This window comes from Gossypium hirsutum, chromosome A10 (genome assembly GCF_007990345.1).
Source record: "Gossypium hirsutum isolate 1008001.06 chromosome A10, Gossypium_hirsutum_v2.1, whole genome shotgun sequence".
In the NCBI taxonomy this organism is placed as follows: Eukaryota; Viridiplantae; Streptophyta; class Magnoliopsida; order Malvales; family Malvaceae; genus Gossypium; species Gossypium hirsutum.
Genome location: NC_053433.1, coordinates 98,692,879 through 98,764,967, shown reverse-complemented (window position 1 = coordinate 98,764,967; position 72,089 = coordinate 98,692,879). Strand labels below are relative to the sequence as shown.

General features: G+C 33.4%; 2 protein-coding genes and 1 non-coding gene across 4 annotated transcripts; 1 reads left to right on the top strand and 2 right to left on the bottom strand.

Moving 5' to 3' along the window:
- The first annotated feature begins 28,529 nt into the window (after positions 1-28,529).
- On the top strand, positions 28,530-28,635 carry LOC121209070 (small nucleolar RNA R71). Its single transcript, XR_005904187.1, has one exon. It is a non-coding gene; the product is annotated as a small nucleolar RNA R71 (small nucleolar RNA).
- Positions 28,636-33,880: 5,245 nt separating this feature from the next.
- Positions 33,881-36,824, bottom strand: LOC107896639 (transcription factor MYB111). The gene is made up of 3 exons (XM_016821850.2): positions 36,385-36,824; positions 36,137-36,266; positions 33,881-34,771 (listed from the first exon to the last, which is right to left on the bottom strand). Exons 1-3 carry the CDS (start codon positions 36,515-36,517, stop codon positions 33,970-33,972), a joined length of 1,065 nt encoding a protein of 354 aa, XP_016677339.1. The 5' UTR covers positions 36,518-36,824; the 3' UTR covers positions 33,881-33,969.
- Positions 36,825-45,861: 9,037 nt separating this feature from the next.
- LOC107896640 (AMSH-like ubiquitin thioesterase 3) lies at positions 45,862-50,900 on the bottom strand. 2 transcript variants are annotated; one of them, XM_016821852.2, is made up of 14 exons: positions 50,663-50,900; positions 50,274-50,338; positions 50,110-50,185; positions 49,812-50,015; positions 49,558-49,634; positions 49,084-49,189; positions 48,920-48,966; positions 48,395-48,725; positions 48,192-48,281; positions 48,018-48,080; positions 47,785-47,859; positions 47,056-47,118; positions 46,844-46,896; positions 45,862-46,285 (listed from the first exon to the last, which is right to left on the bottom strand). In XM_016821852.2, exons 1-14 carry the CDS (start codon positions 50,759-50,761, stop codon positions 46,111-46,113), a joined length of 1,524 nt encoding a protein of 507 aa, XP_016677341.2. In that variant the 5' UTR covers positions 50,762-50,900; the 3' UTR covers positions 45,862-46,110. The 2 variants fall into 2 exon arrangements, with proteins under 2 accessions (XP_016677341.2, XP_040934880.1); XM_041078946.1 differs by lacking the exon at positions 46,844-46,896.
- Between the last annotated feature and the right edge of the window lie 21,189 nt (positions 50,901-72,089).

Genomic DNA, 72,089 nt, shown 5'->3' with positions numbered 1-72,089 from the left:
TGGATGTGACTGAGAGAGAAGCAATGCTTGCTTTTCAAGAGGGATTGAAGCTGTGGGTCAGACAGGAGGTGGAACAAAGAGGTGTCCAAAAGCTGTCGGAAGCCATGAAGGTAGCGGTATCCGTGGTTAAGCTTGGTCTAGGGAAAGACAAGCTTGGATCTTCCAAGTCCGAGGAAAGGGGCGTATGTGAAGGGAATCACAAGGAAGATACGGATGAGTATGGCAATGGCAACAGCGACAGTTGTGGTAATGAGAAACCACGAGTTCGGAAGAAGAAACCCAAGAAGAAAAGGGACAAGCTGAAATGCTTTCTCTGCGACGGTCCACACATGTTAAAGAAATGTCCGATGAAATCCACGCTTAAGAAGAAGCCGGTGGGTAAGGCCTTGGGACTTGGTTCGAGCGCAAGGGGTGTCGAAGCCAAGGAGGTCGAAAGCAAAAGAAAGGTAGTCGAGCGCTTCTTATGTCATGGTCCGCATAGGTTGCGGAAGTGTCCAAGGAAGTCTGTTATCGATGGGAATGATCGAGCAGATACGGAGCCCAAGAAGCTTGGTTCGAGCAAGGGAAAAGCCGAAGCCAAGAGGGCAAAGAGGAGCAAGTCTGTCATCGGAGGGAACGATGGAGCAGACAAGGAGCCCAAGAAGCTTGGTTCGAGCAAGGGTAAAGCCGAAGCCAAGAGGGCTAAGAGGAGAAAAAAGAAGCGAGTAAAATGCTTCTTGTGCCGTGGTCCGCATGAGTTGCGGAACTGTCCAAAGCAAGCCATAGTCAAAAGAAAGGCAATGTCTGAGCATGGTGAGTCGTCGGAGGGGCTTTCACCCAAGGAAGAGGTGAGTTTGTCATCGGACTTAGAGGAAAAAGTTGCGATGAAAACAGTGAAGCTGGGACCAATGAGGCTCGAATCGAGTGAAGCGTCGGAGTTGGCCGAGTCATTGACAAGGCTTCCACCTATGGGAGAGGTGGGTGGTGCATCGGAGTTCAAGGAAAAAGAAGAGATGCACGTGGGACAGTTGACCCGAGTAAATGCAAAGGTACATTCGAAACACTCTGATAGTGTTTTGCATTCTAACTTGTGTACTTGGCGAGAACGTAGGGGCCCTTTTAAAGTTCTTGAGCAAGGAGGCCGAGAAACTGTGGGCAAAGCGAAGCCAAGTGTTGTGAATCACGAGGATTCTGTTCGAGGGAAGTTAGAATGTGGGCAAGGGGGTGACATAACTCCTTGTCATCGAGATGTACAAACGAGTAGGACGGCTCGAGTTAAGAAGCGACGGAAGCCAACGCAAAAGTCCCGAAGGAAGGGAAGAGCTAAGGCAACGAGTGGGATCCAAGGCGAATCAAGTCAGTGCCATTCAGGAGTCGCAACGAGGACGTTGCGAGAATGGGTGGGGGAGAATGTCACGGGCCAGAGTTCAAAGCCCGTGACCATCGAACCAAATGCATCCGATGGAGGTCTATTACTTAGATGGGGATCATTTGGCCCACGAGAGCTGGCCCGATTCAAGGAATTATTGGAGAAGCCTGTCAGATTGAAGCCTGGTTGGCCCGATAGCGAAGATATGGCAACTTAGGCAACTATGGTAACTAATCTTTAAAGATAAAGGGAATCATATCTTGTAAAAATTAGATAGGATTTGATATGGCAATATCTTGTAAATCCCTTAAATCATGGGATTGGTTAATCTCGTCCGTCGATGTAATTGTATCTTGACCGTCGGCTTTGGGGGAGCTCAAGTATAAATAGAGAGCCTCTCCCTCATTTGTACTTACTCCATTCATTGTTTCATTATTCTTTGTGAATAAGAGAATAGAGAGCATTTACTCAAACACTTTGCGAGCGTCCCTTTCTGTTGTTCTCTTTATGCTTCTTTTGGCATAAGTTTGCTTCCGCTGTACCAGTTGATGCCTTGGAGGAGTTCTTAAGGAACCCTCATTCGAGTAAAGGCTGACTTGGGCGAGTTTGGACGAGCAAATCGCCTAAGGCCGCACGGATTGCGAGACGAAAGGTCTAGCCCCGTGGAAAGTATTCAAAATTAACTTATTTATTTGAAAACTCATTCAATTTAGTCCAAAACATACATTTAGGCCTATTTACACTTTATCCCCTAAACTTTTACACTTTTAACAATTTAGTCCCTATTTCACAAATACACAAAATTCACATATTTTCATTAAACCCAAGCTTAGCCGAATTACATGTAAGTCCCTAGCAGCCCAAAACTTTCATTTATTTGAAATTTCAACCACTCAATTTGTACATTTCACAATTTAATCCCTATTATGCATTTTCATCAAAAAGTTACTTTACAAAACATGAAAAATATATCATCAAACTTTCATATTTCAACATTAAACATCAAAGAACACATAGATTCAACAATGGCAACTCCAAAAATATTTAACAGTTTCAAAACTAAAGGTACGGGCTAGCTAGATTAAGCTACAACAATTACAAAAACATAAAAATCATCAAAAACGGATAAAAAATCTTACCTTAATTTCTTGAATTTGCCTAGTCGAATGAAAAAAACCCTATTTTAGCTTCTTCTTCTTTTAATTTTCGGTGCATGAAGATGAGAATGAAGTTTTAATTAGCTTTGTTTTATTTATTTTAACCTTTAATAACCAAATTACTAAACTAACCTTATTATAAATCATTTAATATCATCCATTTAATATCCATATAAGTCCAATAACATTTAAAATGGTTTAATTACCATTTAAGGCCATTATATTTAAAATTCAAATCTATTTGACATCTTTAACAAGTAAAATGCAACTCTTGCATTTTATGCGATTTAATCCTTTTTCTCAAATTGACTATTCAAACGATAAAATTAGCTCACGAAATTTTCACACATATCAAATAACATGCTGTAAATACTGAAAATAATATTAAAATAAATTTTCAACATCGGATTTTTGGTTCCAAAACTATTTTTCTGATTTAACTAAAACTGAGCTGTTACAACACATTAGTTGTTTAAACGTGTAGGTTGATTTCTAGTAGAATGAAATGCTTGTTCTATTACATTGATGGACCACATCACATCATAAGGAGGCAATTTATTTAAATTCTGTACTTTAGGAACTTTATATGATGTGTACATAAGTATATGAGTGAGTATATGTATATATTTGAAAGGTTTTAAAGTGTCTTAAACTTTTTAATGAAATTGGTATTTGAATATATAATGTTCTAAATGATATTTGAGAGCTTTTTTTATGCTTAAAAATGTTTGGTTATGTTTGGAATTGACTTAAGGATGTTTGAAGATGTTTTAAAATGTTTCCGAATTAGTTTTGAGATCCCCGAAATCTAGGTATCGATACCTAGTCTTCAGGGGTCGGTACATGCAAATCAGTGGCTAAAGTTCTACAATATCAGGACAACATATTGATATATTGAGGACATGTATCAATACATTTACCCAAACACCTGCAAACTTGAGTTTTTATGCCCCAAAATAACCCCCGAATGACATCTAAACGTTCACATTTCGTCATGAGACTTTCGAAAGGGTCTAAAATGACTCATAAGACTTTGAAAATGATTATATAGAGATTTGAAGGGTAAAAAGGATTTGTCATTGCACAAGGCGACTATTCTTTTCTTTAAAAAAGTTTGTATTTTAAGTCTTTTAAGCAATCAAAAACTTGTTTTTATGTTTTTATCTTGTCCCAACACCCGAAAAAGTAAATTGACATCATTTAGGGGTATCTTTAAAGTTTTAAAAAATGCTGAAAATGGTTAATGTGATTTTATTAAAATGAATAAAGAATGATTTTGAAAAAAAAAATTTTTTTCAATTGTGGAGTGTGTCAATGTGACATCACTTATCTTGTAGATTATTGGACAAAGTAATGGGTGTTATACTAACATCCTGATAGAGGTCCCTTTATGTAGGGTTCAAACCCCATTGATAAGGTAACTTTCTTCTCCCAATTATTTTCTTATATGAATGTTTGCGAAAGTTATTCGACGCATATGGAAAATTGGAAGACACCTCCAATAGATGTTGGGAAACCAAAAGCCCTCATGATAATATTTACTGTAGTCCATGAATAATAGCCATTCCTAAAGCAAGCCTCCATCCACTAAATATAAAACCCTTCGGCCTATACTTGCTGAAGATGGATTTGTTAATAGCAATTCCCTATTTTTTATTGAGGAAAATATCTATGAGGCTTACCTAGGTGTTTGAAACTTTGCTGGCAAGCTAAGGGAAAGGGATCAAAGATTCATTTACATCTTGTTCTAGAATCCTATAGCTATTTGATCTCCTTGGCACTAACAAATTGAGTCCAAAAAAGGAAAAGTGTTTGAAAGCTTTGAAAACCATGGGCGTTTGGCTCACTTCCTTATTGTCAAGAACAAATCCCACCAGGATGTTCTACGGGAATCTAACAACCATCACTCTAAGCTCATATTTTTTACTATTGATGTTCGTCTCATTCTAGTTACTGATGGGGAAATGTAATCCCATCACAAATGTTCAAATGTTAAATTTATTAGTCATTTCTAATGTCTTTATTGTGTCTCGATTATCTTAATGTCTTTCCAAGCTCATATCTTAGTGTTTTTCTTGTTGGATATTCCCAATACAGTTTGGTGTAATCTTTCAATTGGACTAGTCTATCTTTTTCTTTTAAATTTTTAGTTGCATTTTATCTTCATTTTCAATGTTGTATAATAATAAGCTTATTATATGTTGTTATTTGGTTTACCATTTTTATTTACTTTCCATAGAAATTTAGATTTGTAAAACCCTTCACTCGACTCGATTGTTGGGTCTGAGCTACGGAATGCTACATTTGTTGTCAGAGTAACTATAGTCAATTAGGAAGCATATAATCATTTACACAGGTAATCAAGAGTTAATCACATTCAAAATAGTGTTAAACATTAAATTTCGAGACTTAATCGAGCTTATGAAAGCTCTTTTATCAACCCGAGTACAAAATAGTATCAAATTGTAAAGTTTTAAAAATTCAAGGTCGACATCTAGACGTTGTCTAATCCACGTTGTGACATCGCCAAAATAGTATGTCACATCATGACGTCAGTTTCAATTATTTTAAAACATACATAAAACTATGCTAAATAGTTCAAGCATCCATGTTCAAGTCTATATCAAAATATTCACTACTTATACATCATTTATTTCTAAACAATTCAATGTCAACTACCACATAACTAAGACATTGCATACCAAACTTTACCTATGCCAACCACCTTTAAACATGTAATTTCAAAAAATTTCAAAAACTACAAATTTCTTCAATAAATCATCAATGGAAACTTTCAAAAACTTTAACAATTCTACAAACTGGTACATGGGCTAGCTAAATGACATTTTGGATCTGTCGTCTATTAGATTTTTCTGAAAGGTAACTATCTTAGTTTCATATCATATAGAAATTTATATGGAATCCTTGAATAAGACTTCTTCTTCATGAAATAAACTTATTGTCTTTGGGATCTAATGTTATACCGCTGCTCAATAACTTAGGGGATCAACTCTATTACATAAGTCGATTCCTAATTTTTATCTCATGTCATGACATAAATAAGCAGTTCTTATTTATTCTATCAGCTCAAAACCTCGCTAATTGATCTTTATGGCACTTCCTCTATTAATTAGATCTTTATCCATAGGCAAAAGTATCTAGGCATATATTTCAACTTCTATAAAGTTTATTTTTTGTTACAATTGATAAAAATCATTTTTTGGACGATGCAACATGTAGAAAGCCTTTTTTTTTCTCCTATGACCTCAAAAACATAAAAGTTACAAAAAAAAATGACTTCATTGAACTTACAAAGTAAGGATCGAACAGTTGAAAGCTTTCAAGGGTTTTCCTTGTTTTAACTCACAGCAAGTTGAATAAGATAAAAGAAAAAGATATCATCTTTTACATTATTTGTCTTATATACTTTAATTAAACTTTTAATTACTTAATTAATTTAATTTAACCTTAAATAATTAAACTTAATCACCATCAATCAATCGGAATATTTCATCATTCCCACTAACACACATTTAAAAATGGTTTATTAGTTATTTTGGTCTTTTAGCTAATTAAAAACCTATAGTGATAAGATTTTTACAATTTGGTCCTTATACCCTAATTAAGTAATTAATAGATAAAATTGAAGGACTAAACTTTAATAAACTTTCATACCAACTTTGTAAATATTTATATTTCATATTTATGGGCCCGGTTTACCGAATTGTCTTTTCTGATATGACTAAAAATCGTACTGTTACATGATAACTAAACTAAAAAAAACAAATACTATTTGTTTGTTAAGTGTTTCAACAGATTGAATAAAGCTTTTAAAATTACAAAACATGCCTCATACAAAAAAACTCTAAACCTTAACAAATCTTTTAATTGTTTCACTGCTTTTCTTTTAAGGCATAATTGCAAAAAAAAAAAAACCTAAAAGTTTAGTGGCTTATGGTTTTGTACCATTGACCTTTCCTATTTTTTAATTGACACTCTCAACATTACGATTTTTAAAGAAATCAACCCAGTTTTAACGGTCAACATAACTGTAGGTCAACATAATAGCCCATGTGCCATGCCACATAAGCACATGATGTCATGGATGATGTCATCTATTTAATAAATTTTTTTCTCTCATTTTCTCTCTTGCCAAACACTACTTTTTTTTCTTCAAAACACATGGTTACGGCCATTTTTTCTCTTATATTCTCTCTTTCCAAACACCATTTTTCTTCTTCAAAACATATGATTGGCTCATTTCATCTACAAGAATCTCCATTACCATGATTATAATCATGCTTTTGTGTAATTTTTGTAAACGCGCACCACACTTTCAATTTAAAATCATTATTTTTTTCTCCCATTGTCGGTTGCCATTTTTTTCTCTCATTTTCTCTCTTGTCAAAGATTGTTTTTTGTGGGTAGCCATGGGATAATTTTTTCTTAATTTCTTATCATTAGAACTGTTGTAAAAACAAAAAAGAAGTGATGCTTAAGTTTCACGCTAGCTAAGATGAAAAATAAATCTACCACCTAAACATGGTCAATAGAAACTTCAGGATTACAGACGAAGCCTCGAATAAAAATTTCTATTACGCTTCCAAAATGATAGCAACTATATGTATAAGCATATATACAATATTAAAAGGGATATTTCCCTTTTTCCTCTTGAAACAAAATTTAGTTTTGACAACCTAGACACCACAGCTGGCTGTGCTAACCAGACGAAAATTGTTAAGGGAATTATTAATGTTTATATTGGTTGGCTGTGAATCCAAGTAAAAAAGAGTATATAGGGGGAAGTGGAAGTCTTGTGGATGGTGTTCTTCGCTGGTTTCAACGTCGCCATTTGATTCCTTCTTCTTTGAATCAACAAAATAACAACATTATCATCAATCATCATGATATTTCTTTTCCATCCTTTACTACTCTAACCCTCACTCAAAAACAATTACAAGAATCAACGATAGATATTGTCGTTCAAGATTTTGATTTTTCTTTCTTGAGGCTTGTTAAAGTTCCTAAGTGTCATTACTTTCCTGTTTCTTCCATGGATTCTCACAAAAAGGTATTTTTACTTAATTTTGTTAGATCTCATCTGCTTTCTTTGCAATTGTTATTTTAAAATGATTCAAAATTTCGAACTACGATCGTTGTTTTTTAATGTAAAATTGAAAAATTAGGGAGACATTTTTTTCATTTAAGGAGTTAAATTGTGGATTTGCATGGTTTATACTTGTTGTTCAACAGCTTCGAAAGAGTAATCTGGATCCAGATCCACAAACTCAGCATCGTCGGTGAAGTAAATGGATTCCAAGTTTGGGTTTTTTGTTGAAAACTGGTTGCATTCATCTCCAGTTACTCTAACAATATGTTTTGAAGAAGAAAAATGGTGTTTGGAAAGAGAGAGAATGAGAGAGAAAATGGCAACAACCATGTGTTTTGAAGAAAAAAAGTGTTATTTGGCAAGAGAGAAAATGAGAGAATATTTTGTTAAATAGATGACATCATCTATGACGTCATGATCTTATGTGGCATGCCACATGGGCTATTATGTTGACCTGCAGTTTGATTAATGGTCAATTCACGTTGACCATTTAAACTGGGCTGATTTCTTAAAAAATCGTAATGTTGAGAGTGTCAATCAAAAATTAAAAATGTCAAGGGTACAAAACCAAAAGCCCCCAAACGTTGAGGGTTTTTTTTGCAATTATGCCTTCTTATAGACTCTAAGACAATAGAAAAGTATATAACTTAATTTAAACTATCACGTTTTCTCATTTTGAAATACTTGAATATTAGCTGACAACATCATTGATGGCCACTAAACTAACTAAAATTACGACAAAGGCAAGAGCACCTATCGAATAATAGTATAACTATGGTGAGTCGGGAATATCGTATCCACGAGGAATAAAGTACTAGTACTTACTATTTTTCTATTATCTAGCCGATAAATTGAAGGAATTGTTTTTAATCTAAAATTAACTAAAGTAATTACTAAGAACACGATGGAGAATGAATTAGGAAAAATAATCGAATTGAACCAATGGGATAGACAATACCCAGGAAAGAATCCACTAGACTTTACTTATTATTTTGAATCTGAATAAAATGATTTATTCACTTGCACCTTGATACGTAGAAATCCCTAAATTATGTTAATGTCTCTTTCGAGAGTAAAAACAACTAACTCTAGGTTGATTAATTGAAATCTCTTTCTAATTAAAACCCCTGTTGTCGCATTAACTCGATCTATGGATTCCCCTATTAGATTTGACTCTAATCTGATAGATTTATGTCGTCCTATTTCTAAGATTACATGTAACTCCACTCAATTATGCTAGATCTACTCTTAAACAAGGACTTTTGCTCCACTGAAATAAGCACATTAAGCATGAATTAATATCCTAAAAATATTAAAAAATGAAATAAGCATACATAATTGAGAACAAGAATCAAGTATTTATCATGTAATTCAGAAATCAAATAATAATATTCATATAGGTTTCATCTTCCCTAGGTATCTAGAGAATTTAGTTCATAATCTGGAATAACATCATCTCAAAGTTAGGAAAACAACAAGACATAAACAAACCCAATAAAACTTCTAAAGAAATTGAATAGAGATTTTCAATCTTGAAGGAGATCCGCTTCTGAAATGAATTCGATGGTGTTCTGCGAGTCTTTTCTTCGTTCTTCTCTGCGTGCTCCTTTAGGTCCTCTTCTAGTGTGTATTTATAAACTTTAAAATGCTCAGAATCCTTAAAATTTGGCTTTTTCTACGTAAAAGAGAAACAGGGTGCAAAATAGACACAGGCTGGCACATTGGCATGTGGCCAGCCCGTGTGGAAATGAAAACAGCTCCTTTTGTCTGATTTTGGCACGTTTTTTATTCCTTTCGCTTTCTATGCTCACCTAAGTATAGAACATGAATTTAAAGGATTAGGAGCATCAAATTCACTAATTTACATAATAAATTATCCAAATATGCGTCAAGAATGGGATTAAAAACATGTTACTTTTGAGGTTTATCAAATATCCCCACACTTAAGTGTTTGCTTGTCATCAAGCAAAATCCTCAATTCACAATTAAAATTAATCTTTCTCAACTTATAATACTCATCAATAATATTTTGAAATTATTCACAAATAATTATACATTGATAAATAAACTAAAAGAGCATTAAAGCTTCAAACAATCCAAGTCGAGCATTTTTTTAACACATGAAAACATAGGTATTTCCCCTTATCTAAGTAATTACCTTTAATTCAAAACTGACAAGAATTGACATCCTCACTAATGATTCACTCAAATCAGCTGAAGTGTTTAAGGTTAAAAAAAGCACTCAATAGTCAAAACATGAAAAGTCATTACCATAGGCTTGCATGAAAATCAAACCTCCACCATTATAAAATGAGATGATATACAAATCAAAAGGTCTTTAAGAGGTTGTAATGGGGCTTAGGTTAAGGGTGTGGAGAAAGGCTTAAAAAGTTGGTTAAAATCGATATCGAATTGATAAATTACCAAACTAGAAAAATAAATTAATGCTAAATAATTACATCGATCGAAAACTATTCAAGAATAACATGAGCTTCTTCTCACAGTTTGAATTTAACTATTCAAGCTCAATTAACATAGAACTAAATAATAATATATTTTATTTTTTTATTTTTTTATGTATTTTTTTTCATGCAAATAATAAGAAATAATTCAGCAACTTAAACAAAATGCTTAATTAGGCAATTAACCAAATCAAATCTCAATAAAAATGGAGTCAATAAAACGGCAAAAATTCTCAACAGATCAAAAAAATGAGTTATGGGTTAACATTAATGGGTAAATCAATAAACAGTGTTTTAGGCTCAATGGATTTACTAAGGGTTAATTATCAGGGTAGGCTTTTTATGGTATAAGTGGGTTAAAAAACCTAGGTAACTTTATCATCTCAGTATATCAAATCAAAGGTGTAGGCTCGACATGCATAATCAAAGCAAGTTCTAGAATAACAAATCAATATTGACACACTCATAACCAATAATAAAATGAGCAAGAAAAATGTATACTCTAAAGGTTCAAGATCTCACAAAAAATTATGGTTTTTGATGTCAATCTTGCAAATCTCAAACTTCAAGGTAATACCTCAAATCAGGGAAACCTAAAAATTTTTAATTCTGAAAATAGACTTATCATGCTTGATTTTCTCATGCCTTAAAGTTTAAACAATCAATGCATAAATACCTATGAATGTAATCCAAAACACATCAATAAAAATCACCAATAGATAAAATTCATTCTAATAGAAGTAAGAGAAAATTACTTAAACACAAAACATAATTCAGGGATTTTCTAATAATTCTATAAGTAACCTCCCCACACTTAATATGTACATTGTCTTCAATGTACAAACATATATAATCACAGTGTAACTAGAATATCATAAAAGAGGGAGAAAACTGAAACTGCCTTGAATATTGGATGAAATCCCTAGAATAGTGAAAAGCGAAATTGTAGATAAAGCTAGATCTAGTGCATGATTCCGAGCAAACTACTAAGAAAATAAACACAAGTAGTGAAGAAAATTAAGGGATTATGCTCGATTAGAAACAACCATAAAATTAAATATAGTTCAAAATAAAAAAATGAAATAAAATAAAATAAAACAAATGGACTCAATGGTCCTTATCATCATACACTTCTGTGTCATGAGTCATCGATGCTAAAGAGGAGATATGAAGATGCTGACATATCTACTGTAGTGTCGCATCAATACTGTCGAACCTCTGAATACAGTAGTGCTTAAAGTGAGCGAACTACCCGAGAAGGTCCGCTAAAGTAGAAGCAGAAGGAATAGGGTGATGACTCGAATATGGAGGCTGTGGTAGGTCCTCGTGATGGAGAGGAACATCATTAGTGAAGTCCTCGGTTTCATTCTGAGCTTCAGAATGAAACAATTGATTTTGAGGAGGATCCACTCCATGACACCGCTCGATCGTCCTCATATGAATCATGCTTGAGATTCCCTGTGGGGACATCTGCCCAAGAGAGTAAGTGTAGAGGATTGCTCCGATGTGTCAAGAAGATCGAAGTGTCGAGCAAGGGGAGTCACATAAGGGCCTAAATAGATAGGGCCCTTCCTGTAGCGGTCAGTTTGATGGCGGAAGGCTAAGGCGATGAAGTACACCAAGTTAAAGACATGTTCAGTGGCCATGCTCCTTAGAAAATATGTGTCATAAGTACTAATGACTCCGGTGCTCCCCCTCCTACCGGTCAGAGTGTGAGATAAAAGTGAATGAAGATACCATAAATTTGGAAGAAAAGAGGTCGCTTTCGAGTGACTCGTATCATAAAGTGCTTGGCTCGTTGTAAGCTTTATTCAACAATGAGATGGAGTGTAATAGATGTGCCGGTGTAGACATAGGAAATTTTTGGCACCCATGAACTCCTCAGTGTAGAGTCTCATAGCAGCATCAAACTTAGGGACACTTATCTGGCGCACTAAACCACCAAGTCGAAAAGTGATGGTGTCTGGCTCGTCATGACCTGCTGTAGATTAAATGTCACACGGAACTCCAAATTAAGCTCCATGTAAGTGGTTCGATGGTGAAGAAAAGTCTGTACCATATAGCTGTGGTAATAAAGGCGTAAACATCGTCATCTAGGCGAACCTGCTCCAATGCAGCCCAATCAATACATCGGCCTAGGCTGAGTGGTCGCTATCTAAGTAACTGAAATAGATCCTCCTAGGGGCTTGTAAAAAATCAGAGATAAGGGTAGCGGGCCACGGCGGAGGCACTAGAGGAGGAGGTCGCGCCATGGGCCTTCCACTTTTTTGAAGCGGGAACAGTGACTTTAGTCTTATTGCGTGTGTTTGTCATAGTATGCCTGAAAATAACAGAAGTCAATAATGAATATTTAAGGCCTCACCAAACGCGCAGATAAAGGTCGATAGATCACAAATCCTAAGAGGAAAAATAGAAATCTAAGCTTAAAGGAATATGTACTAATACCTAAAATGAAAGAACCAATATAAAAGAACATTATACGCCTAAATAATGAAATAATAATAAGAAGAAAAATAAAAAAATTAACACCAACAAAATATATGACGATAATAACACGATAATAAAAAAATAAGTCAACAACGATTACCAAAACTAGAGAAATGATGCAAAATAATAAGAAAAATTAACAGATAAAGAAAATAAACTAAACTAACAAGGACAAACCAATACCCATAATGAAAAAACTAAATAAGATAAAAACACAAGAATAAGTATAATAAAAATAAGAAAACAGAATAAGAAAACAAAATAATAAATATAATAAAAATTAACAAATAATAATAATAAGTAACTAAAAGAGAAGGGCAAAAAGAGGGGACCGACGGCGGTAGGCCAGTGGTCGGAAGGTCGAGCGACAGGGGAGCGAGGAGACGAGTGGCTGGGAGTGTAGTTGGGTGTGAGTGTGTGAGAGGAATGGGGAAGAGTGTGATGGGGTGACTATTTTGGGGAAGGGAAAGAAAGGAAGAGGAGAGGGGTGACGGCTGTTTTGGGGAAGGGAAATAAGGGAAAAAGGTGAGGGAAAGGGAAATGAGAGGGGGGTTTCGGCGATGTGGTGGCTGGTCAGAATGGGGGAAGGAAAAAGAAGGCTGAGAGGGGTAAGGGTAGGTGCAGAGGTGGGGGAAGAAAAGAGGAAAGGAAGACGAATGTTGAAGGAGACACGAGCGTGGGTGTGCGACGAATGAGAAAGGTGAGAGGAGAAGCACAAACGATGGGGGTAACGACGGTGGTGGCCGGAGTCTGGAGGGTAAGGAGGCGGCGACGGCTACCGATGGTATGGAGAGGAAGAAGACAAAGTAAAAATAATGAAAAGGGGATTAGGGATTTAAATTTGGTAACATGGTCGTATGAGGCCCGTGTTGGGCCACACGGTCGTGTGGCTCTCCCTAGCCCTTGTTGATAAAAATTTTTAACCCAGTTTTCACACGGCCTTGGCACGCACATGTGTCCAAGCCAAGTGGAACACACCACCTTGTCGTATAGCCGTGTGCAACCTCCTTTGCTTCTCCCACGCCCGTGTGACCTCACACACACCCGTATGGCTCAGCTATGTCTCGCATACGACCGTGTGCCTTGCCCATGTAACTCTCTGACTTGTTCTAAAATTGAAAAATTTAGCTCCAGGTTTCACACGACTTAGGACACTCTCGTGTGACCAGGCCGTATGGTCACATGGCCGTGTTACACGCTCGTGTAGAATATTTTAGGCATGTCTCTGTCAATTTTTGAAAATTAAGTCCCAATATCCACACGGCCAAGGACATGTCTGTGTGCCCAGACCGTGTGGGTCACACAGCTGTGTCGCTAGGCCTTGTAACTCACTGTTAATTTCTTTAAAATTTTAAAACTAAGTCTTGTGAACCACATGGCCAAGGACATGCCCGTGTGTCTAGGCCGTGCGGGTTACATGGCTATGTCGCTTAGCCGTGTAACTCACTGTTGAACCCCTTGTAATGCACACAGCCTGGGACACGACTGTGTGTCTAGGCCGTGTGGGTTTTAAAAACTCAATTTCATTTTTTATTTATTAAAGAATACCATGAAATGAAAATAAGAAAATTAGCAGTGTTAATACTCAGGTTGCCTCCCTAGAAGCGCTTATTTAAAGTCTAAGCTAGACTTACCTTGTGCACACAATTACGAAGGTTCGCAGTAATGAAGCTTCTCTCTATCATTTCTAAAATCCTCACCATTATAAAGTTTAAGTTGATGATCGTTTACCTTGAATGTGCCATATTCTGGATGAGTTACCTCTATCATATCTTATGGGAAAATGGTTTGTACTACGAATGGACCTGACCATCTTGATTTCAGCTTTTCAGGAAACAACTTGAGCTTTGAATTTTATAAAAGGACAAGATCCCCAGCTATAAACTGTTTGGGCTGCTTCAACTGAGCATTATTGCGTCGTTTTTTCACTTCTTTATATAATCGCGAGTTCTCATAAGCATTGGTTAGCCACTCATCTAACTCATTCAGTTGCATCAATATCTTCTCACCTACAAGATTAAGATCATAGTTTAGGAATTTTATAGCCCAGAATGTTTTATGCTCTAGTTCAAATGGTAAATGACAACTTTTTCCATAAAAAAGTTTGTAAGAAAATGTTCCTATTGGTGTTTTAAAAACAGTTCTATAGGCCTATAAAGCGTCATCTACTTTTATCGCCCAATCCTTCCTATTCGACTTTACAGTTTTCTCTAGGATACATTTGAGCTCTCGATTTGCAACTTCAACTTGTCCACTAGTTTGAGGGTGATACAGGGTAGCTGTTCTATGATGCACTTCATACTTCTTAAAGACTTTATCAAGTTGAGCATTACAAAAATGAGTACCCCTATCACTAATAATTGCTCTAGGTGTTCCAAATCTAGAAAAGAGCTTCTTAAGAAATCTAACTATCACTCTAGCTCATTGGTAGGTAAAGATTGAGCTTCTACCCATTTTGACATATAATCGACCGCTACTAGGATGTATTTATTACCAAACGAACTAGGAACCCATAAAATCAATGCGTCAAACATCAAATATTTCACATGAGAGCATATAAGTTTCAAGCATTTCATCACATTTAGAAATATTACCTATTCTTTAGCATTTATCACAAGAAGTAACATACATGTTAGCGTCCTTGAATAGTATGGGCCAATAAAAACCTGATTCAAGTGTTTTATTTGTTGTCTTAGCCTCACTATAATGTCCTCTTATTGGTCTTGAGTGGCATTGTTCCAAGATCTTACTAGCTTCTGATTTTGTAACACATCTCCTAGTTGCTTGGTCTGCACATATACAAAAAAGAAAAGGATCCTCCCAAAAATAATTTTTCACATCGGCAAAGAATCGCTTCTTTTGATGATGTGTCAACCTTTTTGGTAGAATGTTAGCAGCTAAGGAATTCGCAATATCCACAAACCAAGGAACTTCAGAGTCAGTTATAACTAAGAGTTGTTCCTCAGAAAATGAGTCATTTATCTCATTCTCATCAAGCTCCTTTAGATGTGAATTCTCTACCCTGGAAAAGTGATCTACTGCAAGATTTTTAGCTCCCTTCTTATCCTGGATTTCCAAATCGAATTCCTACAACAATAAAATCCATATTATGAGTCGAGGCTTTGCATCTGATTTAGTTAGGAGATAACGAAGAACTGAATGGCTAGTGTAAACGACAACTTTAGATAATATCAAATATGGTCTAAATTTATCGAATACAAAAACCAGAGCGAGCAATTCTTTTTCTGTAGTAATGTAATTTTCTTGTGCAGCTGTCAGCGTCTTGCTAGCATAATAAATTCGTTGAAAATGCTTGTCTCTTTGCTATCCAAGAACTGTACCTACTGCAAAATCACTCGCATCACACATTAGTTCAAAGGGTAAATTTCAATCAGGTGCAACTACAATCGGAGCATTAATTAATTTTTCTTTAAGAGTATTAAATGCTTCTAAACATTCCTGACTAAAATCAAAGGGCATATCTTTTTCTAGCACATCTTTAATAAACCTTCTATAAAACCTAGCATGTCCTAAAAAGATTCGAATAGCCTTAACTAAACTAGAGGGAGGTAATTTTTCAATGGTTTCAATTTTCGCTCTATCAGCCTCAATCCCTTTACTAGAAATTTTATGGCCCAACACAATTCCTTCTCGAACCATAAAGTGACATTTTTCCCAATTAAGCACATGGTTCATTTCTTCACATCTTATTAGAACTCGTTTTAAGTTTTTAAGACAAAGATGGAAAGAATTATTGAATACCGAGAAGTCATCCATGAATACCTCCATAATGTCTTCTACAAGTTTGTCAAAAATGACCAACATGCAACGCTGAAAAGTAGTAAGAGCATTACATAATCCAAAAGGCATTCTTCGATAAGCAAACATACCATACGGACATGTAAATGTCATTTTTATAGTCGTTGAGAGCTATCGGGATTTGAAAGTAGCCAGAGAGTCCATCTAGGAAGCAATAATATATGCCCAAGTAATATTTCCAACATTTGATCAATGACGGGCAAAGGGAAGTGATCTTTGCTCGTGGCATCGTTCATAGTCAATGTAAACTCTCCATCCCGTGATTGGTCTCGTTGGAATAAACTCATTCTTCTCGTTGGCTACAATAGTCATTCTTCCTTTCTCAGGAACAACCTGCACAGGACTCACCCCAAGTATTATTAGAAATAGGTAAATAACTCCAGCATCTAAAAGTTTAATTACCTCAGCCTTAACAACCTCTTTCATGTTAGGATTTAGTCATCTCTGAGCTTGCACACATGGTTTGTATTCATCCTCCATTAAAATTTTATGGGTGCAGAAAGAAGGGTTGATCCCTCTAATGTCAGAAATCTTCCAAGCTATAGCTCTTTTATGCTCCTTTAATACCTTCAATAACTTATATTTCTCATTTGGTTGCAAATATGAAGTAATAATCACTAGTAATGTAGAATTATTTCCAAGAAATGCATACTCTACGTGATTTGGTAATTGCTTCAGTTCCAATTTAGAAGGTTCTTCAATAGAAGGTTTTAATTTTAATTCATTGTTTACCTCAATGCCCTTATAATTCTTCTGTCTAAGTGAAGACTCATTAGAATCTAAATCAATTTTTTTCTCACTTACAACAACAATATCTTCAACTACCTCCTCTCTTTGGATAAGACACAGTTCCAACGTATCCTTATGAACAATTTCCTGTAATGTTAATAGAATCAATAAATAACAGGAACCATCTTATTCTCTAGAAAATCACATGGCATCATAGATTTTTAAAATAATCTCTTTGTCACCTACCCTAAGCATACCATTACCCACATCAATGACAGCACTAGCAGTAGCTAGAAAATGACAACCTAAAATTAAAGGTACCTCAACATCTTCATCCATGTCAAGCACAACAAAATTATGAATTTATCTACTTTTACAAGGACATATTCAATAATATCTCTAGGATATTTAACAGATCTATCAGCTAATTGAATACTCATCTTAGTGGGTTTTGATTCCCTAAGACCAAGCTGCTTGAACATTTTATAAGGCATTAAATTAATGCTAACACCTAAATCAGCCAAAGTTTTTTCAATATTTAAACTACCAATAAGACAGGGAATAGTAAAACTTCCTGGATCCTTTAGCTTAGTTGGTAGTTTATTTTGAAGAATGGCTTAACACTCCTTGTTGAGTTCCACAGTGGATAGCTCTTCAAACTTCCTTTTATTTGTTAATAGCTCTTTAAAAAATTTTGCATATGTGGGCATCTGCAAAATAGCTTCAACAAAAGGTGAGTTAATATGTTACTATTTAAAAAGTTTAAGAAATTTACCAAATTGTGCATCCATCCAGTCTTTCTTCAAAATTGCTGGATATAGGATCGTTAGTTTATATTTCTTAAATACTGGTGTTTCACTCACTTCGGGTTTTACCCCATTGTCCTTTTTCTTATCAGATTCCTGTTGCACTTCTTTTTAGGTTCAGCCAACACTTTCCCATTCTACAATGTAACTGCTTTCACATGCTCTTTTGGGTTGGGTTCGATGTTACTATGTAAACTACCTTGCTGCCTTTCTAAGACTAATTTAGCAAGCTATCCAATTTGATTTTCGAGCCCTTGAATTGACACTTGTTGATTTTTCAAAGCCGTCTCGGTGTTTTAAAAATGGATCTCTGACACCGAAATAAATTTTGATAACTTTAAGGTTTAGTTTCTTCTCATGCTGATAAGTTTGTTGTTGAAAACCTGACAGGGGTTGGGGTCTTTGATTTCCTTGACCACCTCATGAGAAATTTGAGTGGTTCCTTCATCCTCCATTATAGTCATTACTATAAGGATTATTTTGAGGTCTAGAATTACTACACATATAATTTATCTGCTCATTCTCCATATTAAGCCCGTAGGGTAGATATTCTGAATTATTCATTCCATCTCCATTTCTGTCGCATTGCATCACCAGATGTACCTGCGTAGAAACACATAAACAATAAATTTTTTTATTCAAGAGTTCTACCTAATTCGATAACATGGTGACCGCATCTAAGTTAAAAAAATAGGCTACTTTTGTCGGCTTCGTCCTCATGACTTACCACTGATAATTATTTAGTGAAATCTCCTCTATAAACTTATAAGCCTCTTCAGGTGTTTTATTATTCAGAGTCCCACCGGCGGCTGCTGTAACATTTCAATTTCGGGTCTAGTTGGAACAGTGGTTTCGGGACCACAAATTCGAAGTCATAAAATTTATTTTAATATTATTTTGAGGTCTATAGCATGATAATATGATTGTGCAAAAATTTTGTTAAGAAATTTATCGTTTGAATGCTTAATTTGTAAAAAAGGACTAAATAGCATAAAGTGCTAAAGTTGTGTTCTATTAGCTAAATGTGATAAATAGCTATAGAACTTAAAAGTTGAGGTCCTTATTGAGTAATTAGACTACTATATGGGTGATTGGATGCACATGGAGTGTAATAAATGAAAAGTCAAAGTTGGTAGGATTTGGTATTTTGATAACTTAGGATGGATTAAATAAAATAAAAATAAAATGGTCATCTTCTTCCCTCTCTCATGCACAGAACATTACAGCAAGAATAGCCATTTGGGAGCTTGAAATTTTGACAAAGAGAAACCGTCTACATGTAAGTCATTTTGGTGTTAGTTTTTGATGTTTTTTATGTTTTAGAGATCCTTAAAGCATGATATAGATATTTTTACCATTATTTTGAGCTACAGTTTATGTTCAAAAATTGACCCATGTGTGTCATGCATGTATTTTTGATGATTAATGGAGGAATGTGGAAGTTTGGTGATAGATGAACATCTTTTTCTAAGTGATTTTTTTTTATGAAAACGCCTAAAAAGACTTGTTTCTAAAACATGTAAAAATAGGTGTTAAAAATGTGATTTGAAAAAAGTGTGGGTTGTTATAAGAGGGAATATGAATAGGCTAGGCTTGGGTAAGAAAAAAATTGGCCGCATTTCATTTTACGAGCCTAAGGGCTAAATTGTAATTATGTAAAAATTTAGGGGAAAAACTATAATTTTTCCAAAATATGATTTATTGGTTTTTTTGAATAACGTGGTAATTAAATAAGTGAAATTGCTATTATAGATTAAGAAAAACGGAGTCCGGGCCTAGACCATGGAAAGAGCAAGATCTTGGACTTAATCGAATAAATTGACCATATTTTTGTACCGAGGTAAGTTTGTGTGTAATTGATACAAGATTTTACTATGCATTTAGCATTTAGTGTTGCATGAATTGTATATTTGTCTTTGTGAATATTGTTGATGTTGTCCGACAAAGAATTAAGATGATGAAAGTCGGTTGAACCTTAAGAATACTTAATGTACCAATATCAGGACATTTGAGTTGATGAGATCCCGTATAAGACCATATTTGGGATATGGAATCGGCATCGTTATGTGTTATCATGTACGATCTTATCTGGGATATGGCGTTGGTATGAGGTTTCGTGTAAGACCATGATTGGGACATGGCATTGAAATTAGATTTCATATAAGACCATATTTGGGATATGACATCGATGTGCGATCCCATGTAAAACCACATCTTGGACATGACATTGGCATCTTAATATGTGTATGATAATCCCGAGTATCCTTAGCATTCCAAGTGGTTCAACCGGTAGTCTAAGGATTTGTCAAAGAAATGACATGGTATGATCATGTTGAAAGGGTATAGGTATGTACGCCAAGCTCGTAGTTATTGAGATTATGTAATGATAAGACTTCGGTAAGATGAAAATGAAGGAATTGTGATCTTACGTTCTATTGAACATTATATAAATTGAATGAGATAGGATACGGCTATAATTATAATTGAAAATGAGATAATTTAAGTTATGTTGTGTATGTATATAAAAGTGCATACTCTTATCAGTTATTAATTACATGCAAGCTTACTAAGTTTTATGCTTACTCCCTCTCTTTTCCATTTTCTTATAGTATCGCCAAGCTAGCTCAGGGATCAAAGTACGTCAGAGGCATGTTCACACTGTCGATTGGATTATTTGGGTATAGTTAGTCTTAACATTTTGAGTATGGCATGTATAGGGACTTGGTCTTTTTGTTATGTGCCGTATTGGTCTAGCAAAATGTGCTAGTTTATAATGATAGTTGATTCATTTTGTGTATAGCCATGAGATATGGCTCATAATGAATATTGGGTTGTAAACCTATTCATCTATGTATGATGTGCTAATTCCATTATGACATGACCTATGGTTATTGATGATTGAATGTTGATAAATGTCATGTGTGTGTATAATATGGTATAAAAATGCATGCATGCAAGTCTAAGAAATATTATTTATTTATATATGTGTTTGAACTATTAAGAATGGCAATTGGCTTGAAAAATAGCCTTAAAGTTGCCTACACGAGTAGACACATGGGCGTGTGTCTAAGCCGTTTGTGACACACGGTCTACCCCATAGGCATGTGGCTCGGTTATGTGTCCCCTGCACCCTAATTAATGCAAAATAGAATGCCCAGTAGTAAACACATGGGCAGAGACACGGCTGTGTGTCTCAGCCGTATGAAGGACACGGCCTTAGGACATAGGCGTGTGCCTAGGCCGTGTGAAGTCTACACCTGATTTTTAGAATTTAATTCGCCACACGGCCTTGCACATGGGCGTGTGACTTGGTCGCGTGACCCTATTTTTCTAATGACATCATAGTCAGAGAGTTACATGGGCTAAGGACAAGGGCATGTCCCAGGCCACACGGGCGTGTGTGCCCACACAGTCTACCTACACAGGTGTGTGACTCTCCAAAACAAGAAAATTATCTAAGTCTTCTAAATATCTTCAAAGTTCTCGGTTTAGTCCCGAACCGCTCCTAATGTATGTTTTGGGCATATTGAGTCCATATAAGGGACAATATGCATGTTAATGACTGGTTTTAATTTGGACGAAAATTCATGTCCTGGTCTTATATGATTACATGAGTTTAGGTCCGGTAATGCCTCGTACCCTGTCCCGGCGTTGGATATGGGTAAGAGGTGTTACATTTAGTGGTATCAGAGCTACGATTTAGTCGATTCTTAGACTAATGTAGCATGTCTATGAGTCTAGCTATACATGCCATAAATACATTATGATAGTGTGACAACTTCTAACCTTTTTTATATTGTGTTTTTTATATAGATAGATCCCAATCGAGCTAAATCCGAGGATGTAGAAAGTAATGCGCTTGCTCCCACAGAAGGGACAATGCCACAAGAGAGTAGACCTCCCACAGTTAGTCAAGAAGGAGGAGAAGAGGTTCGAAAAGTCTTTCTCCATATGATGGAAGCTTGGTACATTAAGTTCGTTCGGACGAACCCGAATGCTCAACCCCCTCCACCCCCACCTATTCCCCAACCTATCCCAGTGGCACCCTGTGGTATGGACTTTATAAGAGTGAATAGACCTCCGATGGATAAAATTCAAAATCAAGGATTTGAAGAGTTCCGAGCTAGCATTGATGATGATCCAGAACAAGCAAAGTTTTGGCTCGAAAACACCATCCAGGTTTTTAAGGAATTGTCATGCACACTGGAAGAATGCATGAAATGTGTTGTATCACTGCTTAAAGATTCAACTTACCATTGGTGGAAGACACTTTTCTCAGTTGTACCGAGGGAGAGGCTAGCATGGGAATTTTTCCAAGAGGAGTTTCAGAAAAAGTATATTAGTCAAAGATTTATGGATAAAAAAAAAGAGTTCCTTAAGTTGAAGCAAGGTAGATGACCGTAACTGAATACGAGCGTGAGTTTGTGAGACTAAGCAAATACGCTCGGGAATGTGTGTCAATCGAATCCATTATGTGCAAGAGGTTTCAAGACGATTTAAACAAAGACATTCAGATGTTTATTGGTGTGCTTGAGCTGAAGGAATTCATTATACTTATTCAAAGAGCTTGTAAGGGCGAGAAATTGGCCAAAGAGAAGAGAAAGGTCGAGTCCGAGGCTAGGGATTCAAAGAAAAGATCTGTGGACAAGTCATTTCAGTCCACATCGAAGAAGTCGAGGGACTTCTATCCTTGTTCTAATGCTTCTATTGAGTTTTCAAATAGAAATAGAGGTAAATAGTATTCGGGTACTAAGGCCCAAACCACCTCGATTGCTAGCGTTGGTAATACTCAACCAAGTAGACTGGAATGTCCCCAATACGGTAGATGTCACCTCGATGAGTGTCAAGGGAGTGACATGACCTATTTCAAGTGTAGTTCCCCAGACCACTTTATTAGAGAGTGCCTCGAGATGGTAGAAAAGGAGAGATATCAAAGTGCAAGATCGAGTAACACTGCTAGTTGAGGTAGACCGCAGAAAAATCTGAGTAATAGAGTGAGTAGTAAGAATGGCCTTAAAGAGTTTGTTGTGAGACCTAAGGGCAGAGCTCCTGCAAAGACGTACGCCATTCGCGATCGCGAAGAGGCTTCATCCCCGGATGTAATTACGGGTACATTTTTTTATCTATGATGCTACTGTTATTGCTTTGATTAATCCGGGATCTACCCATTCCTATATTTTTATGAAATTGGTGTCTAGTATGAGCATGCTTGTTTAATCAACCGAATTTGTTATAAAAGTGTCAAACTCGTTAGGCAAATATGTGTTAGTCGATAAAGTATGCAAGAATTCTCCTTTGATGATTAGAGGTCAATGTTTTTCGGCTAACCTTATACTTTTGTCGTTTGATGAGTTTGACGTATGGATTGGTTAACTGCTCATGATGTAGTAGTAAATTGTGGGAGAAAAGTTATTGAACTAAAATATGTAAATGGTGATGTTATTCGGGTTGAATAAGATAAATCAGGTAGCTTGCCTATAGTGATTTCTACTATGTCCGCTCAGAAGTGTATAAGGAAGGGTTACGAAGCTTATCTTGCTTTTTTGTTGAATATAAGAGAATCAGAGTTGAAGATTGAGTCAGTACCGGTAGTTTGTGAGTATCCGAACGAGTTTTCGAAGGAGTTTCCCAGATTGCCTCCAATTAGGAAAGTTGAATTTGGTATTGATCTAGTTCCGGGTAAGGCACCCATTTCTATTGCTCCGTATAGGATAGCTCCGACTGAGTTAAAAGAGTTGAAAACCCAATTGCAAGAATTGATGGATAAAGGTTTCGCAAGACCTACTTATTCACCGTGGGGTGCACCAGTTTTATTTGTGACAAAGAAAGATGGTTCGATGAGGCTATCTATTGATTATCGACAACTCAACAAGGTGACGATAAAGAATAAGTACCCTTTACCGAGGATAGATGATTTATTTGATCAACTGAAGGGAGCCACAGTATTTTCCAAGATAGATTCGAGGTCTAGTTATTATTAGTTGAGAGTTAAGGACTTGGACGTGTCGAAAACCGTATTTCGAATGAGGTATGGTCATTATGAATTTTTGGTAATGCCTTTTGGCCTAACGAATGCTCCTGCAGTTTTCATGGATTTAATGAAATGAATTTTCTGACCTTATTTGGATAAATTTGTTGTAGTGTTTATTGATGATATCTTGATTTATTCTCATGATGAGTTTGAACACGCCGATCACTTAAGAACTGTTGTGCAAACTTTGAGAGATAAGAAGTTGTATGCTAAGTTTAGCAAAAGTGAGTTTTGGCTTAGAAAAGTCAGATTTTTAGGGCATATTGTGTCAGGTGATGGGATCCAAGTTGATTCGAGTAAAATTTCGGCCATTGTTGATTGGAAATCGCCAAGGAACATATATGAGGTTAGAAGCTTTTTGGGCTTAGCCGGCTATTACAGACAGTTTGTTAAAGGATACTCAATGATTGCCACTCCGATGACAAAGTTGTTACAAAAAGGTGTCAAGTTTGAATGGTTAGAAAAGTGCCAACAGAGTTTTGAGAAATTAGAAGCATTGTTGACTTAGGCTCCGGTATTAATGCAACCCGAGCCAGGAACAAAATTTGTGATTTATAATGATGCATCCTTAAATGGATTGGGTTGTGTACTTATGCAAGAAGGCAAGGTAATAGCTTATGCCTCGAGGCAGTTGAAACCACATTAGAAGAATTATTCGACACACGATTTGGAATTGGCTGCCATTGTATTTGCGTTGAAGATTCAGAGACACAATTTGTATGGTGAGAAATGTCGAGTATTCTCCGACCATAAAAGTTTAAAGTACTTGATGACTCAAAAGGATTTGAACCTAAGGCAACAAAGATGGCTAGAGTTGATAAAAGATTATGAGCTAGTGATTGACTATCACCCGGGAAAGGCGAAGGTGGTCGCCGATACCTTGAATAGGAAATCCTTATTTGCCTTGAGAGCTATGAATATTCAGTTGGCTGTGTCCGACGATGGTTCGATACTATCAGAGATGAGAGCTAGACTGACATTTCTCCAAGAGATCTATGAAGCTTAGAAATATGACAGTGATTTGCAAACTAAGAGAGTTCAATGTGAGGCAGGTATTAAATCAAATTTTTGAATTTGTTCCAATGGTTGTTTGATGTTTCAAGATAGGGTCTGTGTACCTAGAGATGATGAGGTTATTGGGAAAATTCTTCACGAGGCACATAGTAGTTGTATGTCAATCCATCCGGGTAGTACCAAGATGTATAACTACTTGAAGAGATTGTATTGGTGGCCGGGTATAAAAAGAGACATTTCAGAGTTTGTGTTGAAATACTTAATTTTTCAGCAAGTGAAAGCCGAGCACCAAGTACCTTCAGGTTTACTTTAGCCTATATGGTTCCCGAGTGGAAATGGGACCGAATTACTATAGATTTTGTGACGGGATTACCGTTGTCATCGAGAAAGAAAGATACTGTATAGGTCGTAGTTGATCGATTAATGAAATTAGCTCACTTTATTCCGGTACGTACCGACTACTCACTCAATAAGCTAGCTGAGTTGCATGTTTCTAAAATTGTAAGACTTCATGGAGTACCTTTGTCGATTATTTCGGATATGAATCTGAGTTTCACATTTCGGTTTTGGAAAAAGCTACAAGAAACATTACGTACAAAGTTGAATTTTAGTATTGTTTTCTATCCGTAAACCGATGGTCAATCAGAGAGAGTAATATAGATACTTGAAGACATGCTCTGGTATTGTGTTCTTGAATTTCAAGGCAGTTGGGAAAAGTACTTGCCGTTGATGGAATTTGCCTATAATAACAGTTTCCAGTCGAGCTTGAAAATGGTGCCTTATGAGGAATTATATGGGCGCAAGTTTCGAACATCATTCTATTGGACTGAGCTTAAAGAGAATCAAATTCATGGGGTCGACTTAGTCAAAGAAACCGAAGAGAAAATTAAGGTGATTCGAGATTGCTTGAAAGTGGCTTCGGATAGACAGAAATCCTATGCGAATTTGAAACGGAAAAAGATTGAGTTTCAAGTTGGCGATAAGGTATTCTTAAAAGTATCTCCATGGAAGAAAGTTCTTAGATTTGGCCAGAAAGACAAGTTGAGTCCGCGTTGTATTGGACCATACGGGATTACCAAAAGGATAGGGCCGGTAGCATATCGGTTGGCTTTGTCCTCTAAATTGGAAAAAATTCACGAGTGTTCCATGTGTTTATGTTGTGCCATTACCATTCTGACCCTTCACACGTGATCTCACCTACAAAGGTGGAGATACGACCGGATATGACTTTTGGTGAGGAACTGGTTAGAATTTTAGCTCAAGAGGTTAAACAATTAAGAAATAAAAGTATTGCCCTTGTAAAAGTGTTATGGCAACAACATGGGGTTGAAGAGGCCACATGAGAACCTGAGGAAATAATGAGATCACAATACCCAAAAAATCCCTAAAGGGGGAGAGTTGTTACATCCCGATTTTGGGCCTAGTCGGAACAGGGGTTTCAGGACCATACATTCGAGGTCATAAAATTTATTTTAATATTATTTTGAGGTCTATAGCATGATAATATGATTGTGTAAAATTTCTATTAAGAAATTTATTGTTTGAATGTTTAATTTGTGAAAAAGGACTAAATAGCATAAAGTGCTAAAGTTGTGTTCTATTAGCTAAATGTGATAAATAGCTGTAGAACTTAAAAGTTGAGGTCCTTATTGAGTAATTAGACCACTATATGGGTGAGTGGATGCACATGGAGTGTAATAAATGAAAAGTCAAAGTTGGTAAGATTTGGTATTTTGATGACTTAAGATGGATTAAATAAAATAAAAATAAAATGGTCATCTTCTTCACTCTCTCATGCACCAAAAATTACAACAAGAATAGCCATTTGGGAGCTTGAAATTTTGACAAAGAGAGGACATTTGGGTTGATGAGATCCTGTATAAGACCATATCTGGCATATGGCATCGACATCATTATGTGTTATCATGTAAGACCTTATCTGGGATATGGCGTTGATATGAGATTTCGTATAAGACCACGTTTGGGACATCGTATCAAAATGAGATTTCGTATAAGACCATATCTGGGATATGGCATCTATGTGAGATCCCATGTAAGACCACGTCGAGGACATGGCATTATCATCTTAATATGTGTATGAGAATCTCGAGTATCCTTAGTATTCCAAGTGGTTCAACGGGTAGTCCAAGGACTTGTCAAAGAAATGACGTAGTATGATCATGTTGAAAGGGTACAGGTATGTACGCCAAGCTCGTAGTTATTGAGATTACGAAATGATAAGACTTGGGTAAGATGAAAATAAAGGAATTATGATCTTACGTTCTATTGAACATTATGTAAATTGAATGAGATAGGATACGGCTACAATGTTAATTGAGAATGAGATAATTTAAGTTATGTTGTGTATGTGTATGAAGGTGCATACTCTTATTGCTTATTAATTACATGCAAGCTTACTAAGTTTTATGCTTACTCCCTCTCTGTTCCATTTTCTTATAGTATAATCAAGCTAGCCCGAGGATCAAAGTACGTTGGAGGTATGTTCACACTATCGATTGAATTATTTGGGTATAGTTAGTCTTAACATTTTGAGTATGGCATGTATAGGGACTTGGTCTTTTTTTTATATGTCCTATTGGTCTAGCCAAATGTGTTGGTTTATAATGATAGTTGATTCATTTTGTGTATGACCATGAGATATGGCTCATAATGAATATTGGGTTGTAAACCTATTCATCTATGTATGTATGTGCCAATTCTATTATAATATGGCCTATGGTTATTGATGATTGAATGTTGATGAATGTCATGTGTGTGTATAAGATGGTATGAAAATGCATGCATGCAAGTTTAAGAAATATTGCTTATTTGTATATGTGTTTGAACTAATAAGGTTGGCAATTGGCTTGGAAAATAGCCTTAAAGTTGTCCACACGGATAGACACACGGGCGTGTGTCCAGGCTATGTGTGACACACGGTCTACCCCATGAGCGTATGGTTCGGCCATGTGTCCCCTGCACCCTAATTAATGCAAAACAGAATACCCAGTAGTAAACACATAGGCAGAGAGTGTAAAGGACACAGCCTTAGGACATGGGCGTGTGCCTAGGCCAGGTGAAGTCTGCACCTGATTTTTAGAATTTAATTCGCCACACAGCCTTGCACACAGGTGTGTGACTTAGCCGTTTGACCCTATTTTGTTGATGATGTCATAGTCAGAGAGTTACATGGGCTGAGGACACGGTGTGTCCCAGGCCACATAGGCGTGTGTGGCCACACGGCCTACCCACACGGGCGTGTGACTCTTAAAAATAAGAAAATTATCTAAGTCTTCCAAATATTCTCAAAGTTCTCAGTTTAGTCCCGAACCGCTCACAATGTATGTTTTGGGCCTCGTGAGTCCATATAAGGGACAATATGCATGTTAATGATTTGTTTTAATTTGGACAGAAATTCATGTCTTGGTCTTGTATGATTACGTGAGTTTAGGTCTAGTAATGCCTCGTATCCTGTCCCGGCGTTGGATACAGGTAAGGGCTGTTACAGCTACATCGATCAATTGCCTAGTTGAGGGATTCAAACCGTTGTAGAAAGTTTGAAAGGTAACCTATGGTGAAGGCACCTTCTTAATAAATCTTTATACCTCTCTCATGCATCATATAGGGTCTCTAAATCCATCTGTACGAAGGAAGAGATATCATTCCTCAACTAAGTTGTCTTAGTCGGTGGAAAATACTTCAATAAAAATTTCTCGGTCATTTGATCCCATGTAGTGATAGAACCTCGTGGTAAGGAGTTCAACCACTGTTTAGCTTTGTTCCTCAATGAGAATAGAAACAACTGCAAGCGAATGGCATCGTCAGAACCACCATTTATCTTGAAAGTGTCGCAAAATTCCAGAAAGTTAGCCAAATGAGTATTTGGTTTTTCGTCTTGCAAACCATCAAACTAAACAAATTGTTGGATCATCTGAATAGTGTTCGACTTCAATTAAAAATTATTTGCAGCTATAACAGGTCTCACAATACTCAATTCAGCCCCAGTTAGAGTGGGCTTGGCATAATCGTACATAGTACGAGGAGCAGGATTCGGATTTACAGGATTTGCGGCAACCATAGGAGGTAGTTGATTATTCTGATTACCAGCCATCTCCTCAGTAAAGATAATAACGTCCTCTTCCTCTTCCACTATATTTTGTCGACTCTGCCTTACTTCTCTATGATTTATGCGAGTTGTGCTTCCAATCTCACTATCGAATACTAAAGGTCCTAACGGGTTTCTTCTAGTTATAAACTAAAGGAACCAACCAGAAGCAAACAAAAGAAGAATTAGAAAAAAAATTAAACTAAAAACAAAAATAAAATACAATAAAAATAAAAATGGCTAAATTAATAAAAATCGAGTGTTCCTAATATTTTAGTCTCCGACAACAGCGCCAAAAACTTGATGGTCACTAAATTAACTAAAATAACGACAAAGGCAACCGCACGTATCGAATAATAGTATAGCTATGGTGAGTCGGGAATATCGTATCCACGAGGACTAAAAGTACTAGTACTTACTATTTTTCTATTATCTAGTCGATAAATTGAAAGAATTGTTTTTAATCTAAAATTAAATAAACTAACTACTAAGAATGCGACAGAGAATGGATTAGGAAAAATGATCGAATTGAACCAATGAGATAGGCAATACCCAGGAAAGAATCCACCTAGACTCATTTCTTATTTTGAATTTGAATCAAATGACTTATTCACTTGCGCATTGATCCATAGAAATCCCTAAATTATGTTAATATCTCTTTCGAGAGTAAAAACAACTGACTCTAGGTTGATTAATTGAAATCTCTTTCTAATTAAAACCCCTATTGTCGCATTAACTCGATCTATTGATTCTCCTATTAGATTTGACTCTAATCCGGTAGATTTATGTCGTCCTATTTCTAGGATTGCATGCAACTCCACTCAATTATGCTAGATATACTCTCAAATAGGGACTTTTGCTTCACTAAAATAAGCACATTAAGCATGAATTAATATCCTAAAAATATTAAAATGCGAAATAAGCATACATAATTGAGAACAATAATCAAGTATTTATTATGTAATTCAGAAATCAAATAATAAGATTCATATAGGTTTCATCTTCCCTAGGTATTTAAGGAATTTAGTTCATAATCTGGAATAACATCATCTCAAAGTTAGGAAAATAATAAGACATAAAGAAACTCAATAAAATTTCTAAAGAAATTGAATAAATATCTTCAATCTTGAAGGAGATCTGCTTCTGAAATGAATCTAATGGCGTTCTTTGAGTCTTTTCTTCGTTTTTCTCTGCGTGCTCCCTTAGGTCCTCTTCTAGTATGTATTTATAAACTTTAGAATGCTCAGAATCCTTAAAATTTGGCATTTTCCGCGTAAAAGAGAAATAGGGTGCGAAATTGACACGGGTTGGCGCATGGGCATGTGGTCAGCCCGTGTGGAAATGAAAACTGTTCTTTTGTCTGATTTTGACCCGTTTTTTGCTCCTTTCGCTCCCCTATGTTCACCTAAGTATAGAACATGAATTTAAAGGATTAGGAGGATCAAATTCACTAATTTACATAATAAATTATCCAAAAACGTGTCAAGAATGAGATTAAAAACATGTTACTTTTATGATTTATCAATCATACATACATAACAATCAAAACATAAGCATAACCAAAATGCTCTGATAAATAATAGTTATAAAATATTTTCATACAATAATAAATTAAAAATTGTTAAGTATGACTCTTATTTCAGTCAAATTTTAAAAATAATCTTCTTTGTTAAACTCTATTTATTTATTTCAATCAAACACTGATTAGTTTAGATTATTTTATTATTATTTGACATATGAATTTAGCCTATAAATAGGCTCTTTTACAACCTTAGAAAATATACCCATTAGATATTAGAACTCATAACACATTTAGATAATTTTGTGTTTATGTTTTGAGGGTTCTTTGTTTTCGAGTTTTCGGGGTTTAGTCTTTATCTCCATCTTTTGTACTTTTCGTTCTTTTTCCATTATAGTAAAATTATCTTTGCCCGTGGTTTTTTATCCTCTTTGGAGGGGTTTTTCCACGTTAAATTTGTGTGTTCAATTTCTCGATTTATTCTGCTATTTTTTCTTATTCGTTGCTTAATCGGGTTGATCCTAACAAGTGGTATCAGAGCTAGTTCAATTTTCATAGATCAGCCCATTCAGATATGGTAGCAACAAGGTTTGAAATTGAGAAGTTCAATGGTGAGACAAATTTCAATCTGTGGCAAGTTCGGATGATGGCAATTCTAGTTCAATCCGGCTAGAAAAAGGTTGTTACTAGGAAAAAGCCTGAGAATCTAAATAAAATAGAATGGGAAGAGCTTGATGAAAAGGCTTTATCTGCAATCCAGTTATGCCTCGCGAATACGGTATTACAGGAGTTATTGATGGAGAAGACCTCATCTGCCTTGTGGAAAAGGTTAGAAACTCTTTATGCGACTAAGTCTTTGGCTAACCGTTTAGTGTTGAAACAACATCTATTTACGTTTCGCATGAACGAATGTGAGTTTCTTAGAGATCACATCAGTCAATTCATTACTCTTTTAAATGATTTAAAGAACGTTGAGGTTCATATTGATGATGAAGATCAAGCTATGCTATTATTGTGCTCTTTACCCCCTTCATACAAGTCATTCAGGGAGACCCTGACTTAAGGTAAAGATAAACTCTCGTTCGAAGATGTGAAAGGTCATTTGTTGAGTAGAGACAAACTCGAAAATGAGCTTCATTTGGATAGCAAGGTAGATAGGCAAGCTTCTGTTTTGATAGCATCAAAGAAACGAGACAAAAGGTGTCACTATTATAAAAAGTTAGGTCACGTCAAAGCAGATTGTTATAAACTGTGAAATAAAAGAGCTACTGAGAGTAACGAGGAGGATGTAGCCAGTGCTAATTTGGCCAATGAAAGCAGTGATGATTTCTTGTTAGTGTCAACGAGCGATAACTCTAAGCTCACATCTGAGTGGATCCTAGATTCGGGATGTTCTTTCCACATGTGTCCTAATAGAGAATGGCTCTCCACATACAATTCGGTTGAAGGTGGAGTCATGCGCATGGAAAACGATTCATCTAGTAAGATAATTGGTATTGGTACTGTTAAAATTAGGATACACGATGAGATGATTAGGACACTCTCAGATGTCAGGTATGTACCTTATTTACGAAAGAATCTCATCTCCTTAAGTATTTTAGATTTGAAAGGATGCAAAATCAACATCGAGTCGAGTGGCATTAAAGTATCTCGTGGAGCTCTCGTTTTGTTTAAAGATAAAAGAACTGGCAGTCTTTATATTCTAGAAGGTTCTACAGTGACCGGTGAAATCGGATGTCCCTCGTCCGTTAGAGAGTTGAAGTCAACTCGTTTGGAGTGGAGGCAACTTGGTCATAGGAGGGAAAAATGTATGACCGTTTTGTTGAAGAGAGGTTCTCTTTTGGATGCAGGTTTTGAAAAGTTAGGGCACTGTGTTCGTGAAAATCAGACCCAGGTTAGCTTTCATTTGACAGTGTACAAGTCGAAGGCTAGAAGTCTTCCAGTTTCTAAGCACAGATTCGACTCAGTTAATTCCTTGCATAGTTCAAGATAGGCTCGTGGAGGGCTTTGGCAAAGATGGCATTATGGAAATATGAGTCAAGGTGGAGATTTGTTAAGTATGACTCCTATTTCAGTCAAATTTGAGAAATAATCTTCTAGTTAAACTCTGTTTATTTGTTTCAATCAAACACTGATTAGTTTAGATTATTTTATTATTATTATTTGACATATGAATTTAGCTTATAAATAGGCTCTTTTACAACCTTAGAAAATACATTAGATATTAGAACTCATAACATATTTAGAAATTTTGTGTTTACGTTTGAGGGTTCTTTGTTTTCGGGTTTTTGAGATTTAGTCTTTATCTTCATCTTTTGTACTTTTCGTTCTTTTGCCATTATAGTAAAATTATCTTTGCCCGTGGTTTTTTATCCTCTTTGGAGAGATTTTTTCACGTTAAATTTATGTGTTCAATTTTTCAATTTATTCCGCTATCTTTTTCTTGTTCGTTACTTAAACGGGTCGATCCTAACAAAAATCATCTAGAATGTGTAACATAGAAAACATCCTTCCGTAATTCTTTTTTTCCTTTAATTTTCCCAAACTCCTAACTTCAATATTCAGACTCTTTCAAATCAGAAGCAACAACATATATCTAAAAATATCACAAGTCTTTAGAAAAATTTAAACCAATAATAAAATCAGCAATAAAAGCATAAAACAAAGCAGTAGGTATCTCTATTTCGTCACAAGGTGATATCAACATTCTTCACTCTCAGATTCGAATGCAACTTCTTTTTCCTCTTACGCTTCCAACGCATCACTCTCACATGCTTTTCTTAATCCTTAATAACAAGAGGAGCACAATCCTGCCATGCTTCTCACGAAAAATGACATAAAAGTTCTCTATCTTCTTCTATTTATTTTTTTTATTATATATTCAGGGGATGATGGGTTTATATTGAAAAAAGAAAACAAGGAAGAAGGAAGAAAATGATGGAAGTTCTAGGGTTAATCATTGCAACACTGGAAAAAGCATTCAACTTAAGAGAGAAAAATAAGTTGGATGTGAGTTAAGTTTAGTTGGAATTGATTAACAATAAATATAGATTTACAAGAGACACAAAAAAAAAATCTTTAGATGAGGAAATAGTTTTCAATTTTTTTTTTCTTTTTAATCCTTCAAGGAGTAAAATCGATATTTGAAATCTCCAAACCTAATTCTAGAAATCGTGCACAAAATTTCTACACATATTTTTCCTTTTTGTTTATTATATTTTTATATAATAATTTCCACCAACTTTCCTAGGGAAATGAAACAAATGAAATCATTTTAAAAACATCATTTACCATTTATACCAATTGCTGAATGCTATATTAATGTTATATTAACTGAGTGCTTTTTTTCTTTCCACCAGAAAAAAAAATAAAAATAAAACACTCAAGTGTTCTTTCCAGCTTCATCATCACCATTGGCATCATCCCATGACCAACAGAACGCCTTCTCTAAATCATCCCATGATAATTCCCACTGATGATCATCACACCACTGGAAATCACCAATGAAATCAACAGATGAGTTACACATCTGCCATTCATCACCATGATGATCGGTAATCTCAGTAGTATTGGATGATGAGCTCCCAATGCCATAGCTTTCTCTTTCTCTCGCATCATTTTGAGTATCTTTTATAACCCCATTGACACTGTCGACTACCCCCCCATGGTTCCCACTTGGATCCGCGCCTTGACTTCGCTGTAGGATACAGCTGAGACGCTTTATTTCATTGTCGAGCCACTCGTATGGTCCCAGAAGCACTTCATTTTCAATCCCATCACCTGAGCTTTCTTCCCCGGAATTAGTACTTAATGCTCTTCCACCATTGCTTCCACTCTCATCATAATTGCCTTGGGGCTGCCCAGCTGCATTGCTGTGCATGCAAGAGCCATGCATTTCCAGGGTTTCCCCATGGCTGCTTTCTTGGGCATTTGGGGTAACTGTTTTAGAAATACCCAAAGACATCAAAGCTAGCTTTTGTCTTTTCATGGCGGATCGACTGGTACGGCCGCATCTTCTCTTCCGTTGATGGTCTTCCGCTGTTTTGATTGCATCCAGATCAGTTGGTTTTGTCTCTTTGATTGTCTTGCTGAAACTGTAAATTTTCCGGCTTAAATGAGAGTTCCAGTAATTCTTAATCTCGTTGTCAGTTCGTCCTGGCAATTGTGCAGCAATGAAAGACCACCTAGAACAGACCAAACACTGTTAAACATAAATAATTGTCCGAAGGATATAAAATGCTATGAATTAACCACCCAACAACCTTAGGAATTGACATTTTATTTTAACGAATCCTACTATATGCTATGAATTAACTATCCCCTTCTCTCAAGTAAAATGCTATTCTTCAAGTCTTCTTTTAGTATATAAATATGGGAGGTTAAAATTTTAGTTATTTATCATTTGACTTATGTTTGAAAAAATAATACTCTTAGGTTAAACTATACCAATGATTAACATGTTTCTGTTTTGGTTACTGAACTAAAAAAATCTTTCAATTTCATCACTAATGTTTATGATTGGTTTTGTTCTGGTCACTTTCCATTAAATCATTAATAAAAATGATGTTGTTGTCTTTTTTTTTAAATGATATATTAATACATTTAGTCCCAAATACTTACATATTCTATTCATTTGATCTTAATTCTAAATAATTCAATGAATTTAACCTTTCACATTTGTAAATTCTATCAATTTAATTCTCAATCACATCTTCATCATAAATTGAAATTATAAACAAATAAAAATTTAATTGGAAAATACTAATCAAGATAACATTTTTATTTTCTTAAAAGGGCGCAAGCCATGACTATAAAATCCCAAGAAATCGTCTTTGAGAGTTTCATCTACAAAAGAACTCTGTTGTTTCTGAGTTTAGACAAGGTTAAGTCTTTAGACATTTAGTTATTTATTAAAGCTTATCTATAATTTTTTACTCTACGGTTCTACTTAAAAAAGTGCATTTCTTTAGGGAAGTTGCGTTACTTGAGCATTTTGACTCCAAGATTTTGCTAGAAAACCACTACCTTTCTTTGGAAAAATTTTAAGAGTAAAACTCTAGTTTTTGTTTGTGCAATTTTTAAGGTTGAATTTATGGTTTTTGTTGGTTACTTATCTTCCTTTTCATGTTATTATATGGTGTGTTTTTTTTTATTGCTTATTGTAACTTTCAGAGGATTTTTGGAATACTTGTAGTGTCTACCACTTGGGAAAAATTTTCTATCATAAAGAAATTAATATTTTGTAAATCAATTCAAAATTTTTCAAGTTTCACTAATTAATAATCTAAAGAATAATAAGAGTGGATTACAATCTCATCGTCTCTTTCTGTCTTTACAAGTTTTTGAATCTGATTTATAATTTTGATTTATGATGAAAATGTGTTTAATGATTAAATTAATAGAATTTAAAAAATGTGAGGGGATAAATAAATTGAATTATTTATAATGATAGAATGTGTAAGATGAGAGAGTATATGTATTGTTATACCAAAATTAAGAAAAAGAAATGGATTAATCCATAGAATTTGAAACCAAGGTGATATTTGTACCTATTTCCCAAAGCACTATGAAACTTAACAATGGTTTCTTCCTCATCAGCAGTGATGTTCCCTCTCTTCAAATCAGCCCTCAAATAATTTATCCATCTCAACCTGCAACTCTTCCCACACCTCAACAACCCTTTCCAACAACAACAACCAAATAAAAAAGAAACTGAAACATTAAGCTGATAAAAAGAAAAGGTTAAAAGCTATATATATATCTAAAACACCATTATGCAATCATCATTTTATCAAACCTGCATTCTTGGGCAAAGATCTCCAGGATCCTTCACCATTTTCTTTAATGTAGTTTGCTAATATTTCATCTTCCTCGGCCGTCCATCTCCCTTTCTTCAACCCTACTTTCTCACAACATGGAGATCTTCCCATCTCTCTCTTTGCCCAGCAGCTTCCGCTTTCACTACCCCCTGAAAGGCTTTTAAACTCAAAAGATCAAAGAGAAAAAGAAGTGAAGGGGAGGGGAGGAGAGGAGAGGGGGTGCATTAATATGCGACGTAGATGCCCATACAACTAGAGTTTGAATGTAAAGAGAGAGTTTAAATGAAGGGATGGAAAGGGAAATATGACGACGATGATGATGTAGACCCAGGAACAGTTTTTGGCAAAATATAAAAGAAACCCCAAATCTTTGCTTAAACAGGTAGATTAGTACAAATTAATTCGTAAATTTATTGATTGATGAGTTATGAACGTTGCAGAATTTAGGGAACTTGATGGTACGTACAATACCAGAAAGTGACCAAAAAAAAAAAAGAAAAAGGAAATGAAGTTGACTGATGAAAAAGCTTGAATGGTACAGGGAGTTCCACGAATCTATTCTCTCTCTTTTGTTTTCTTCTTCATAATGTGAAAGCCCCGTTTACTGAAACTCACGGTCTCAGGCTAATGAAAGCACCGAAAAGAAGGACAATTAAAAACGTACTTAATTAAGCAGTTGGTAAAGGATGAGTAAAGTAGCAGCAAACGTAGTGTTTTTGGTAGAAGAATGACGTGCAACTATTGTTTCATTAAAACATGTTTCAAACCCGAGACTTGGTGGCTGCCTTGTCCTTAATTAACCGAGCAAAAATTTCAGTATTTGGAGACTTGGAGTTGTCTACCGGCACCCGGGGGGGGGTGGTGATTAAATATTGCTGTCAAATTCAGATGATAACTACGTATAAATATGGTCCTTTTCGTTTACCAAGAGGTTGAGTTTAAGTCTCTACTGAATTGGAGTGTAATCAAGTTTTGGACTGCTTGGCTCGCCCTCTTCATCTTGTTAATTGAGTATTTTTGAAGACATTAAAATGTGTTGTGCCATGAACAAGCATATCTCTTACCCAATGGCTAAATGTTCCCATTTGAGATGTTTAATTTCTTTTTGTTGGGAACCCTAGTTGTAATGTTTCTCTGTTGGATATTTTGTCAAACCACAAAATTGTTTGTTTAGTCATCCAAGTTTACCCGCACTGCTATTTATGTCACTCCTATTATATAATTCTTCAATTTTAGTCATTTACTTAGATAAGTTATTATTTTAGTTACTGTATTGTTAAATACCTTCGGTCACCTGACAGAATGCTAATGTGATAGTCTTTTGATTTGTATAATAACAAATTTAGCTTTTAACATTTTGTACATTCTATCAATTTGGTCTTAATTCTAATAAATTTAACAAATTTAACTCTTAATGTTTCCAAATTTTTTCAATTTAGTCCAAATCCTAAAAATTCAAAAAATATATAATTTTAAAAACTTCAAAATCTATATTATTTATTATAAAATGAAATAAAAATATAAAATATTAAAAACTAAATAAAATTACATTATAACTTTTAAATTATTTTGGCCATTAAACTTTTGCTTTCTTTCTATTTGTTAGAATGTGCCTCCAACAATACTTCTCAGATTCTTACGAGAACATCAATCGAAGTGGGTTGGCAGTGGCATTGCTGCTTACTCTACTACTATCATCAAAGTTGGTCATTGTAACTTGCCGAGTCCTGCGGTGGAAGTTATAAGGGTCAGGTCATTCTTCCCTCAGCTCACACAATGAGCATGAAGAGGTAAGAAATCAAAAATCGACACCTCTTGTCATAAGTGTTGTCAAATCCTCAGTATCAAATTTGACATCTCTCGCTCCATTTGGATAAGTGCAGGGCTTTGAGGGATTCAAATGCTTAAGGTTAAGCAGTGCTTTAGTGATTTTTTTTCCACGTTAAAAAAAACGTGAAACTATGTTTAAGTGTGCTTGTAAAAAAAAAAAAGAGAAATTGAGTTTGGATATGAGTTTAATGATAAGTGCTTGAGACAAAGTGGTGGAGTTTAGGTCTGGTAAAGTTGGATATGGATTTAGTATGGTATTTGAGATTGTGAGGTTTAGGTGAGAGTATGAGAACAATGGAAAGCTTAAAGATGAATGGGAAGGAAATAAAAGGGATGAATGTTGTTTTACAAAGTTTCTATATTTTATTTGGTTGACTAGAAAATTTGATAACAGGATTTAACCGCAATGTTATGCGGTTGCATGTATCAAATATAGGATTTTTTTATGGGGTTTTCATTATTTTGAATGATAAATAAGAAAATTTTACTTATTTTTATTTTAGGTTTTGATTGATTATTTTTTAAATATCTTATATTTTTTAATATTGTAATTAATTTTTTTTTTGAATTTTTAGAATTTAACATTAATATATAAAAATATTATTATAATTTAAATAATAATTATTTTAACATAAAATTGTCCTATGTAAAAAAATAAAAAGAAAGAAGAAAATCCAAGCAATTGTGAATTAATCCCCAAGATATTGGTCAAATCCATACAAGTCCTAAAGATGAATAGTATATTGGCAAACGTAAATAGTGGTATGGACCCATAATGGATCCATCTTTCTTTCAAGAAATAAAACGTTGAAATGTGCTATCAGCATCACCAAAAATAAGTAACATCACCTAATCTTTTACCAATATTCAAATTTAGGCAACCCATAAATTAATTAGGATTATAACAGTTATGTTTTTAATACAATCGATTTTTTATGTTTTATTTTAATCTTTTATAATACATTTTCACTTATAATAACAACAACAATCATAATTAAAAAGTATATTTTTTTATTAAATTAGTTCTTCAAAATATCATATTGTCTAAAATTTTTAAGTAAAATTATAGTTATTTCATATAAATAAGTCTATTAATTATAATTTATTAAATAAAAAAATTAATTAAAATTTTATTTTATTAAAATGTTTAAATTTCACATGAAAAAAAATCTATTATTAATATTTTATTAAATGAAAATGATTTTCAATGAGTGGAATTAAATATATTAATTCAATAAATTATTAAGTTTCCTAATTAAATATTCTTATATGAATTTATAATATCGTAAATTTATAAATTGATTACTTGAATTTAATAACTCATGATAATTAACTAATTTAATTTGATAACTCATACTAATTTTTCGAAAGGTAGATAACTCATAGTAATTAATTGAACTTGTTAGGTTTATGAACTTCATAGTCAACCATGAGAAAGAATGTAAAATAAAAGAAGCATAAAAGTAATAATGCTTTTGGAAAGACGATTCGATAGGATCTCAATCCAAACTGACAGTATTCAGGCCGTTAACATTATTCAAGATGGCTCTTCCGGAAACTCTAATTCTACCATAGGCAGGAGAATTCTTCAAGTCTTGAATATGTTTAAGTAGTGGAAGATTCAAGATTTGCCTAGAGAAGAAAACTCAATCGCAAATAGTTTGGCTAAGCCAGTTTGCACTAGAAGCCTCCGTTTAAGATTGTTTGAGGTTCCTCCTTTGATGATCTAGTTTAATTACTTTGTAATTTTAATTTTTCACCAAAAAAAAAAGTAATAATGCATGCACCTGGTATACATATTTTAAATTTGTTGATTTAATTATTTTATTGTTTCTTTTTTTTTAACATAATTTTCACTCTCTTTTTTTTTACAGAAATTCATGATATGAATTCTATTAGGGGTTTACAACAATTATCCCACTATAATAGCATATTGTTATAGATGTATAATAACTAACTCTCTATAAAAGATAAAATCTTGAGCATCGAAGAGTGTCTCAAAGCACAAGCTTTGGTGCCTCTTAACTCACTCATGCCTTACGGTTAACCAATTACTGTAACATTCTAAACTTAACTTGAAATTCTGGTCAAATTTAAAGTGTTATGTAAATCACCGAAACAACCCACTCAATCCTTTATTAATTTATTTCACACTAGAACATAAATTCTAAACACTTATATGGCATTATAAATATGTTGATAAAAAAATAAAAAAAAAATTCTTTAACAAAACTCAATCAAATAACGTGAAATTCAATACCAAAATTTTCGAAACGTAACCATCACATAATCAAACTCAATTCAATGATTACAAAACCTAATTGACTACAAAACTCAACTCCGATCCCAACAAAAGTGACTTCACCTTTTCTGTTAAATGTGGGAAGCCAGCAAAAATCTATGGCTCAACCCCACAAAGCTCTTTTATATCCTTCTTTGGGTTACATTTTCCTTATTTTTTCTTTTGCGTTTATTCCTGTCTTATTTTTAACTTCCATATATTTCATCTTACTTTTGGGTTTCTTCCCATTTTTTCTCGCTCTATCATTTTTCTTTTTTGGATTTTTTCTTGTAACTTTTTTTTGGGGTTCTTTTTCCTACAAATTGATGTCCCAGTTCAATTTGGGCATGGAATAATTATTTTTATAATTTATATATTTTAAATATTTTTTGAATTATATATGTTATATATTTTGATTTCAAAATAATAATATAAAAATATAAATTTGTTTTAATTTCAAATAGAACGAATCTAAATAAAATTTCCTTAAAGTTCATTTGATTTTAAATATTTATTTATCCAAATTCATTCAAAATTAAAATAATTTTTATAATTATTTTATAAATATATATTTAGTTTATTTTTTATTAATGTTTGTTAGGTGTCATGATACGAGACTATCTAATATTGCCATATTATTAGATATCAATACTACACTATTATATTTTAATAAGAATATAAAAAAAAGTATTAAAATGTGTGACGAAATATAAATTTAAGTATTAATTAAATCTTGAAAAATTATTAAATATAAATAGTCAGATTAGGAGGTATATATATATATATATATTTATATTATAAGGATATACCAATGAAACATATTGCTTTTATTTTGTGTGTGAAATAATGACTTGGTTATGATTGATTTGGACTTAGGAACACAATGATGGCTGCCAACTAATGGAAACAAAAAGACTAGGAAATAGTAATTCAGTTCCTCCTTTTGTTTTATAACAATCATATTATGATAATTAAGTTTGATTTTTTACATTTTATTTTTATTTAAGTTGTTCATCTATGAAATATACTTTTATTAAATGACTTCTTTATAAAAATTTTATGTCTCAAAAGTTTTACTAAAATTAGTTATATCCTAGTGAAATATAATAATAAATTTTAATTAAGATATTATTTTAATAATTTTTTAAATTTTTATATAAAACATATTAATCATATTTTATTAAATAAAATTATTTTTTAATAAATAGAATTATATTAGTAAATTTTATTAAATATGCCATAATATAAGTTTCACTAATTATTTTTGTTAATATATTATTATTTTTAATTTGAATTTTTTTTAAAACTAAATACGATTTGAATCGCAAAATGTTGATATAGATGTATCAAATGTTGTTATAAGTGTATAACAGTTATCTCTCAATAAGATCTAAAATTTTGATTGACAAACGAAGTCGTTATAAAAAAAGGTTGATTGTATATGTTTTTTAAATTGTTTGCAACTAATTGATTTTTTTGAGGTAAAGTTTTTTTAATTTCCCAATGGGGTTAAAAATTTGTGATAGTCATGTGTGTTAATTGAAACTAAATTATTTGAAAATCAAAAGAGATTTTGGTTAAAATGTTGTTTTTTAAATTTAAATCTTACCATGATAATGTATTAAGAAAATATTTTATATAAAAAGATAATAATATACTCATATTAATATTTATTACTTTATAAAAATAACGAGTTTTTAGTTTTTTCACAGTTGAGTTGTTGACCAAATAACTCAATGCACCGATACAATTAAAAGCTTAAATAATAATATAGATTTTTAAAAATAAATAAGATATATAATTTTTTTAATACAATTTTTAAACTACCTATAACCCTTCAATTTCTAAAGTAAAAGATTATTGCACGCTTAAACGCTTAAGCCAATGTGTTATAGTTTAGTTGAAAAATAATAAAAGTTTTGGAGAATCAAGTTAGGGTTTATAGCATTACTCTTTCATCTATTTAGATGTGTATGTGTAAGATGTATATAATCAACTTGTGATAAAACATAATGGAGATATATCCACACCACACATGCATACATTATATTCAAAAGAGAATTTTCTTAATATCTAGATAGGTTTTAAAATAAATTATCATAGCATTCGCAAAAATAAAATAAAGAAAGGGGAAACTTTTGGGACCAAATAAGTGATTGTTAGTAGTAAAATATTGAATTGGATCACATGGAGGGTTTCACAATGACCTAACCCATCAAATGCGGTTTTGGTTTGGGAACTGATGCACCCCAACCCCAACAATTAGGTCCTTTCTATTAATACCAGCTTACACTTCCAAACTTATCCGTAATAATCCTAAATTAAAATTATTAAAATTTACTATATATGTGTTGGGTGCAATATTAAGATATATTATATTTTTAATGAGAAGATATGAATTTGTATGTTAGAGATGATATTATTTGAAGGGATTACCGTGAAAATGAATCCTAAAACTTTATAAAAACTTAATATATTAAATGTTGTTTATAATTCAATTAAATTAAAATGGCATAATGACTAATTTGGTCTTCCAATTTTATAAAAAAAAAAATCGTTTTAGCCTTCCATTTAATTCATTGTTTCTTTTAGCCTTTAAACTTGCGTTGTTTGTTAAATTATCTCCAAATTGATAACAAATTTTAATATATGTCAATTTTCTTGACATGACATTCACATGAATGCCACGTCAAAAATTACTTAATTTTTTTAAATTTTTTTAAAAATTTTAAAAATTATATTAAAAAAGCATACAATTATAAAAAAAATATAAAATTTATTTAATAATAATCATAATATTATTCTATGATTTTTAGACACTTTTTAAAAAAATTATTTAATTACTATCGTGACACACATGTGAATTGTCATGTCCGCAAAAAGAACAAACGTTAAGTTTTTCATTATTTTGGGTTATTTTGACAAAAATATGCTAGTTTAAAAGTTAAAAGAGACAAAAAATAAAATGAATGGCTAAAATAATTTTTTTTTTTCTTTTTTAAGTTGTTGAGATAATGCAAATTAAAATTAAATGTGTGTTTTTCAACACTTTGTGGAGTGCCATAAATAAGAGGGACATTAAGGAATTGGCAAGAACCTGACCTAAATTTTGTAAATATTCATTTTAACTCCCTCGAGGTGTTTTAAACTTTTATTTTAACTTTACAATTAATGTTTAAAAATATGATAATTTATTTTTTTATAATAAATCTGGTAAATTTTTAGTGTAGTTGATAAATTTATATAATGTATTATTCAAATATTAATAAACTTAAATAATTCAGTATCTACATTAATTGAATTTTACATTTTTAAGTATTAATTTGGGTGAGTAAGAGTAGGTGGAATTAATAAAAAAAAAGTACAAATAATTAGAAAATGTATTGGGTTTCCATATTATATAGTCAGTCAGTGGCAGCAGAGGAATGAGGGTGAGAAAATGTTCCTTTTGTCTGCCGAAGAACCCTCCTGAGTGAAGGTGGTCCAAAGCATGGGCCAATTCAACTTCATCACGCTAAAGTTCATGTACCCTGCCTCTGCGCTCTTCCTTTTTTCTAATTACTTTTTGCCCTCTAATTTTACAAAAAAATTATTTTAGTCCTTAAATTTGTATATTTTTATCAAATCAGTCTAAAATGAATAAAAAAATTAATTTTTTTTTATTTTTTTATGAGGCATCCACGTGGATTGCCACGTAAATGACATGTTAGCGTTTAATTAAATTTTTAAATTTTTAAAAATATTTTTTATATTTCTTTAATAATTTTAATGATTTTTAATTTTTTAAATCTTTTAAATTAATTAAATGTTGATGTGCCATCCACATAGTAATCCACGTGTATTCTATGTCAGCAAAGGTTAAAAAATGTTAACTTTTCCATCCATTTTGGGTGATTTGATAAAAAAAAATTTAAGGGCTAAAAAAGTGAAAAATTAAATTAAATGCTAAAATGATTTGTTTTCTAAAGTTAGAGGACTAAAATCAATCATTATACCTTTCCTTAAAACCTATATTTATTAGCTCAACAACCACTGATCCAATTGCAGGTATAATAACTGTACACCCTCCATAACTGCTTCTTTTCTTAAAACCCCCCCATACCTTTTTTCGAGGATTGCAAATCAAGTGCCCTTCAATGCTCCACCATGAATGTCCCCAAGCTTTTCTGTGACGAGCTTTAAGGTCGCTTTTCTCCGCAACCTTAAATCCCCCATTTCAAACTTTGTGGTCACAACCACAAGGCTTAAGCTAAGGATGAAGCCTTGGAAACTTAGCACTAGGGGACTGCAAAAGTTTGGTCCAGTTTGACTAAAGTAATCGAATCGGTCCATTTTAGTTTCATCGAGTCACTTTGTTTTATTGCAATATAAAGGTTAGGTAAAATAGTTAAAGCAGTTGGGTTTCAGTTTTAAAAAACAAAAATCGAGTTATTTAAATTCCTATAATTAGCCTGGAAATTAATGATTGTTTATCCATAAAAGCCACTTGAGCAATGATAGACTTTTATTTAGACAGGGTCATTGGATGCAGTGTGTGCATGTATGGTAGTATACTTGATTTCTTTCGCCAAATTTGATGAATTTTTTCAGCTTGATTTGGTTTTCTTGAAAACTTTAAAATTAAGCTTTTATTGGAATTGAAGTTGGATAAGATGGAGGTTGTTTCAAATTACAAAATGTAATTTAGTTTAGTTTATTTTATACAAAAAGTAATTGTAATTTGGTTTTTAGTTGGTATAAATTTTTAAAATTTTGATAATGTTTGTTAAACCGATTGATTGATAAAAAATTATTGAGTTTTATCCATCAGAATTTCAATTTTTAAAAAATAAAGCCAGTTAAGTCGATTTTTAAATCTTTTGAATCCAACCGATGGATTACTTACCCCTACTTAAAATTGTTCAAATTCTACCGTTCAATGCTCCACCATCAAGTGCTCTTCAATTTTTTCTCCATTTCTTGATTGTCAGGATAACATCTTCTCATATTTATAATTACTATATCTAAGATTAATTATGATTTTATTCTATGTATTATGCTAAAAATTTATAATTTAATCTCACTCTCTGGTTTTAAAGTATTATTAAATCCAAATTGATAATACTATCAGTTCATCATTAAAATGATCAGATAAGATTTTTCAGAAACTATTACAATTAAAACCACATAAAAATTCAATTAACTAATACTAAATTTATATGTTTTTATTATTATTAAAAAAGAATTCACTTTAATGGTAAGAAGTAAATAGCATTACCAATTTGAACATGCTAACAATAGAGGAACTGAATTATATCAAATGAAAGTAAAGAGATTAAAGCAGTGGAAGTAAAACCAAGTTGGGTAGTAATGCAGCTAATATGCTACTATAATTCTCCATTCCAAAACCGGTCTTAATATACAATACAAAGTGGGAAAGGAACGAGGGAAGGTAATTCTTACAATATGATCCAAGAAAAAAGAAATATGAATATGCTCTATTTACATGATGATTCCCTTTAGATGAATTTTACAAGATCGATGTCAACAAAATAGTAGTTTAGAGAAAATTTTACCAGCAATGCTTCATCACGGTGCATTAATATATCGTATCTCACCGGAGATCAACAACATCAAACTTTATCTTGGGATTCATAAACACATGAGAGCAATGCTCATAGATTGGGGTTCCATCTGAAGGTTCCTCATGGGGATGGAATCCTCGCTGCTGGCAGTTACGGATAACAGACACACCACCAGGATCAGACAGATGAAAGATACCATGTGGGCTGCAATAGAATACAACAATCGTTAATGTGTAAAAAAGAAAGGCATATAACAAGGAATATCTTTTTTATCTAAGAGGTTCCTACAAACATTGTCTGTACTTTTAAGTGCTAAGCTTTAATCACATTGCTACTTGTAATCATTTTCAACAACCTTAGCTGAGCAGGTTAACCGGTTGTTTAAGATACAGGGAATCAGGATAATCCCATCCTTTTCCAATTCAGCCACTAAACAAAACGACGATTTAAAGACATAATATGCTTCTGCTCACAGCAAGGTAAAAAGAATCTCTGGTGCAGAAAAATATGTCTGCATTTCAATTCTATTTGGTACATGTCTTCTCTATCATCACTTTATATGGTTACTTAAAGATGACCATAAGGAAAATATGAAGAAAGGTTTGAAACACTAGTACCGGATTACTAACTAAAAAGTAGAGTGTAGTGCAAATAATAGCAAACAATTGTGTAACCATAATAGATTTGCATTCACCAATATAAAGTTGGGAAAATTTCATCAGATTCAAAGCCATGGTCATTGGGAGAAAAATGCAAATCTACCTGGACATGTCAGTTGGGGCCATAACAATTGCAATTGCTTCCGGTAGCATAATCTTAACATATCCACCAGAAAAGAAAAGAAATAAAATGTCAGAGGAATGGAAAATATGTTACTCATATGTTGGAGGAGGCGAGGGAAAAGAATGATACATGCAGTAAGACTGAATCACAATATAAGCTGGGATATGTTTAGCAAGTACTTGTTCTTTTACCTGGTACGAGTAATGTGTGTGAAGATCAACTGATGACATAAAACATGTCTGAGTTGGGTGCGTCTGAAAACCAAAGAATTGCATAGTATGTTAAATTATTTGAAAATCAAATTTGGCTATAGACGGCAACATGCAAGTTTCTAGTCAAAAACATAGTTTAACCAAACATAAATCCATGCTTCATGAAGGGACAACTGAAGCAAGGCATGTTACAGAACCATGAGAGGCTAACTGGATGAACAATGAAATATTGGATGAAATTGAATAGAAAAATTACAAGTGAAACAAATGAACCCAAAGAAGCATGAACTTCACGGAACTGCAAGTAAAAATCAAGATTTACCAAAAAGATACTACATAACATCAGTGTAAAGCCTAACAAAAAGATAAACAAATATCTAGCATACTTCCAGGCAATCAACCAATTATCCTCTAACCTTTCTCATATCTAGAAGTGTATGTTACCCATGAGCTCAAGCAACCAAGGGAAGCTTTGTAAACCACACAAATTCCTAGTTGACTTCAACATAACATGTTTATTGTGTGTTTGCATATGTGTAATACTAGAACAATAGAGCAATACTAATAGCATTATGAAATGGAATACATGATAAAGATCTGAGCTTTTTCACACCTCATACCCAAATGTATTCACAGACAACAAAGCACATAGAAGAAAAGAAAATGTTATCACACTATCAATTGGAAATTCAAGGCTTGTGAACTTACATGAATCCATCCCAGAGGAAAAAGAGATAATTTATCTTGAACTTCAAAAATTTCTTCTTCATTTAATGTCGAACACTGTATTTTAAAAAATAAAATAAAAGCTTCATTGTGATAGTACTAAAGCACATGGATACAGGCATATAGCCAGAATATAAATTGAAGTTGTTAACTCTTTCTGGAAAAAAAACAAACAACAACAACAAAAGGAAGGTTAAAGGAAAAATATACTGTACCGAATCTGAAGTTGACTCCTGCTTTGGAATTATAAGTGTAGTGATGTGGAAAACCCTGTTTTTCTACAGAAATGAAAATTAAAAGTATAAGCGATCTGCTGCAGTGACTTTGAATCCTCTATGTCCTAATTATCTTAAACAAAAAACTTAACTTCAAAAATAGAGTTTTCTCACCAATGATCCAGCTAAGACACCACATGTTTCCAAGTTCTTTTCTGTATTGGCCTGAGCCAGTCGTAAGAAATCCTCCAACATTTGTACTGGCTGCAGAATAAGTCAACAATTCGAATATAAATCAATGTAGAAGGTCCAAATCTAATAAACATTAAGTTAAGCCAAGTAACAGGGGAGAACAGTGATTGATACAGGAGCCATACAACATGTAAATGTTGGAATGAACTAGAGTTTGGCAATCCATCTTGAGAAGATTTTGCAGGACCAGGTCTTGGATCAGCAACTTTTGATGGATGAATTGGTGTAAATTCTGGCTTTACTTGAGCAATAACAGGAGGAGGAGAAGGTTGTTTCATACCAACAAACTGGAAAAGATCCTGGTTTGCTTCACTAGTCAAAGAAGTACATGACTCTTCAGCAGGATGTAACCATCGACCATCATCCAACGAGAGTACCGAGTCCATAGCAGAACCAACCCCTCCTGGTTCACCATCTATTACAGCCAAAGGACCATATTGTCCAGCCTGATTCAGGCTATAAAAAATTGTAACACCAAATATAAAAATGTTAAAGCAGCTACGTTGTGGCAACAGAAACTAGAAATCTCAGCAGATATTTTTATCTTTTAATATTTACAGAACATCTAAGGATAAAGGATATGATAAAGGGTAGACAGAAATATGCATGTCAGTTTAAAGAAGAGTGATTAGACATTTTGGAAGTCCTACCTTGAATTTTCAGCAGGTGCCAAGTCCTTATTGCTAGGATATTGAACCTGTACCATGAAGCAGAATCAATTATTTGATACAGACCTTGCAGTTCACATGCAAAAAGGATTATATAACGAGTAGGGAAAGAAGATTGGAGGGAGACAAAACTGACAGAGGTTAACCTTTATCTCTGCACTTGGTCCGAGCCACTGGCCATGAAAGCCGTTAGGGCCTAGAAATGAGTGTCTAGACAGAGTTTCTTTATTTGGAAGCGGTATATTAAGAGACCTGAAACAATCCAGTAAGATTGATATATGTCAGCCTCAAAGAGTAACTTTGGAACTAATTCTTTTTTCAATACAATTTTCTAACAAGGACCTAGATGGACAAATACAAACAAATATGACACTGAGCAAAGCAAAACCAAAAGAAATCAGGGCGATGCTGTAAAGCAGAAGTAACACAGAATGAAATTTTATGCATGGCCATGCTTTTGATATCAATTGATTCCATTTCTTAGGATCCAACTAAAAGTACAGAATCGAATTTTAGTGGATCCGAATACAGCAGTGGATTTTCACATTGGAAAGATGAGACTTGGAGGTTTCAAAATCCAAATCATAAATGTACCATTAACAAGAACAAAAGACACTCACAACTTCTGAAACTGCCTGTCAATCTGATTATGATTATCGTTATACTTCCATGAAGATTGAACTTCCATGTTGGCAGGCTGCAACCAAATAAAAAAGGAAAGAACTGAGCTAAAATGTAGGATATCTAATTCAAGAAAATGCAAGCAAAAAACAAGAAAAAATTGGACAACCAAAGATATAGAAACAGGGAAAGGAGATATCAATAATTACTTCATCAAATCACATTGATCCACCAATTATAAATGGTTCCGTACCTGTTTAATATCCAAGCTCATATTCAACCGTCTATTTTCAGGGTTCCAATCCGAAGGTGACATCTTACCTGAGCCATGGAAAGGGCCTTCATGGTCATCAAGGTCAACCAATTGAGCCCCTGTACGAGCTTTATTTAGTTCTTCAACTCTCTGTTGAACCTCTGGTTTTAGAGACTCAAGCTCATCGAGTACAGCTAAAAGTCTCTGCAAATGAGAAACAATACAACCAAAAAAATAATCAAATACCATATGAATGGACTCACATCACAGGGTGCCCAGGAAAACAATTAAACCTCACCTTCCTATACACCGCCTTTTCTTTCGGAAGCAAAGCCTGGTAATCTCGATGGAATGGTATTGTTTCTGATACCAAACTGATCAAAACGTAAGTTCATAAATAAGCTTATGCAGACTAATTCAGTATAAAATTAACAAATTCAATCAGTAGTAAGCTTCCCTCACCTTGAATACCTAAGCAGAATTATGTACAAATCTACTATATTTTTTTCCTCACGATAAATGTTCGCCTGAAAAATAAAGGAGATAGATTAAGCACCTGTAATCATACCTAAATTTCTAGCTAACAGAAATATACTAAGAATTCACAAGGCAGTGCTGTAAATGAAGCTAATGAGAACTTAAATTACTAACATATTCAAATATTACGATAACTAATTAGGATAAATGAGATAATTTAAGTATTTAAACTATGAAATCAATAACAATTACAACTTGGAAAAAATAAGAAGATTTATTAAAACAGAGATTAAGACAAAATCAAAGATTAAACGATCATAACATCGTAATTATTAAGATCGAGTACGATTAGGCAGAGAAACCGGATAGAGAACCTGTTTGAGGAGACTATCGGCGATTCGATAATAATACCGGAGTGGAATTCGATTATCGACTTCGACTCTACGAGCCATCGCATTGACGTCGAGCTTCATCTTGTTCCTCTATTTCTTCTTCAATTTTGCAATAATTCTTTTCCCTTTCGCCGATGGATTTTGCCGTTGTCTTCAAAGCCTGTTCGGAGATCAAATAAATTGAACGTGCAAGCTAACGAATTGACAAACGAAGAAAACTCTGTCGTTTTCAGAAGGTTAAAATATGTAATAACTCCTTCTATTTTTTATAAATTTAGAATTTAGTCTTTATATTTTTATTTTTTAATAATTTAATCTTTTTGTTTTTAAAATTTTGAAATTCAGGTGTATCTGTTAAAATTATTTTGTTAAATTTAAATTCATTATAATGTAATTTTTTTTAGTTACATTGTTACAAATTGATATTTTTTTTATTTCAAAATATCACAATAATTAATTTAATAATATTAAAAATTAAACTTAAATATTAAATTTTAAAAAGTAGAGCAATTAAATTTCTGAAAATAAAATGACGAAGATTAAATTTTAAATTTATAAATAATATAGGGATGTCTTTTGGAGATTTCTTTGATTTATGTGGATATGGAAAGTTATGATAAAGCTTTTTATCCACAACGGTTGTTAGTAGGACTAGAGGTTTTTTTATGTGAGGAAAGCCAATCATTTTAGTAGATTTTTAATATGTTAGAATTTGTATATCTATATACGTAGCTCTTATTTGGTTCATAAGAGTTAATAGGGTTAAATTTGTTAATTTCTCTTTTTATAAAAATATATATATTTAATTTCTATATATCATATCAATAATGTCATTTTTATTTAGGAGTGAGTAGAAGTTAATAATAAATTTAAAGTATATTATAAATTACAAATTTGTTTTTAATTATTCTGCTTCTGTTTTGAGTAAATATATAAAAACTTAATTTGAATAAAGATGACAGGCTAAGATTTTAGTATTTTTAGTAATATCGTGAAAACTTGATATATTTTTAAAATGCATCATACGGGAAGACGAAAAATTAAAAGTCTTCATAATAAATAATAATATTCCATCTATTTATGTTATTTATGACATTTTCAACATGTGATTGAATGCTATTGTCTATAAATTCTTTTATTATAAATAGCTTTTGAATTTGTTTTGATTTCATGCTAGCTAGGTTTTGTAAAATAGATGCAATCTGCACTCTACTACTTTTTAGTTTATTTCTTTTTCTTGCTATCCATCAACTTTTTTGTAGCTCTGCATGGAGAAAATATTTAGTAATGTTAATTGAATACGAGGATATCAATTTTATATAGTGGATTATGAATCCTCTCAATGTGCCAAGAATTTTGAGACAAGTGGTTAATGGTATTAGGAATCAGCTTGAAAGATAAAAAATGCTCACTGATCAATGTTGCTAAATAAATCATTGATGCTTTTATTTGTAAGATCACTTTGTGTATAAAAATAAAAATTTCATATTAAAAATGTCTTGACTTTGATTTGAGATGATAATATTGTGTTGAACAAAATATTTTTATTAAATTATTTACATATGATTTTGGACGTATTAATTATTATTGATTTAATTTTTCTTAAAATACCTATATTTTTCAGACATAAAAATAAAAGCATGCATTATTAGTGGAAGAAAATGATTTGGAAGGAATAGAAGTGAAGGTAGATTAAATTTTATTTCCTTTATTGTTGCACTCTTTTAACTTCTCTCAATCATTTTATTATTACTCAAGTTATCATTTTTTTAGTAGTTAAAAGCATTTTTTTTTATAAAAGGAGACGGTTTTAAAAAGATTTTATTTAAATATTTTTCTTTCCATCTACAACTCAGATTATTTTAGGTTTGATATTGGATGATAGCTTCTCTCTGTGAAAATGCTAGGTCTAGAGATTTCTCCGTGGAAGGTTCACTTTAGGGATAAAGATGAAAATTTGGGTAGTGATATGTTGGTAGATCTAACTGTAGAACAAACAATCTCTTGGAAAGATAAGCTAGTAGGCCATTCATCCAATGCTGCAGCGAATGGATTAGAGGAGAAAGAGGACTTTGATTTACTAGAAGGGGGCATTTAGAAGTCTATTGTGAATGGCATTCCTTCTATTGAATTTTCAAATAGGATCCATCAAATTCTCATTAGGGATATGGACAATATTGTGATCTTGAAACTTTTGGGTTGTAATATTGGGTATTTGGTTTTGCAAAATAAAATTTATAGCCTGTGGAAGCTCTCGTCGTCATTTCATCTGATAGATATAAAAAATGGATACTTCTTGGAAAAATTCTAAAACAAATTCGATTGTGAGAAGTTCCTTTTTGAAGGTCTTTAGATTATTTTTTTGTCAATATTTGATAGTGCAACCATTGACGGTGTCCTTTAATCCAACATAAGCATTTCCGAGTGTGGTGATGTCATGGATCAGGCTCTCGGGCTTGCCAAGTTACATGTATGAGCGTAAGATTTGGTGGAAATAGGGGGAATGATTGGAAATGTAGCGAAAATGGATATGAACACTGACAATAGGGTAAGAGGATGATTTGCCCAAATGGTTGTATATGTCAATTTGGATAGACCATTGGTGTCTCAAATTTTAATCAATGGCAAAACCCAAAGAGTTGAATATGAATTCTTACCGACAGGCTGTTTTCATTGTGGAAGATATGGTCATGTGAAAGAAGCCTACACCTTTAGAGTTTCTGAATCCTATACTAGAAAGGAATCACCACCGTTCGAAACGCTGCCAGAAAATTAGAGCATGGTCATGAACAACAAGGGGCAGAAGTGTGAAACATATGGGCCATGAGTGCTTGTAGAGAAGAAATCACGATGAAAGTTTAAGGATCCCTCGCAGATGAACGCTAGAAATCCGACGAAGGAAAAGGAGGGGTCTCGTTTTAGGGCTTTAACTAATCTGCAATAAAGGAAAAAGAATCTCTAATGAAGACCACCAAAGGGTGGAGTTTTATCGTCTGAATAATGGTCAATTGAAGAGTGGGGCTCAGGATAAAGGCTTGCTTAATGAGTTTGGCTTTAAGAATACTATAGGTCCGATAATATTTAATAATATTGCTAATGGGTCAGTTGTTGGGTTTGTTTTGTTTACCAAGTTGTCAGTTAATAGATAGTGAGCCCTCTAAGGGCCTAAGGGAAAACAACAAGAATCTGAGGCCTAGTGGGTTGCTAGGAGCCAAGGCCCTTTCTTTAATGGATCGCGCTATGGAGGGTTCGAAAAAGCATAACTATATTGTAATTACTAACGACGTTGGGTGCCTGGATGAGAATGGCGGTCTTGATAGTTCGGGTAACAGTTTAGTCACCGGGAGTGGTGGAGTTAACCTGAATTCTTTTTTTGCTCTGAAGTCAGTGATGGAAGGGACGGTGGACATTGTAGCACTGGTGATGGTTGGTGGTCTTGACCTTAGCAGACACACGGTGGTTACTTTCAAGGAAAACAATGACCCAAACACCAACGTTTATGTGGAGGGGGTATTGGGTTGGTCTCGGAGAAGGACGTGGGTCATTTAACTAGAAAGGGAATTGGAGATAGTTTAATCGTCGAATTAGGGTTACGAAGTATAACCGTATAATTTAGAACAATCAATAACAAATGGCATCAAGTTTACCAAATTAATTAACAAATTCATAAATAATTTAGACTGGAGTAACACATACATTTTTTGGCCTTAAATCGAGCCTACGATGTTTAAAAATAGTTTAGGAACAATTAAGGACCAATTCAAAATAAATCAAAAGATTTAGGGCAAAAATGAAATTTTTTTTACAGAACCCAGACCATGTGGCTCAAGACATGGCCATGTAGCTATCCCACTCGCCTGTGTGCTTAGGCCATGGAGCTCACTAACTTGGCTTACACGATCGTGTCACATCCTGTGTGTCTACCCATATAACTCACTGACTTGGGTCCAACAGCTGTGTCGCACGCCGTGTGCCAGCCCGTGTAAACCCTGCACCTAACATGCTAGGGGCGCACGCCGGTGTGGATTGCCCATGTGTGGCACACGGTCGTGTGGTAACCCGTGTCCCATGCCTTGTGCACCTAAAATTGGTCCAAAACTTGTCATTTTCTCCCTAAAATGCTTAGGTACCTAAACATACCAAAAGTACATGCATACAAGCCTTCAAAACACAATCAAGACTACTCAAGCCATGTCAAAACACTCAACCTAATAGCCTAACCAATGTGTCATCAATGACACCCCAACTCAATTATTCAATAATTCATTTGTCTTAGTTAACCTTTCAAATCATGATCACTTAGTCTCAATTGTCAAGTTACAAAAGTTATCGTTTGGGTCACACAACCATATCACTTGTGCCTAGGTTGATACCATACATGCACGAATCAAAAAGTTATAAAACACAACCAAAAACATAGGCAAATTAAGTTATACAACACAAGCTACTATGTATCACTACATAAAACTTTAAACCTCCTATTACATGCCATATAAGTCAGTTGTATTTCAAAATCTACAAAGAGGATCCTCGGATAGTGTGATTCTTCAAGTTGACTTAATCTCTTGATTTTCCACAAAACGTATCTATAAGAAATAAAATAAATAACACGAGTAAGCTTTTCATAAAGCTTAGTAAGTATGTCATGTAAATGATAAAGCTTATCAAATTAGACATAATAATTCAAATAATAAGATTAATGAACAAATTTCCTGTCAATCACAGTTCACAACAGGTGAGTAAAGCTTAAACAATAGTACAATCAATTTTTCCATATTTCAATAACATTCAATGATTAATAATCAATGCCCGATGAACGATATATGGATGAGAGTACACAGTTAACCATCCGAAACACACCAAATGCTCATACGAGCCTGACCAACCAATAACACACCTTGGCACTAAGTGCCTATCCCGTAGGCTAACATCCACCCCTGTAACACACCAGAAAATATTGCAATATAACACGATAGTCCATAAGAAATGCAAGACCTCGGTATATTCAGTGAACAATGGATATACAGAAATCATTGTCACATCTCATACCAATCTTGTACTGTGCGCAAAAAAACCTATTGGCATGCCAATCGTAGTCTACCCTACGTTTATCGGCTCAGGAGATATCAACAGTAACCAGTGTTTTATCAACTTGTTCTTTCAGTTCTCATTTACATGATATCAATACATTAATCAACAATCAACAGATAAGTTTCATTTAATATATATTTAAAATGTATTAGAATTAACTGAACGAACTTACTAGACTAAACTGCAACAACGACAAAGTACAATGACTATTCTGCAATTTTCTTTTTTCCTTAATTTTCCACACATTCTTGATCCAAAATAATAATTTCATCCAATTAACTAATTCCAACGGCAAAATCAACTCATTTTATGCAATTAAGTCATTTTTGAGATTTTTACAAATTTACCCTCGACATTTCACTTTTATGCAATTTAGTCCCTATGGCCCATACATGCAATTTAACCAATATTAATTAAAACCCAGCCTAATCGAATCATATAGGACCTTATTGCAACCTATTCTTGATGTTATTTTACAACAAATCTTTGTACCTTCACTACTTTCACATTTTAGTCTTTAAACATTAAAATTACCAAAAAATACTTTACAAAATTGTCCTATTTAACAACCAAGCTCAATAATCTATCATTAAGCTTCAAGAACACGCTAAACTTATCAATGGAATAATCTAAAACGTTTAACATTTTTACAAATTAGTCCCCAGGCTAGCTAGATCAAGCTAATACGAGCTTAAAAATATAAAAAATCACTAAAACCAGGTGAGATTTCACTTGCCTATCATGAAATCAAAGCTTGGATCCTAAAAATGGCTATTCGGGTGCGTAAAAGGAACTAGGAATATGATACTTTCTTTTTCTTTCCTTTTATATTTTATATTCACATTATAAATTAATTTTTATAATTTTACCCTTTGTAAAAGCAACCAAAATTTCATAATTTCATCACCCAAACCATCCATTAATACCATAATAGGTATCTTTACCATCTAGGTCGATTGACTTACCTTTTTAACTATGGAAACCATCTTTTTCAACTTTTACGATTTAGTCCATTTTTAATTAATTAGGACCTAATTGCAATTTGGCCTTCAATTATATATATTTGTAATTATTAATTAATTAAACTTTATTTCAATTAAACCTTAAAGTATTAGTACCTAATGAATAAACAACCCAAAGTTTAGTGGAATGATTGACATCCACCACCGCTTGGAGTTTTGGCAATGGTCTAATTTCCATGTTAATCCCTTTGGCATTTTAAAATCTACAATAGGTAACTTTTATCTTTTTTACAATTTAATCTTTTTACCTTAATTAAGCAATCATTTGTCAAAATTATCGGGCCAAACTTCAATTCGCCTATAATATGACTCTATAAATATTTAATAAAAATATTTAGGGTCTTAAATTACAGAAATGAGGTCCCAATTCCTCATTTTCAAAAGTCACTTGTCTTTTGGATTGGACCACTTTTACTTATCTAATCGTTCAATTTATAAAAATTATTAAACCAAAATTCAATATAAAATTTAATTGACTCATAAATATTAAATAACTCTACAGATTTACTTGTTGGATTTGGGGTCCCGCAGCTACTGTTTTCGACACCACTAAAAACGGGTTGTTACATATAAAACTAGAGGTGGTCGAATCCCCAAAAAATATAATAAAATCAACCATGGCCAAGGCAATCGTTTCAAAGCTGTTGGAAGTTCACGCATCCCATTGCGTGAGTCCATGAACTACTTGACAAAGATTATTTCGACATATAACAATGGGGAAATTGACTCAGGTGATCTAGTTAGAATAGAAGAGCACCAGGCTAAGATGGATTCTCCTAGATAGTACGGTTGTGTCTAATCTTTATTTATTTTTTATGAATTTAAATCTAAATGTTTTTTCGTGGAATTTTCAAAGCTGTGTTAACAGTAAATTTCTCCGAGCTTTTCGTGAATACAATATAGAGTTTGGCTCGGATATTGTGTGCTTGTTGGAACCAAGAGTAAATAGTAAAAAAGAAAATTTTATCATTGATAAATTTGGGTTTAATTATTCTTACCATGTTGAAGTTATTGGTTTTTCAGGAGGAATTTGGGTGGGTTGGAAGGATTTTGTTCAGATTCAAATTATCTAAAATCATTCTCAATTCATTATCTTTCGTGTTACTGGTAGTATTATTGCTAAGTTCATTTTTATTTCTTTTGTTTATGGTAGTCTAGACAGGAGGAAATAGAGGTTACTTTAGGATGGGTTGAAATCAGTTTTACCGCATATTTCCTCTCCATACTGATAATGGGTGATTTTAATGCTATCATATCACTTGATGATAAAAAAAGTTATTGCGCCATCGAGAAGAGATGTAATCTTTTTGGAAACTTTGTTGATTCTTTTGAGTTGCAGGATCTGGAGTTCATTGGTCCATCCTTTACTTGGAAAAGAGATGATACGTTTGAGAAACTTGACTGGGCGTTAGCTAATGATACATAGGTGACAGGTTTCTCATAGTGCTTAGTTTCTCATCTTCCAAGTATTAAGTCTGATCATAGACTTATTCTATTGAGAATGAGACCGAAATTTAGTTTGGCTAGAGAAATATCCTTTAGGTTCCTAGCGGGGTGGACAAAGCATAATAATTTCTCCACTTTTGTCAAGAATAAGTGGAAATATTCAGGTAATATGACTGACTCTCTTACTGAATTTACCTTGAATGTTATGGAGTGGTATAGGAATATATATGGATTCATAGGTACTCATACAAGGCATCTCATGAGGTCTCTTTACAATATCCAAAATACATTAGATCATTCTGATTCTAATCATTTAGTTCAAAAAGATATAGATATTCGTGATGAGTTGTAAAAAGGGCTTAATCACGAGGAACTACTTTGGAGGTAAAAGGTAAGATGAAATTGGCTTCAACTTGGTGATTGAAAAACAATTTTTTTCCATAGTCGTACAGTCCAAAGAAGGAAATTCAATCATATCATGGCCTTGTGCTTTGATAATGGAGAGTGATGTTCTAATCAGAGTATTCTTCAAATTGAGGCAATTGGTTTTTTTGAAAGATTATATAGTAAATTTCCAGAGCCTAAAAGGGACCTTTTGACTAATATTTTTCCACACTTTAATTCACTGGACATTGCTTTCTTGGAGGAATCGATAACAAACGAAGAGATTAAGAGGGCTTGATTTGACATGGCTTCGTTGAAAGCCCCAGGAAGTGATGGATCCCATGCATATTTTTCCGAGCTAGTGGGATATAGTTAGCAGTGTTGTTTGTGAATGGGTACAGAAGGTTTTTGCTAGTAATACCATTGAACTAGAACTAAATAATACCTTGATTGTATTAATCCAAAAGAAATATTGTCCTGAGAGATTTAGCCAATTTCGTCCCATTAGTCTTTGCTCTATCTTATATAAATTAATGATGAAAGTGATTGTAAAGATGGATTTATTGCTGGACGCAATATCTCTAATAATATTATTATAGCGCAGGAAGTCATCCATTCCATGTGAAGAAAACAAAATGGAAAGAATTGGATGGTGATTAAGCTGGATTTGGAGAAGGCCTATGACAGAGTGAGTTGGGAATTCATTAGTGTTTCTTTACAGGTTGCTAGGATACCGAATTTCTTTTTAAAAGAGATCATGTCGACCAACTCTTCTTTTTCTATGCAGATTCTTTAGGATGGAGTTCCTACTTAGAAGTTTAAGTCAGTTAAATGGATTTGACAAGGATGTCCATTATCGCCTTATATTTTTGTTTTATGCATCGAATGACTAGGGTATATTATTCATTCAGAAATTTATGCTGGTAAGTAGAAGCCAATTCATCTCTCAAGAATGGGTCCTACACTATCTCATCTATTATGTGCAGATGATTTGGTTATTTTTTCCAAAGAAAGTTAGAATAAGTCCATCTATTAGAGAATATTTTGAATCATTTCTGTGAGTTTTCTAGACATGGTACCAATGCTCAGAAAAGTAGTATTTGTTTTTATAAAGGAATTGAAGGTGATGTATGTAATTGAATTAATCAAATGTTTGTTTTTCAGGAAGTTCAAAATCTTGGTATTTATTTAAGGGTACATCTTCTTCATGATTGGGTTACTAATAGTACCTTGAGCTTTGTTGTTGAAAAGGTGAGGCATAAATTACAAAATTGGGAAACAAGGAAGTTATCCATCACTGGTAAATTCACCTTGGCCTAGTTTGTTCTTCTTTCTATTCCAAACTACTTCATGTAGTTCATGTTTATACCGAAAAGAGTTTGCTCAAAAGTCAAATGACTAGGAAGGAAGTTTATTTGGGGTTGTTCTGGTGGTCATCCAAATATTTTTTTAGTAGGGTTGCTCTTGAGGTCATCCAAAAATTTTAGCATTTGCGTGATTAGAATATATCGTTTCTTATAAATATTGGGATTAACTTAGTTTCCAAGGATAACACATTATGGGTTAGAGCCCTCCGTTCAAAATATGGCTTGAAAGAACAACTTTCGGATTCTATTGCTATGAGCAAATGTTTGCATCTATGGTCATTCCTCTCTAAGGTATGGCATCTTTTCTGTGAGGACTTAGCTTGATCAATTGGAAATGGTGCTAATATTCGTTGCTGAGAAGATTCCTTTAATATCATAAATCTCTTCTTATGCTAATTTTGATTTAGATTACACCCTAAAAGACTTGGTGACATTTGATGGAACTTGGAATCTGGATTTGTTTCGTATATGGTTGTCTGAAGAAGTGATTGAACGTATTGTTAATATCCCCTCCACATCCTGATTCAGGTTTGGATAAGGTGATTTGGGCTTGTTCGGCCTCAGGTTTCTTTTCAGTTCGTAGTGCATTCTGATCTTCAAAAGTGGAATCTTGGAATCCCAGAAAGGACTTTTTAAAGAATACATGGAAGTATCGGGGCAACAAATAGTTAGATTTTCCTTTGGTTGGCATCTAAGCAGAGACTTTTAACAAATTCAAAGCGTACACGATAGGGGATTAGATATAGTAGTTCTTATCCTATATGTGGGCAAGGAATTGAAGATATTAATCATGTGCTTCGGGATTGTCCGACAGCAAAGGAAGTGTGGATGCATATGATTCCAACTGATCAACAACAAAGGTTTTTTTCTAATACTTTTTAGGTTTGGTTGTCTTCTAACCTTTGTTGTCACATGAGGTTGTAGGAATGTGGCATTACATGGTCGTGTCTTTTTGAATTAATCGCTTGGAACATCTGGAAGAATAAAAATCTCTTCATTTTCCAGAATGTTACTTGGTCGGCAATCGAAATTGTTAAAGTCTCTATTAGCTGGGCTCAACAATTTGAACTAAATCCCAGTGAACATAAGAACAATGCTCCTAGTTTGGGCTATAAAACACATGCTGATGGTACGTGAGTCCATTTATTCACTGATGGCGTAGTAGCCAAAGTCATAAAAAATGCTTCTATGAGAGGTGTGCTGCAGGATTAGTTTGGAAATTGGATTTTGGGATTTAAGCGTTACTTGGGTAAATGTACACGTTCTGAGGCTAGAATTTAAGGTATTTTGGATGGGCTTCTCATTTTTTTATATAAAGTTTATAAACGGACCACAATTTAGGCTGATAATCCAGATATGGTCCAGGCATTAACTAATATTGGAGTGGAGGATTCAGATATCACTGTGCTTAGAAAGGTACAACGAGTTATGAGATTTGAAGGACAATGGTGAATCAAATATGTGCCTAGAGAATACAACATAATTGCAAATCGGTTTGCTAAATTTAGTCTGTTGAAGTCAAGCTTACAGGTTTTTGATGTGACTCCTAATGAAGTCTTTGAAGTTTTACAACAAGACAAAGTGAGTGACGCTTTTGAACAATTGATTTGATGTAATTTTGTCCATGCATTTATCACAAAAAATCATTTTTTATAAGTATTAAGGTCGATTTATTTCCTCATAGATGAACGACATTTAAGCAAATTGATGAAACAATTTATTAATCATTTTTGCATTATATTACCCTTTAATATTTTCATGCTATATTAAAGAAACACTAATGATTCTTCTTATTGTTTTTTTTTGTACATTTCTAATTATTCTTAGTTTAACAAATTGTAAAGATTTTCAATGAGTGGAACTGATTGGTCATATAGTGCTTATTCTTACAAAAGACCGCATTTACATTTTTAACAATAACAATAACATGTTTTTATACTTGTCCCATTCATAATAATTAAAATTTTAAAATATCATAAATATAAATAAAATAAGTAGAAAACACATACACTTAGAAAGTATATATATATTTTAAATTAAAACATTTAATAATCTTGAAAATAATGAAAATTTTAGCATCTCTATATAAAAATATACTATTTTAAAAATATATTTTTAATTTTATAATTTGTTTTTATATTAATTACATGAAATTTGTTATCTATTTGAATAGCTTTGATTTTTTTTCCAATTTAATTATTTTGATTTTTAATGTTTACCTTTTATCCATTCTAATTTTTTTTCTCTCAAATTCTATTATAGTTATTTTGATTCTCAAAGTTTACTATTTTATTATCCCTTCTATTTTTTCACCTCTCTTTTCTCTCTCAAATTCTTTTAGAGTTGATCACTAATAATGTTTGCACATTATGGAGTTAAGTACAATATTATTTATAATTTAAATTGTACCTAAATTGATATGAAATATTTAAATTTTTTTTATTGAAGAGCAATATTGAAAATAAGTTAACAGTTCATTTGTTTGCCAGTAAAACATTTTCTAGAAAAGCTTTTCAGCCTTTTCCAGTGTTTGTTTGGCTGAAAATAAATTCTTAAGGTAAAACGTATTACAAAACATGGGAAAAGAAGCCTTTAATTTAGGAAAATGTCTTACCCTTTTTATTTCGGTAAGACATTTTCAAGAAAGGAAGCCAACAACGATTCTCAACACCCCGACCTTCCCTTTCCCCTTCCCCCATCCTTGACACCCAAATCTTTTGCTTGCCGTCAGCCAAGATTCTCAACACCAGACGCCGGCGTTCATCTTTGATTTTCCCCATCTTCTCCTTTTGTTGTTAAAATCTGCACTACACCACCAGTCAGCAATGACGTTCATCTTCCTCTCTCGAAGGTAAGAATGAAAAAAAAATATGTGATTGTTTTTGTTTATTTTTGTACTTATTAGGAAAGGGCTGTGATTTATTCCAGAAATTGATATGAAAAAGAGAGAGAAATGGAGAAAGATTTGGGTTTCTGCTTCTGATGAGTTTGCTTATATCAACAGCCAAAACTTTTTCTAATATAGATAAAAAAAAACAAGGTAAATTTTTCTAATTTTTCTAATATTGTGTAAATTTTTCTAAATGATGTGAAGATTATGCTACTGAACAGCTAGAAAACTTTTCTAAATGATGAAAGATTGCTCTGGAAAGTTGTTGTAGCTATAGGAAATTTGATCACACTGCTTACTGTTAATTGTTAACTCTGGAAAGGAATAGAAGAAACTGTTTGTTTTAGTTAAATTGTGCATATGTTGCCCTATTACTGAGCTTATTTCACTAAAGCTTGGCATATATTCTCGGTACATGATCTGTTGTATGGTTTATCCTTGTATTGGTTCTTAGATTCTAGTGTATGTATCACATAGTTAGCTTTGTTGCACAACTCTTTTCTTTTCATGCACAATTTCACCTTTGTCTTAAATAATATTTTTTTTGTTTACAAATTCTCTAGTTTAGAGCAATCAAGCATACAAAGATAAGCAATGGCAGAAGGCTATTGGGTTTTATACTAAGGCTATCAAGCTTAGTGGCAATAACGCAACATATTATAGCAACAAGGCCGCAACATATCTAAAACTAGGAAGGTAAAATTTTACTCTTTTATTAGTTCATCTATTCCAATTGATGACATTCTCCAAGGACTTCCTTTATATTTGATTTTTTTTCCTTTTTAAAAGAGTAACTCATACGGCCATTTTAAAGTTGCAAGGGAGCCATTTAAGCAAATATACATCCATATTCTTTGAAATAATTATGAAAAACCTTATAATCCTGTACTCAGAACGAACATTAAAACCCCATACTTAAACATTTTTCTTTGTTTATTTGACTTCCTACACATAACATTACCTATGTGAGCAAAATTTTTATATTAAAAACGTAATATAATCCAATTTAAAGGAATTCCTTAGATGATGTTATTAATTGGGCTACACTTATTAAATCAAATGGGTAGCAGAGGGACTAAATTCTTGGGACTTTTGGTAAATAAAAAAAATCTTGGGAATAAATTTCAAATGTTCAAAGAGTGCAGAGATTGGCAGCATAATTAGACCTAAAATATGTGTACGAATTAATTGAATTAGTTTCGCAATGAGTGTCGTTTTCATTTTGCACTATTATATATATATGTATGTATGTATGTATGTATTTTTCCATAAAGGCAAACAACTAAACGGAAATGAGTTAAGCATCTTTCTTGTCCCATGTGATTGGACTGCCACTAAAATGACTTGCCAATTCTCCACTAGAATTAAAATTTAGCTGATAGACCTTATTTTATATTATGTTGAACTTTCACTTTCAGATATCCCTATGTTGTCTTCTCCATATCCGTTAAACAAGCCTGTCAAAAAAACTGATAAACTCTGTTCAAATGTTATGGCCAATGCTTGAATTTCAAGCACCTACTTTAACAGAGAAGGCTAAAATTAAATCAATTATGTTGCATGGAATTCGGTTCCATCATTAAATAAAAAAAGAATCATTCAACTAAAATACAAACCATGGTAGGTCAATGGAAAAAAAATTGCCAAACCCAATTATTTAACACACATATATATAATAAATAAGTTAACTACATCCTATTTGGTTTTTCGATACTTGATTTTCCCCCCTTCAGTTTCAACCAAATAGAAGCAAATTGTACCAAAGCTATCAGCCTTGATAAAAAGGTAATTTCTTCTTGGAAAAGATAATGGTTTTGATTGTATAACTGTTGTATATTTTATTTCTTACATGGCATTTTTTATGCATTATCTTTGATCGAAGTTTACTTAAAATCATAATTTCTACCATGATTCATTATCTGTTTCAACAAGTGTATTTGTTTGCAATGTTTTGGTGTGATCTTATGAAAAGCTTGCATCTTTTTTGTAGTGATCAAATATTTGTGTGACATTATTTTTTGTAGATGGATCGTAATCAAAATCAAAATGCAATTGTCGAGGTACTTCAGTTTTAGCTATGGGGCTCTTTGGATTAAAAATAAAAAACTAGGAAGGAAATTGTTTCTCATGTAATAGCCAAATGGGCATGGATAGGTGAATTTTGAAAGAAATGCATTAAGGGCATTTTAGTCATTTAGTAAATAAATGAATTAAAAGGGAAAATCAAGTCAAAATTTTTTTCCATCTTCTTCACCATAGCCGAATTTTACAAGCTCTCTATAGCTAGGGTTTTGGCCACTTTCAAGCTTGATTGTAAGTCCATCCTAGCCCCATTTTTAGTGCTATTTACGTTTTTAAAGTCGTATTCACCTGATCTTTCTATTTCTACCATTATTTTGAAGTAGGGTCCATGTTTAAAAATTTACCCATGTGTGACATGCATGTATTTTGATGTTTGATGGAAGATATTGTATGTTTAAGGTGTGATAAACAACTTCTACTAAGTGATTTTTCATGAAAATACCTAAAAAGGACCTATTTGTAAAAAGATGTAAAATGGGTAGTAAAAATTTGATTTGATGAAAAATTTGGGCTGATATGAGTATGTATATGGTTCGGCTAGGTTTGGGTAACGAAGAAATTGAATACATTTCATTTTACGAGCCAATGGACAAATTTGTAAAAGTGTGAAACTTTAGGGGAAAAAAGAAAATTTTGCCACAATATGATGTTTGGATTAATTTGAGTAATGTGAATATTAAATAAGTTAAATTTGCTATTATAGATCAAGAAAAATAAAGTTCGGACCTTGATCGGGGAAATAATAAGGTGTTTGACGATTAGATCATTTTCTACTATTTTTGTACTGAGGTAAGTTCGTATGTAAATAATGCATTATTATTTATGTTTTAATTGTGTTATTATTGTATGAATTGTGATCTACTCTTTGAATAAATTTGACAAAGTTCGACAAGCAAGAAAATCCCTGTTAAACCTTAGGAATAGTTAGGATACCAATGTCATGACATTAGAGTTAGTTGAGATTACGTGTAAGACCATATCTGGGATATTGCATCGATATGAGATTTCGTGTAAGACCATAGCTGGGCTATCGGCATTGATACAAGATGCCATGTAAGACCATATCTGGGATATGGTATTGGTATAATACTATGTGTGTGAGATATCCTGAGTATCCTTTAGTATTCCAAGTGGTTCAACGGGAAACTTAACGACAATGTTTAAGTTGTGAAAGACTATGGTATGTTGTGAAAGATTATGGTAAGTTACAAGTTGGTACAGGTATGTACATAAAACCCATGCTTAATGAGCTCGATATGTGATAAACCCCCAGTGTAGTATGATTGAGTAAGTTATGATCTTAAGGTTTTAACAACATTTATGTTAAGTTTGATTACGAAAGTTTACAATGATATTTATGTTAATTTACTTCATGTTAAATTTATGCTAAAGTGTGTATGATGTCTATTATTTGCATAGGAACTTACTAAGCTTTAAAGCTTACTCCCTTTTTTTCCCCTTGTCTTATAGTGTCACCAAGCTAGATTGAGGATCGAAGATGGTCGGAGATCTATTCACACTATCAAATTTTCATTTTGGGTAATTATGATTACATTATTTTGAGTTATGGCATGTATAAGGACTTGGTCATTTTGTTATGTGTCATATTCGATTTGGCCAACTGTGTTGGCTTATAATGGTTGATGATTCATTTTGTAAATGACCATTGAAATCGGCTAATATTGGCTTAAGTATATATATACATATAATGATGTTTTCATGGATGTAAGAATTTGCATGGATTGAGTTGATAAGTAGGTGATGTTTGCTTATGGTAGATGGTTGCATGTAAATGATATATCGATATCTTGTTTGTGGTTGAATTGGTTGTATGAATATGCTTGGATTGGTGTTGCTTGTTGTTGTGTAGGTTGGTGCAAGTAAGGGTGGCAAAATGGCTTGGTAAATAGCTTTATTTTTGTCCACACGGGTAGACACACGGGCATGTGTCTAGGCCATGTGTGATACACGGCTTGCCCTATGGGTGTGTGATCCGGCCGTATGTCCCCTGCATCTTGAATTTTAGCTTCGAATTGGCCACACGGGTAGAGACACGGTCATGTGTCTCAGCCGTGTAAAGGACACAGCCCAGGGACATGGGTGTGTGCCCGGGGCATGTGAAGTTTGCACCTATTTTATGAGAAATTATGAAAATTAAATCGCCCACACGGCCTAAGCACATGGGCGTGTGATTTGGCTGTGTAACTTCAATCTGTTGATGACATCATAAACAGAGAGTTACACGGGTTAAGGGCGCGGGCGTGTGTAACCACACGGCCTACCCACACGGGCATGTCCCAAGCTACACGGGCGTGTGGCCCCTGTTTTGATGAAAAATTTTTCTAAGTGCGAGGAAAATTTCTAAAGTTCTCGGTTTAGTCCCAAACCACTCCCAAGGTATGTTTTGGGCCTCGTAGGCTTATTTAAGGAGCGATATGACTATTTTGAAAAGTTTTAAATTTGAGTGGAAATTCATGTCTTGGTTTTGAATGTTTGTTTAAGTTTAAGTCCAGTAATGCCTCGTACCCTGTTCCGACGTCGAATACGGGTAAGGGGTGTGACATCTCACCCTCGTGTGAATCTAAATTATGGAAGAGAAAATTATATTAATAGTATTTTATATAGTGATTACCAGCATTGTATTGATGTGATAAAGATGAGACCGATTGTCTTTTTTAATTTGTGTAATATTCTTAGTAGGAATAATTTGTTACAATCAACTAAATTGGTGAATATTAGGGAGCAAGTAGTTATATTTTTACATATAATTGGTCATAATTTAAGGTTTTGAGTGATTTGATCTAGATATTATAGACCAATTAAGACAATTCACCGTTACTTTAGGGTTGTATAGAGAGCTATTTTGAAATTGTATAAACTAGTATCACCTGATGAGTCAACTCCTAGTGAAATCAGAAACAATTCAAGATTTTATCCTTATTTTAAAGATTGTATTGAAGCATTAGATGGAACTCATGTTCGTGTCTCCGTTCCACTTAACATTCAAGAAAGATTTCGTAGCCGTAAAGGGGGGACGACACAAAATGTATTGGCTGTCATTACATTTGATTTGAAATTTTCCTATGTTCTATCTGGTTGGGAAGGTAGTACACATAATTCTCGTATTTTAAGTGATGCACTTTCATACCCAAGAGGATTAAGAATTCTGGAAGGTAAGAATTAACATTAAATACCAAATAGTTCTAGTAAGCTCATAATTTATTAGTAATAATTATGTTTTGTAAAATTGTAGGTAAATATTATCTTGTTGATGTTGGATATGACATCCGAAATGGATATTTTACCTTATATCGTGGTGGCCGATATCATTTAAAAGAGTTTAGTCCTCAAGGCCCTGAAAATGCAAAGGAACTCTTTAATCTTCGCCATTCATCATTGCGAATCACAATTGAATGTGTTTTGGGGATTTTGAAGAAACGGTTTCGTGTATTAGATGCTGAACCATTTTAGAATTTTCAAACTCAAGTAGATATCGTTTTGGCTTGTTGTATAATTCATAATCATATAATGGGGTTTGATCCTAGTGATTTACTTAATCAAGGATTATACGAGGAGCCTAAGTCTGATTTGAGTATACTAACTCTTACGGAGCGAGAAGAAAGAGAAAAAGCAAGAGAATGATCTGCTAAGAGAGAGGAAATTGCACAAACTGTATGGATTGATTATATGACTAGAAATATTTGGTAGGTTTAGGGCTTAGGGTTATTGTTTCTATGTTATGTATGTTTTAGTATTAATTTTTTTAATGTTGGTTGGATAATAATATTGAAATTAGTTTGTTGGATTTTGAAATTATTATGACTTGAATTTGTTAGATATTGAAATTATTATGTTTTAAGCTTGTTGGATATTGAAATGATTGACAATGAAAATTATTAATGTAGAATGGGTAAGGGCAACAAAGAAGGGACCCCCAAGCAATTCAGGTGGACAAAATCGATGAAACATCTTTTTCTTGAAATTCTAGCAAAGGAGGCCCAGAAAGGAAATAAGCCTTCTAACACTTTCAAAGCAGTTTCTATTAATCGAGTTGTCGTAGCTATTTTTGAAAGATTTCAAGTCCAATGCGATGCAAAGCATGTGAAAAATCATTTGAGGATTGTAAAAAACCAGTGGCAGATTATATGTACAATTTGGGCTGAAAGTGGTTTTGGATGGGATGATAACATGAAAATGGTCACATGTGATAAAGCGACATATGATGCAGCAGTGTGGTAATATATGTATATATATGTTAAGTATTTTTCAATTGTTTTTTACTTGTTGTTCTAATTGTGTATAATATCCAACAAGCACATAAGAAGTATGAACCATTTTTGAATAAAAGCATTGATCATTATAATGAAATGGCTTTGATTGTTGGCAAAGATATGGCAACAGGGAGTTTTGCCAAAACATTTGCTGACATAAATTTGGATGATGATAACCAAGATTCAGTGCCTATAGACTGGGACAATGAAGAGATTGAGTAGGTAAGAACAAAAGTATCTTCATCTGGCACATCTAAACGTAAAAGAAAAATGCTCAAGAAAGTGTCATTGATAAACAAATTAAATTTGTGGGTGAACAACTTGACAAAATTGCTAATGCTTTGGAACAATTTGCTACGGATAAGACACCACATCTTTATGAAGAAGTGATGTCGATGGAGGTAGAAGGATTTGATGATGACTTCCTTTGTAGTGTATTTGATTATCTTATGGGTCATAAATTCGAGGCCAAAGCTTTTTTAGTTAAAAGTAAAAAGCATAGAAAAATTCGGTTTAAAAATTTTTTTCAAGGTTGAAGATATTGATACTTTAATGTGGTGTAATATTAGTTACGCACTTGGACAATGTTGTTGTTATCATGTGGTATACTATTAATTATACATTTGGATAATATTATTAATTTCTAGTATTTATTGTGGTTTGGAAGCTAATTTAAAATTATTCAATCTTTTTTTTTAATTTTTTTATTCAATCTTTTTTTTAATTTTTTTTAACACAATTAGAAATAATTTATTTGCTTTGGTTGTTTTCAATTTATGACGGTTAATATTCTAGCTTAATAATTGAGTATTATTATATATTTAACTTGATTTATTTATTTATAAATAAATCATCGCAATATATGTAAAAAAAATTTAAAATATAAATTTATTAATATATATAATAAACTCAATTAAACAATGAAAAGATGATAAATTCTTAAATATATATTTGTTACATTTAAAACAACTTTTATGAAATATTTTCAGGAAATTTGCCAAACAATATAAAATAATTTACACAGATTCATCCAAACACTAGAAAAGTAAATCATATCTAGAAAAATAAATCGTTTTCCAAAAATTATTTTTCGGAAAATATTTTACTGGCAAACACCTAAATATTTTCTATTTTCAATTCAATTTTTAAGTAATGTTATTTTTTATTTCACTTAAAGAAAATCAAATTTTAGAATTTATTTTGTGAAACTTTATATATAAGATGTTTAAAAATCAAATAAATTGATTAAAAATAAATTTAATTAGAAATAAAAATAAATCAATTATAAAAAGTCAAATCACACAATGCGAGGTAATATTCTTAATATATTATAAAATCAACTCCTAAAGGCACCCATTAGAAGAAAATAGGGATATTGTAGTAATTTGTAGTCATTAGGAATTAATTATCAACACTCTTTTATTATGAATAAGGGCGTTATGGGAATTTAGGGATTTTTACTATAATAATATTAAAAAAAATCAAAATAGGCTGCCTTCAAAATTATATACGAAAATGGACTATTCCAAGTGATGGAGGGTGGTGCATAGGCAATACCACCCTCAATTTTCTGACATGTACAGGTAAAAAAAAACAAATAGGTCGAAAAAAATAATAAAATAAGGGTTGAGGGCATCCCATAGGCGGCACCAGTGGTTGGGCTGCCAGGGGCGGCACCCTGCACCGATGGGACACATCAATGCTCCCATGTTTTGTTTTCTTATATCTTTGGGGACCTTATAATGGTCCCAAATTTGTTTCTGTGTGTGAGTGAAGGAGAAGAAAGGGGGAAGGAGAAGAGAAGAAGAAGAAGGAGAAGAATGAGGAGGCAGCATCGGTGATGGAAGAAAAAAAAAGAGAAGGAGAAGAAGAGGGAGGGAAGGAAAAAAAAGGTAAATTTTTTTAAGGAAATAATTTTTAGTTGTTAATTCAAGAAAATAAATTATTTATTTTAATGGGCAAATTACCAATAAAAGCCCTGTTTTTTTTAAATTTACCGAAATGGGCCAGGTCAAAAATTATTAACCGAAATGGGCCAGTTTTTACAAAACGCGTCCACGTCAGCGTGTTATCAGGGGAAAAAGCAAGAAAACGCTTCCTCAAGGAAGCACTTTGCATACGTGGACAGAAAATGCTTCCTTGAGGGCGCGCTTTCTGTCCACGTAAGCAAAGCGCTTCCTTGAGGAAGCGTTTTCCCCGTGTTTGAACAGTAGCAACGGCTACTTTTTTGACCATTGGTAACCCCCCAACGGTCCAAAAAAAACTATAAAACCCCCCACCCCTTTCATTTTTTTCACACTTAAATCCTTTCAATCTTCAATCTTTCAGTATTCTCTCAAATTCCTCTCAAATCTCTCAAATTTCTCTTAAATTCCTCTCAAAACTCGTTAATTTTTTTCAAAAAAGCTCTAATTTTATTTTTTCTAGATTTATTTTTTAAAATAAAAAAATTTGATCGTGTTAGCAATGGCCGGAGAATTAATTCGCTTTGATGATAAACACATATCCGTTGAACAAATGCAAATGGTAAGTGTTAAATTTAATATTTAAATATTATTTAAGATTTTTGTCATTTATGCAAATTTAAATAATTTTTATTTTATTATTTCTTATAAAAGTCTATAGATCGGATATTGCAATGCTATATCCGTAACATGACTGATCCTCCATCACCGTTGATAGAGGATTACCTACGGGAAGCGGGTTTTTGGCATGTGGCGATGATAGGCCGGGGGTGCAAGTTGGACCCGAAACTTATTAGTGTGTTGATAGAAAGGTGGAGACCTGAGACGCACACATTTCATCTTCCATATGGAGAGTGCACTATCACTTTGGAAGACGTGCATTTGCAATTAG

Bases quoted from the DNA above. Each gene is read 5' to 3' on its own strand.
- LOC107896639 (XM_016821850.2), bottom strand. From the start codon at position 36,517: ATGGGAAGATCTCCATGTTGTGAGAAAGTAGGGTTGAAGAAAGGGAGA. The intron at 36,267-36,384 runs GTTTGATAAAAT...GTTGTTGGAAAG, and splicing joins ATCTTTGCCCAAGAATGCAG to GGTTGTTGAGGTGTGGGAAG. The intron at 34,772-36,136 runs GTACAAATATCA...GGTCTGTTCTAG, and splicing joins CATAGTGCTTTGGGAAATAG to GTGGTCTTTCATTGCTGCAC.
- LOC107896640 (XM_016821852.2), bottom strand. From the start codon at position 50,761: ATGAAGCTCGACGTCAATGCGATGGCTCGTAGAGTCGAAGTCGATAAT. The intron at 48,726-48,919 runs GTAGGACTTCCA...AATTTTTTATAG, and splicing joins GCACCTGCTGAAAATTCAAG to CCTGAATCAGGCTGGACAAT. The intron at 48,081-48,191 runs GTGAGAAAACTC...TCATTTCTGTAG, and splicing joins GTGTCTTAGCTGGATCATTG to AAAAACAGGGTTTTCCACAT.